At 55.8% G+C, this 68,697-nt stretch overlaps 2 protein-coding genes across 2 annotated transcripts; one reads left to right on the top strand and one right to left on the bottom strand.

The window, feature by feature from the left end:
* Positions 1-23,275: 23,275 nt before the first annotated feature.
* Positions 23,276-40,459, top strand: COL1A1 (collagen type I alpha 1 chain). The gene is made up of 51 exons (XM_021704328.2): positions 23,276-23,478; positions 24,993-25,187; positions 25,280-25,314; positions 25,418-25,453; positions 25,561-25,662; positions 26,477-26,548; positions 26,795-26,839; positions 27,004-27,057; positions 27,257-27,310; positions 27,841-27,894; positions 28,015-28,068; positions 28,377-28,430; positions 28,526-28,570; positions 28,687-28,740; positions 28,852-28,896; positions 29,061-29,114; positions 29,367-29,465; positions 29,557-29,601; positions 29,698-29,796; positions 29,930-29,983; positions 30,132-30,239; positions 30,320-30,373; positions 30,636-30,734; positions 30,880-30,933; positions 31,026-31,124; positions 31,715-31,768; positions 31,913-31,966; positions 32,071-32,124; positions 32,229-32,282; positions 32,724-32,768; positions 32,861-32,959; positions 33,234-33,341; positions 33,777-33,884; positions 34,088-34,141; positions 34,313-34,366; positions 34,606-34,713; positions 34,802-34,855; positions 34,988-35,041; positions 35,183-35,344; positions 35,433-35,540; positions 35,657-35,764; positions 35,870-35,923; positions 36,031-36,138; positions 36,517-36,570; positions 36,683-36,790; positions 37,090-37,143; positions 37,427-37,534; positions 37,626-37,908; positions 38,049-38,239; positions 38,555-38,797; positions 38,908-40,459. Exons 1-51 carry the CDS (start codon positions 23,388-23,390, stop codon positions 39,052-39,054), a joined length of 4,383 nt encoding a protein of 1,460 aa, XP_021560003.1. The 5' UTR covers positions 23,276-23,387; the 3' UTR covers positions 39,055-40,459.
* A 7,443-nt stretch (positions 40,460-47,902) lies between these two features.
* SGCA (sarcoglycan alpha) lies at positions 47,903-57,688 on the bottom strand. The gene is given in 10 exon segments (XM_021704246.1): positions 47,903-48,083; positions 53,443-53,469; positions 53,672-53,880; positions 54,848-55,010; positions 55,401-55,501; positions 55,503-55,600; positions 55,955-56,027; positions 56,185-56,339; positions 56,441-56,560; positions 57,655-57,688. Coding segments are annotated over 10 exon segments (1,161 nt in total).
* Between the last annotated feature and the right edge of the window lie 11,009 nt (positions 57,689-68,697).

Genomic DNA, 68,697 nt, shown 5'->3' on the forward strand with positions numbered 1-68,697 from the left:
ATAAACCTGGCAGACAACATCTTAAACCATCAAAGTGAGCATCATCAGTAACGGGAGAAGGTGAAATCATGCATCACCCAAAAAGGTGCAGTGAGACCCCAGCACCCCTTCTGTGATGCTCTTGCCCCAGATGCACATCTTGAATCTAAATCGTGATACTGGATTCGATCTTTTGGCTACCAATGACATTATTGGGGAAAATGGTGAAATATGAATAAATTACAACAATGCATCTCTAATTTCTGTGGTTGCCTCGTGGTTATTTAGGAGAACGTCACTGTTTGCAGGATTTTTACTATTCGGGGGTGATGGGACATCATGTTGAAAATTTGTTCTCAGATGCTTTAGGGGGAAAAAAATGTCTTTGTGCTATTCTTAGAACTTCTCTGTAAATTTGAAATTATTTCCAAACACGAAGAAAAAAAATAGTGACAAAAAAAGCTTATAACAATTATGTGTATGGAAAAAGTATGTGCGTGTATATATGCTAGGAGCCAAGGGGTGGGATGTTTTCAACGTCTACGGTGTCTGCCTTCCCTTGCATTCATTCCTTCTTCCTCCAGAAACAGCGTCCAGATTTTATTTGGGGGAGCTGCCCCTCCCCCACACTCGGTCCATGTGTTGCTGGTGTGGGCACGTGCCCAGGTCAGCCAGCATATCTCATCTGCCTGGCCACCGTCATTGGTTTAGGGCTCAAGTCAGCCCAATATAGGTCAACACTGGGATTTTTTTCTGAAACTATTGTGAAAGAGGCCGTTTTTCTCCTGGGGGGTTGCTTAACTTTTGGAAAATAAACCTGGGACTGCTTGAGACCCCTACATGGAGCCGGACTGTTTCAGGGCACAGAAAGCCATTTTAGAGGAAAGGAAAAAGAAGAGATAGAGAAACCAAGTCCTCTTGATTTCATTTTAGCCTACAGACCCAGCTGTACTTGGACTTCTGGGTTCAGTAAGCCAAATAGCTTTAATTTTCTGCTTAAGCCACTTTGAGTTAGGCTCTTGGCACTTACCACTAAAATAATCATGACTAATGTTAGCAGTTCCTAATTCAGCTGGGCTAGAGTTCAGGGGGAGGAAGGGAGAGAGCTGGAGCTGCTAGCCAGACAAGACAGGGCCTCTGGGCATCAGGATTCAGTGGGAGTGTGGGGCCTTCAGGCGCACTTGAAGGTACGTTTGGAGAAGTGGTGAGCAGGTGGTAGGGAGACAATTGCCAAACAGAAGTCCTTCAGTGACTCTAGGCAAAGCTTCGGGGCTTAAGACTTTATCCCCAATCAACTCCACCTCATAAGAGCTTGCTGCCCAGCCCACAGCCCAGTGGCCACACCCTTGGCACAGTCCCGACCAGAGCCACTTGCAGACTTGGCCCTGCTCCCCACTTCCAACCCCATGGTGACTTTGCTTTGCATTTCTTCACAGAGCCTCCACTTACAAAGCACCTTGTCTCTGGTTTGTGCAATTGAGCATTGGGACAACCCTATGAGGATGGCAGGGCAGATGATTTCCGTTTTACAGGTATGGAAAGTAAGGCTCAGAGAGCTAAAGCAACCTGCCCAAAGTCACACAGCTGTTCAGTGGCAGAGCCAGGACTAGGGGACAGGGCTCCTCTCTCCAAGTCCAAAGCTCTTTCTAGAGCTCTCTGAACTTTGGAATTTCTGAGCTGGGGCTGAGGGATGGCACCTCTACCCTGGTATGGGAGGTGTGTTGGAAGACAGAAACGTTCCCATTAGATTTTGGGACTGCCCTTGAGTGATTGGGGAGGGGGTCAGGCTTTCAGGGGCACATGAACTTTCAGGAGAGGGGAGTCAAGTGGGAACACTGTCAGGGGTCAGGATGCTGACTGGGGCAGGGTAGGGGAGCTTCACAGAATACTCGGTGTATAGCCCCATGCCATGAACTGGGCAGGGCCCTGAGGAGTCCGGAATTGAGAAAGAATTAGGTTGGACCCCACACGGAAGAAGCCTGCTGTTTGGTGGAAGAGACACGTACATGTGACATATGCTTACTTATGCCAGATACTGTTCTAAGTGCTTTAACTTCTCACAGCAACCCCATCAGAAAGATCTATCATTATCTCCATTTCAGAGATGAGGAAACTGAGTCACACCGCTGTTAAAGGAGGGGCTAGTGTTGGGACTGGAAGTCTGAGCCCAAGCTCTCAAGAGCTCCACTATTCTACCAGATTCACTGAGCATCTACTACACGCCAGGCCCTGTGCTACCGCGGAGCCAGGATGAACAGGACAGAGAGCCCCAGTCCTCCCAGAGCTGCTCCGCGGGGAGGGTGGGATGGGGGAGGGCAATCCGCCAGGCAGGGCCTGGGCTCTCTAGGGGGAGTGTGGGTCCTGCGGAAGCCCGATGCGGGCAGGGCGCCGCAGAGCCGGCTTCCTACAGAGATGGTAGCCAGGGTGAGTCTCTGAAGGATGAGGAGTCCAGGAGGTGGCGAGGAGAATGCTCCAGGAGGCAGGACGGCCTCAAATCACCCCTGAAGCCCTGGAGGGTGGGCAAGGTTACGGGGCTTCAGTGGTTCGGGGCTCCTGGACCTCACCCCGAGGGCCCGGGAGCCCTGTGTGCAGCCAGGCCAAGGGCGCGTTGCCTGAGAGCCGGCCTGGGGGGCGGTGGGTGCCGGTTTCCAAAATGCAGGCCGGACACTGGGGGCCTGGGGACAGGCAGGATGGGCCCCGGATTCTAGAGACACTGAAGAAAACGAGTCTACAGAAGTGACTGGGCAGTGACTGGCCAGAGCGGGGTGACGGTGGTGGAACCCTGTGTGTGTGTGTGTGTGTGTGTGTGTGTGTGTGTGTGTGTGTGATGAGCCAAGGGAGCCATCTAGGCACAAGATTCAAACCAAGGAAAGCTGGGCCCAGTGGGGCCATGGGGAGCTCACTGGGAGGGGCCATCCCCCCAGGGGTGCAAGGGGTCCACGGGAGGCCATTCCCCAGGCCTCAGGCCCTTGGGGACCCAGGAAGGGAGGGCAGGGAGGTGAGGGGGATCCAGGTGGGCTGGATGCAGGCGGGGGTGGGGGGTTGAGGGCCAAGCGGGGGATCCAGGCAGGGATGGGGTGGGGAATCCAGCTGGGCAGGATGCAGGCAGAGGGAATCTGGCGGGGGACGCAAGCAGGAGGGACCCAGGCGGGCGGGAGCGGGCAGGAGGGATGGGGCGGGGAAGGGGAGCAGCGCCCAGGGGCCCACACGTTGGGAGCGGGGAGCTGGAGGCGTGGGAGCTGGAGAGGCAGGGCCCTGGGGAAACGAGGGCTAGGGCCCTGCCCAGGCGAGGGGGGCCACTGGCGGGGGGCGGGGCAGAGCGGGGAGGAAAAAGCAGACACGCGCCCAGACCACCCAGGTCTTTTGGAGAAGGGCTTGGACAGGAGCGAGAGAGGAATAGGAGGCTGTTGCGAGGAGGATTCGCAGAGGTGGCGGGCCAGGGCCAAGGAGAGCGCAGCGCGGATCCGAGCCCAGGGATCCAGATTTTAGAGGGAGAAGAACCCCGAGCTCAAGAGATGTCGGCCTGGGGGCGGGGTGTTAAAAGCCCGCTCTTGGCCGTCAGACCTCAGTTTGAGACCGATGTTGCCACTCCCCAGCAATGCAACCCAGGGCAAGTTACCTAACCTCTCTGAACTTCAGTTTCTTTGTCTGGAAAGTGTAGCTAACGATCTGTTTATCTTACAGAGCCGTTGTAAAGGTTGGAGCAACATAAGCAAGGGGCCTGGTACTCAGTAAGTCCCAAGTAAACCATAGCCATGTTTAGTCTGTAGATTAGGTGGTTTTGCAAGAAAGAGCCTTTTGGGGACCATAAAAAGTCATAGCTTCTCGTCCTCACTCCTCCTCCACAAGCTGGGTGGGTTTGCGAGGCAAGCTCCCCAGGGCTTCTGGGTCCTCCTTTGTAAAATGGGAACACTCATACCTCCCACCCTGGACTTGGAGCGGAGCAGATGGGGCATTGTGTGAGCGGGAGTTTGTGACCCACTGGGAGAGACTGGGATGGTCGGTCCAGCTGGCACGCGGGCCTGCACCGGACAAGCTGGGCTGCCAGGTCTTAGGGGCCTCCCTGCATTCGCTTTAGGGATTTCTTTATCGGCCCTGGAATGTGCCGGCAGTCTTAGGCAATAGGGAAGAATGTTTCTCACACTCTTACATCAGCAATCCCCTAATAGGCATTGAACTCACACACCAACCACCACGTTTAAGCAAATTTTAAAAGAACGTGGTGTTTCTAAAATAATAAAAATGCAACTTTGTAAACGTAATATGAAAGATAACTGTTTTGTATCATGAGAGGGATGATACCTTCTGAAAATCTCCACCAGTGTATCTATGCCCTGACAAAAAGAGGCCATAAGGGTTTTCACATCCTGTCAGTTTCTTTTCTTACTCCTTATTTGTACTAAATTAGAAAATCCTAAACCACAATTACAGGTCATTAGAAATGGCAGCACATGTTTGGTGGCTGTCAGATGGTTGTGGATTTGGACCAAACAAGAATCCAGAAATCACAGAGCCATTTCTCCCTGCAGACTGTTTTCCACTCTTCTGGACACTAGGTCAACAGGGACAAAGCTTCTAAAAGTTAGAAGACTGAGTATTTCACCTAGAGAGAGAGAGAGAGTAGCAGACAGAGTTGTAATCTTCTCTTTGGTTGAATTTGACTCTAGAAAGAATTCTTTAAGTTCTGATGTAATATTTGGATGTGGTTTTATATTAATCTTAATTATATGTCATTGATTCCATTCTCCTGCTCAGGAACTAAAATCACCCAGTGTTGAGACAGAATCAAACTCTCATAATGGAGCAGTCACACTGCTGTTTGGTTTTAAGAAATGTGGCTAAGTTGACCCTCAACCATGAACATCATAGTAGTTTGGTGATGTCTCGGCAATACAGAAATGGAACAGAGTGCCATGTGAGCAGGACGCTTAAGATCCTAGAACGGGGGGCACCTGGGTGGCTCAGTTGTTAAGCATCTGCCTTCGGCTCAGGTCATGATCCCAGGGTCCTGGGATGGAGCCCTGCATCGGGCTCCCCGCTATGCGGGAAGCCTGCTTCTCCCTCTCCTGCTCCCCCTGCTTGTGTTCCCTCTCTCGCTGTGTCTCTCTCTGTCAAATAAATAAATAAAATGTAAAAAAAAAAAAAAATCCTAGAACGGGTCTTAAGTGGCATTATCAATGACACGAGAAAATGGTTTTATCTCATCACTCTTTTCAAAACTTCTTGTGGGAACCTTTTCCTCCAAAGCTAGAATCTCTCAGGGTGGAAGAGTAGACTCTTGGACTTGCTGCCCTTGTTTTGGCATAAGATGCTGAAAAGAAGTATGGTCAGTGAATGAGATTGGATCATAGTCACGATTTTGACTATTTCCTTCAACTCTGTATTGGAGAGGATTTTGGTTTGGCCATTCATTACAGAGATCCAAAATAACAGGGGCCTAAACAAGACAGCAATCAATTGCTCTTCTGGATGGTAGTCCACAGATAGGTGGTCCAGGGTGGGAAGGTGGTCATTCCCCATTAGTTTGTCCAAAGATACAGCCATCTTCTATCTTATTGTTCTGCTACCTTCAGGTCTTGCCCTCACTGGCATGCTCCAAGGTGGCTCACCATGACATGAGATTCCAATCAGGAATTGAAGGAAAGTGGAGTGGAAAGGCATGCCCAGTCCCTATAAAGACCTGAAAGTCATACTTCAGCTCACATTTCATTGGCCAGAACACTGTCACACGACCACATCTAGCTGAAAGGGAGGATGGGAAATATAGTTTTTATTCTGAGTGGTCAGGCATCCTGCTAAAAATTGAGAGAGAAGGGGACAAGGGATATTGGGGGACAATAGCTGACATTGTGGGGGGAAATCAGGAAACAGAAACTCGCTTTCAGGCACAGCTTCTTTCTTCCTTGGAAGGGTGTCCTTCCTGGTGCTCCCTCAGTAGTGATTGCCAAACCATCTTTTCTTTTCTTTTCTTTTTTTTAAGATTTTATTTATTTATTTGAGAGAGAGAGAGAGAGCATGAGAGAGAGAGATCATGAGCAGGGGGGAGGGGTAGAGGGAGAAGCAGGCTCCCCGCTGAGCAAAGAGCCCCATGTGGGGCTCGATCCCAGGACCCTGGGACCATGACCCGAGCCGAAGGCAGATGCTTAACCGACTGAACCACCCAGGCGCCCTCAAACCATCTTTTCAGTTCATATCATGATTCATGAAATAATTCATGTAAGCAAAGAATCTTTTCCTGAAGCAAGGATTTTTAGTGATAAAACTAAAAGTTATCAAATGCTTTTCTCAGATATATGAACCACACACATGCTGAGTGTGGTCGGATTCTGCACATTATTGATTTTAAATGTTTTTTTTTTAAGTTTATTTATTTAAGTAATCTCTACACCCAACATGGGGCTCGAACTTGCGACCCCAGGATCAGGAGCCACACGCTCTTCCGACTGAGCCAGCCAGGCGCCCCTGCACATCATTGATCTAAGCCAATGTCACACACACGGACCCATATGAACATTTGAAAAAAGAGATGAGTTGAAACTGTTTCTTCAAATCATTGATCATGCCACTTCAGACCAGTTCTAAGATCTTAAACAGCTTGCTCGGATGGCGATACGTTCATTTTTGATAGTCCAAACCTAACCTTAGAGGAGCAAAAATTGTTCGATTTTTAGAGAGGAGTGTACGATGTCTGGGTTTATTAAAACCGAATTATTTTTTCATAATGTATGTGTCTGGTACTATGTGATGTCCAACACCGTCATTCGAGAAAGGAAGTTTGCCAAAAGCTGGTTCTGCTTTCTCTCTGAGAAACATGTGTCACGAATAAACAGTTCTTTTTTTTTTTTTTAAAGATTTTATTTATTTATTCATGAGAGACAGAGAGACAGAGGCAGAGGGAGAAGCAGGCTCCCCACGGAGCAGGGAGCCCGATGCGGGACTCGATCCAGGGACTCCAGGATCATGACCTGAGCCGAAGGCAGTCGCTTAACCAACTGAGCCACCCAGGCGCCCCTAAACAGTTCTTTCACAAGCTTCTCAGATAACATTACTTGTATCTGTTTGACTAAGAGGAGTGCAATTCTAAATGCTGCATGTGTCATTTTGTTTTTCTTCTTGCCTTTAGTGGGGGAAAAGAATCCATCAGTTTAGTCCTGGAAAGCTTATTTTACTCTTTGTTCTGGGGAAAAAAAAACCCTCTAATGGTTTACCAGAAAGGTCACTGTGCTTTGTGTAAAAATGATATTAAAGTCTTGATGGCTTTAAGCCACTATTTGACAAAGTTTCATAACACATAACACACTAGGGATTAAGATGGGCTGGTTAGATGGTCCAGTGAAGTCCGGTGTTGGATATTCAACATCATACTCATTATTTACACTTTCCTTCTCAGCTGCTTGTGCGAAATCATCACATGTGTCCTGGTTCTTAGAGATTTACATTCTTTCAAACTAAACTCTTGTTCACTATTTACTTTTATAACACTGTGCTCAGTTGTAGTATTTGGATTACTATTTTCATCACTCTTCTCAAGCTTTCCTTAGCCACTTTTGAGCCATTGACTTATTTGAGTTGAGGATATTACACATCACAAAACTAATAACCAAAACCCATAAATGACATGAAAATATATCGCCTGAGACAAACTGCCAAGATGGATCAACCAAATGCAAACCTTGTAGCTCATGCACAATGTTGAAAAATGTGACAACTATTAAGGACATAATGGGATTGCTGTGAAAATCTTAATCAACTTTGCACTTGAATGTTATGAGTAAAATAATTCCATCCTTTCTTCCTTGGAGATCTCCACCACCTGCAGACCACTTGTAGACTTTTAGGGGACCCCCCCCCACCCTGCCAATGGTCCATGGACCACACTTTAGGAAAATTTCTATAGCCAGCAAGCCTACTGTCTGAGTCATGGGATGGAGGGTGGGGGTGTCCTGGCCACTGGTCTCCGGCCACCTCCTGCTGGAAGTGAGTGTCCTTGGCTGAGTGACATGTTCCGTGGGAGGAAAACTGATGGACACATCAGCAGACATCCAAGAGAGATCTAGGGCAATATAATGACCAGAAACCTGGGCAGCTCAGTTTGAAGGAGACTCATGGAAACAGGAAGTGTCTGTCAGAACCCAGCTCGTGATGGGCAGTTCCTGCCACATGGTCACCTGATGCCCCTGCTTAGGTACTCTGCCTTGACTGGGGCCCTGTGGCATAAAAGAAGCTGTTTTTCAAACAGTGTATAATCCTCCAATGCAGATGGCCTTTCTCCAAGAGCCTAGGGGGCTACACTGTGATTCTCCTATTGGGGTGTCAAAGTCTTTTTTGATGTCACAAATACCTCTGATACCATAGGGTCTGAGGGTCCGATTGTGCCAGTGGCCATGCCTGGAACTGTTATAGAGCTCTTTCCTGCTCTGGGTCTCACTCAAATTTGGGAGCCTTTCATGTCACCTGTAAATGGGTCAGAGCCGTATTCCCAAATATAGAATATGTTTTCTCCAGCACCAGCAAAGCTCTAAAGATGTGCTTTCTTATTTGTGCTGAGAAGTACAAGATGCAATTATTTCTCCCTGTCTTTGGAAGGATGTCCACGCATGCCCCAGACCTCTAACCCCCTAAGGTCTTCACTGATGTTATGAGCTTCTACACTTTGGCAGCGTTTTTTCCTTCCCATCTCCTGGAATGCACGTGTCTTATGAAAGCTTCCTCCGCTTCTTGCTCTCTGGTCCACTCTACATGATGTTAATTGTAGAATCAAATCAAATCATCAAAATAGTAGATCAATCTGATATTCTGTAGAATGTCCAGATGATCCAGGTCCCTTCAGACTGTTATCACAGAGAGTGGGAGTGTAGTATACTCTGGGACAAGACCTCAAATGTGTACCGTCATCCATCCCAAGTGAATGCAAATTGTTTCTGCTGCTCCGGATAGGGAGGAGAAAGAATGCACTTGCTGGATCAATGACCACATACCATGCACGCAAGGTGAGCTCATCTGCTTTAGTAAAGCTATCCCACCTGGCCCAGCAGCTGCAATGGGATTACTTGGTAGTGTCCACTGAGGTCCTCCAGCAGCTATCTGGGACTCTCTGGTTTTACAGGACATATCCATTCTAGCATGCCCACTTCCCTGCGCCTTTCGATCCCTGTGTGTCTGCTATGGCAATTCTAACATTTCTACTTTACTTAGTGTGAAGTTGGCCCACAGTCGATCCAGGTCCCAAATCCTGTTAGAGAGTCTGCTTCCTGGGGCTCCTGGCTGCCTCAGTCAGTAGAGCATGTGACTCTTGATCTCGGGGTTGTGAGTTCAAACCCCACGTTTGGTGGAGAGATTACCTAAAAAAAAGAAAATCTTAAAAAGAAGTCTGCTTCCTTGGACCATTCCTGGTACCAACTGTCTTTAGGACAAGTCCCTGGGAAATGGACTCTGTAATGGAAATTTATGTGCAGGAATCTGTCGGGGAGTGAATGAACCAGGACTTAGCAGAGGGAGATCGTTAACTGCCACACACTCCAAACAGAAGCCTCAGCCGATCCCACCAAGAGCTCTGGAGCTGAGGTGGCCCTTAGGAGTTGGCCCCCTTGAGACAAGGGGTTGGGGCTTTTGTACCCTCACGTCAACCAGTCATAGGTTGACTGCCTCTGCGGAGGGAGCATGACCTCTGGCGAAGAACATCGCTTTGGCTGACAGTGATTCTTGGAGAGGGCTGGGGAGCCAGCAGCCTCCCGCGTTGCTATCTGCGGGGGAAATGGGTGTCTCAGTCCTGTGGCAAGCATCTGGGCAGCACACCCTGGGGGTGCCTACAGCAGAGGCTGGGGGCAGGGCAGATTTCAAAGGCCTCTCCAGCCACCAGAGCTTCTTTGAAAGGTAGTGATGGCCCCGTCACCGGAAGTAGGTGAGCCTGAGTCTATAATGACCTGTCCAGCGCTTTACAGAACAAAAGCACGGCCCGAGCAGAGCTTGGCCTCAATGGACGGTTTTCAAACGGGGTTCCGTGACACCTGAAGGGTTTCTTAGCGTTCTCAGGGGGCTGCATGGCAAGTCATATTCAGGTTCATCCACGCCCTTTCCCTTCACTGCTGTGACCAGAACAGCTCTACCTTCATCTGTGCATATGCTAGGGCTCTGCACAAGGTTTTGTTTGCGGAAAGGCTTTTGCTGCTGAAAAATAACACTAGGCAATTTTACAGAATACCTAACCAGAACTCCTCAAGCTGGTGACAAATAAGGAAATACGGAGAAACTTTCGTAAGCCAGAGGAGACCAAGGAGACATGACAAAACCAAATACGATGTGACATCCTGGGTGGGATCCTGGGAAAGAGAAAGGACATTAGTAGAAAAACTAGTGAAATCCCAATAAAGTCTGGAGCTTAGTTATTAGTAATGTACCAACACTGGCTTCTTAGTTTTGGCAAATGTACCATGGTGCTGTAGGCTATGAACATTAGGAGGGACTGGATGAGGGGTATATGGAAAGTCTCTATGTTTCCTTTGCAACTCTGCTGTAAATCTAAAATTGTTCCAAAATAAAAAAGGTTGTTTTTAAAAATTGCATTGGGAGCCCATCAGACAGAGGAGTTCTAAATATTTCCAGAGATGAGGAGAAGGATGGGCTTTGCTGATGCAGGAAGGCTCCCAGGAAGAGGCCAAACTTGGATATTAGGTGGGGTTGGGATATCAGAACATTAGTGATTGGGTAGGATTCTTGCCCACAGATTTCTATGTGGAATGTTGGATATTCATGTTCCTGTTCTTCCTTATCTCCAGCTTCTCCAGGAAAGTAAGGACCCATCTGGGAAGGAGGGAACTGAAGTTGGGCTCACCCGAGTAGACGGGACGATTGAAACATTAAAGTTTGAACAGACTTTGAAGGGAGATCGAGAGGCTGGTTTGTGCTTCGGTCTGTTCATCCCAGCTAAATACTCTCCAAAGCAGAGCCCAAGCTAAGCCCAGGAGAAGCCAGAGGAAGGAGGAGACACAGGCTCCCAGTCTGAGGGAGGAAACCCGAGTTATGACCTCAAGGAACCGCAGTGTGGTGGGGAAACACAGAGCCTGCCCTCAGGGAGCCCTCAGTCTAAATGAGGAGATGTAGTCCCTACCATTGGGAGCCTCCTGTCTGATGGGAGGGACACAGTCTGAAGGGTGAGGCAGGGTACATTCCAGACATGCCAACTAGAGATGTCTAGGCTGACTTTCAGATAATGGTATTAGGGGACAGGAGAACCTGGGAGGAAGGCTTGAAGAGGAGAGGACTGTGCCCTTTGTAGAAAGAAACCAGTAGGAAGGGTCCTGGGACTGAGCTGATGGGTCCCCTGGAAGTGGGTCCTGCTCAGACATGGATATCTGCTCAGATGGTGGGTAATCGAACCTCTGATCCATTGTCCTCACAAGGACTAAGAGCAGTTGACAAGCAGTGAAGGGACAGGAGAGGACAGGTGAGGGATAAGGGAGAAATACACACAGAAAGACAGCTAGGGATAGAATCAGCCAGAGACTCCAGGAGATCTGAGATGGGGAGATACAGAAGAGATGTGAGCATAAGACCAAAATAGAGGCAGAAGCAGAGAGCCCCTGTCCCGCCCCACCCCACCCCGCCCCTGCGCCTGCCCTCCCCACCCCAGCCCTGACCCCCAGCTGACCCAGCCCTGGCCCCCAGCTGGCCGACCCCATTTGCATCTTCCTGCCTCTGTGCTCTCATTCAGGCTTTGGCACCGCCCCAGTGTTTTCCCTCACTAGGTGTCAAATGCAAACTAGAGCCAAAATCCACATGTCCTGGCTGGCTGGGGAGGAGGCTCCCTGGGAAGGAAGGAGAGTGAGATCAGGCACAGCCCTCATCTACTGTGTGGTGCTGGGCAGGGACAGGTGGAGGAGGCGGGGAGGACCCGTTCACCTCGATGTGCCGAGGGCCCTGCCCAGCGCTGGGCACAACAGGGCAGTCCGCAGTGGTTCCTGGCTGGCTGAATGAGTCGTACCTGGCCAATCTTAGAGAACGGGCTAAGGCATGGTGGTGAGAGCCTCGGGTCAAATGTCAGCTTCACAACTTCCTCGCTGTGTGACCTTGAGCAAGTTACTTAACCTCTCTGAGCCTCAGTTTCTTCATCGGTAAAATGAGGATAAGGACATTAACAAAACCCATGTCATAGGATTGCTGTGGCCATTCAGTGAGCTAACATCTATCGGGCCCTTAGGACAGTGTCTGGCATGCAGAAAACAGCAAGTAACTCAGCCTGTAGCATGTGTATGATTTTCCTGCGTCTGTTACCTGCATGCATGTTCAGTGTGGATGTGGTGTGTGCAAGGGGTGCTTCTGGGCTGGATCACGGTGAGGGCAGCGGCGATGGGGAGCAGTGGGGAAGAGTTCCAGCTCTGTGGCCAGGCCGGGCAGGCATGGGATCTAGTCACAGCCTCACCAGTTCTTGGCTGGGGGCGTCCCCAGCAAGGGGCTTCTCTAGAAGTCCCTTATACAGAATGGGTATAAGACCTTCCTTGGGGGATTGTCCCTGAGGAGGAGCCAACTGCCTCTTGAAGCACGACCGAGGGCTGTCATTCTTTCCTGTATTGTGTTTTTTTTCTTTTTTAAAGATTTTATTTATTTATCTGAGAGAGAGAGAATGAGAGAGAGCACATGAGAGGGGGGAGGGTCAGAGGGAGAAGCAGACTTCCCGCCGAGCAGGGAGCCCGACGCGGGACTCGATCCAGGGACTCCAGGATCATGACCTGAGCCGAAGGCAGTCGCTTAACCAACTGAGCCACCCAGGCGCCCTTTTCTTTCCTGTATTGTATGTGGTACTTTCCCGTCTGTGGTACGTGGCTATGCGTGTCTGGCGGTTGCATGGATTTGCAAATACGGGAGACATGAGGCAATGGAAAGAAGCCTGATCTGGCGTTCGGGGCACCTGAGTTCTCTCCTAGCTCTAGGAAGGGTGTCTCGGGGCCATGCCTCGATCCTTCTGGGTCTCGGGTTCTTCATCTGGACAAGAGAGGTGTAAGACCGACCTCCCAGAGCTGTCAGAAGGATCCAATGAGATGATGTGTGAGGTGCCACCAGCAAACAGCACTTCTCAAGAGCTTTTCAGCCGCCGGGGTGCCCGCAGCTAGTTGCCAGCCACCTGGCACGGCGATCCTTCCCATACATGTGCACAGATGGAGTGTGCGTGTTTGTGCAAATAGCCACTTCTCCGGGCAAGGCAGGAGGGCATCCCTTGGCATCCACCCTGGGTCTCTTGGACCTGTCCGGTGGTGGTGAAGCCTGCGGGGCTCTGGAGCCAGGCCGCCTGGGTGTGAATCCCAGCTCAGCCACCTCCTAGCTTTGTGACTCCAGGCAAATGACTTAACCTCTCTGTGCTTCTCTTTCCTCCTCTGAAATTGGAGACAATAATAGCAGCCCCCTCAGAGAGCTTTGTGAGGAGGACACAGTTCAAACGTGCAAAGTGCTTACGGCCCAGCCTGGTACAGATGTTTGTGGTTATTCCTGAGTTGGACCGGGTCGGAGGGGTGCGCTCTGCTGCCCAGTTCCCACGTCTTTCCTGGCCAACAGATAGCTCATCCCCTGGAACAGTCCTTCCTGAGCTCCGACCAGTTTCCCTCAGGCAGAAGTTCCTCGAAGGGTGCAGCCTGAGGCATGGCAGCCAGCGCAAGCTGCTAAAATAATCACATTTACAGGAGGCCCAGGATGTCGATGGGACAGATATTTTTGAAAGTGAATGCCAGTGAGTTTCAGGAAAGAGAGGCGGGGGACAGGCTTCTGCAGGTCCCCAGCTGGCTGGACAAAAGCAAGCTTTTCTGCGCTCCATTCCTCCCCCTCTCAGACCCCGTCTCACCCAGAACCTCACAAGGAGGCCAGCGACCTGAGGGGGCGGCGTGGATCGGCTTTGACAGGGTCAGATCTCCCTTCCCACTGCTCCTGCTTTGCCCTTGCCCTGCCAGTGACCTCGGGAGGAGGAGACCCAGGAGCGGGGAAATGTAAAAGGGTGCTGGTGGGGAGGGGGCTGATAGGAATGAGAGAAGCAAGGCGGGGCCATCAGAGAGAGGGAAATAGAAATGGGGCGTCGGCCAGACCGAAGTAGGCAGAGGGTCCTGTGCACACGCAGACGGATGTGTGAAAGTGTGTTTGCCAGAGCGTGTGAGTGAATGTGTGTGAGGCCGTGTGTATGTGTGTCAGGCGGTGTGCCTGAGCGTCCGTCTGACCGGGAAGAGACAGATTCACAGACCCACACCACCGGCAGGGACCGTTTCTGACCAGACTGCTGCGCCGCAGATGGGGAAGCGGGCTCAGGAATGAAATGCCCAGTCCCGGGGCAAGTCAGGAACGAGACCCTTGGTCTCCAGACAACTAATCCAGGGCTGGGGGGTGGGGATGGAGGGGGAAGATGAGGAGGAAGGCAGCCAGGGAGACACATTTTGGGGGGAGAAGATTGGGAACTCTTCCCAACTTCTGTGCTTGCCCTCAGTCTCCCCAGTGCTGCCCCAGAAGACAGGAGAGGACAGGGGCGGGCAGTAGCTTCACAGGGTGCAGGGCCCCTGGGGGGGGGTGGTCCAACATCGGGCCTCCCCCTTTCCTGCAGACGTGGACTCCCCACCCCAGCCAGCTGGGACGTGTCACCCTTGGAGCCCCTGGCAGAAGCCATGGCCTCTCCAGCTTCCTACTGACCCAGCCTCGAACGTGGGGAGGGCCCTTCAGAAAGAGGTTTGGGCCCATTCCCAGTTTGGCAAAGCTGAGGCCTAAAATGGAGCGGGGAGGAGCCTGAGCCCACCAAAGTTCTGGCCCTCTCCTCCCTGTCCCTCCTCAGTTTCCCCTACCTGGGCAATGGCAGAAAGGACAGGACATTCTATCTGTGAGAGGTGAAGTGGAATGGCGGGGGGGACTCTCTGAGCAGGGCCTCACCGGCTCTTGCATATGGCTTCCCTGCTCCTCCTCCAGAGCCCCCTGCCTGGGAGGAGCACCCTCCGTCCTTAGGTTGAGGGAGGAGGGGAAAGAGGGTCCGCAGCCAGGGAAGGGAAACTGCAACCAGAGCAGACATTCCCGATGACTCACGGGCCCGGAACGCCTCGAGAGGGGGCAGGACAGCCCTCTGCTCAGCTGGGGCAGCCGGAGAAGACCCAGGCCCCCCGGGGGGGGGGGGGGGGGGGGGGGGGGGGGGGGGGGGGGGGGTGGGGGGCAGGGAGGTGAGGGGAAGGCAGAAGGGCAAGAAGCAGAGCCCTGGAGAGGCTCAGGGAAGGTCGCTGAGAGGTGCCTTAGGGAAGAGCGACCTTGGGCCTCCCCACTTCCATCCTAGCCACAGATGGTGCTCCCGCTGCAGCAGGCACAATGAAGGCTAGCTGTTACCCCAGACACCCCCCTTCCCTGGCCTTCAGGGAACTCTCTTTCTGGAGAATGGCTTGAAAGGAGAAAAACGTTCTGCACCTACCCCTTCCTGGGACTGAGCATCACACCTTCCCGCCCTGAGGAGGCAGGGGGATGGCATTGATGATCTCCACGGAGTCCCCCCCATGTTCCTACCCACTCCAACTTCCTTCACTGCCATGCTCCTCCCGTGACCCCTCCATTTGCTGGGCCTCCTCTCTGGAGAGGGGAAACTGAGGCCCAGAGCAGTCTGGAGGTACAGGGCATACAACTGCTCCCTCCCAGGTCTGCCTGACCTGGCAGAGCTCTGGGCTCAGGGTGCCTGTGTCCGGTCCCTCCTCCCCCCAGCAGAAGAGGCAGTAAAGCCTTTAGTCTACGTGGCAGGCAGAGGGGGGCCTGCGAGGGAAGGGAGCCGGGAATGAGGTCAGCGGGTTGGATGGGCCAGGCTGTGGCTGTGAAGGCATCTGGGCTGCAGCAGTCTGGAAGGTAGGGGCCTCCGGGCCGGCCACTCCCAGCCCCAACCCGCCATCCACCCGCCCACCACGGCCTGTCTCCCGGCTCCTCCCCTCCTTGCAGCCCACACTCCAGCCAGGCCAGATGGTTCCCATCAAGCCTCTTCCATGTGGCAGCTCCACCCTGCCCACCAGGCTCCCTTCCCCCTCCGGCCACACAGCTCAGCGGAGAGTCGGGGAACAACTCTCCTGCCCTGTCCTCCCCAGGCCTGGACTGGTATCATGTGGGATCCCTGCACATGTCGACCCCTTACGCCAACCCCAGGTCCTTTCCTGGCCCCTCCAGCTCTTCAGCAGCCGCCACCACTCAGGATCTTGAAGTGCACCAGGGATCTTACCTCAGACCCCTCCATCTCAGCTGTGTGACTGCAAGCAGGTCAATTCCCTACTCTGAGCCTTAGTTTTCTCATCTGGGCAAGGAGGGGGAGGGCGGGGAGAACAGGGCAGAATGAGCTCAAAGTTTCATTCTACCTGAACATCAGTTGTTGTATTGTATTCCCACTTTAAAAAAATGTAAAGTTCCCAAATCTAGCAGCAATGGAACACCAGCTTTGGAGGGGTCATCTGGTCTACCTCTTTGCCTGCTCCCAAGTCCTGTTTCCTTGATGGTCTGAGACCCATAGATCCCACACACTTTCCTTGCATCTCCCCCTTTCCCCCAAGGGCTCCAGCCTTCTAACTTGAGCTCTGCTGCCACTGAGGTAGAGGTTTTCTGAGCAAGTCCTTGGCAAAAGGCTTATAACCATACCCTGCTCAAAAGCAGTCACTGGCTCTCTATGGCCACCAAATAGATTTTAAAATATTCTGCCAGAATTCCAGGCCTCTAGAAGTTGGTCCCTGCCTACCTGTCCAGCCTTATCTTCCATGTTTCCTCTGCCCAATACCTTCTCCCCACCACCTCTGTCTCTGTTGGAGTCAGGGGGAGGTTTCCCAGGTTTGGCGGTGCCCTCCCTCCCGTTCCAACCCTGCATTCAAAATCTGTCACTCACCTCCAAGGCTCAGCTCCAAAGCAGCTCCTCCCTGAAACCTGACTTACCTCCTATTGGCATTCTCATCACCTTTGCATCTCCCTGGAGACTTCCATTTACCAAGCATGACACAGGCCAGCAAGGTGGTCTCACTACTACCCCATTCCACAGACTGGGGAAATGAGGATCAGAGAGATGGAGAAACTTACACAAAATCACGCAGCCAGCACTGCCCTGGGTGAGAGACATTTCTGTCTTTCTTTAATTCCCCATCCAGACTTCCCATTCCCTAAGGACAGGAACTGTGGTCCCCAGAGCTCTCCTCAGCACAGGGCTGGCCCCAGGCGGTCCGCAGGAACCATCCACCAAATAGAATTGACTAGAGTGTTTGCAATGGGCACCAAACTCAGGATGTTCTTCCCTACACGGGGCCCTCACCTAATCTTCCCCCTTCCAGGGAACCACACCATCCAGCCTCTCAGAAGACCAGGAGTCATCCCTGCTCCTCACTGCCACACTCCCACATCCACCCACCCCGGCGCCTATAAAATCTGCCTCCCAAAGTGCTCCTGAATCTATTCTCTTCTCTGTTTCCATCCCCTTCAACCAGGTCCAGGCTCCCAGTGTCTCTCAGCCCTGCAGCGGCTGACTTCTACCAGAGACCCCACCCCCGAGTGACAACGGCCATCTTCTACAAACACAGACCTGACTCCGCCCCTCCCTGCTTCAGACCCTCTACTGGGGCCCAGACCTCTCCGGACCGGACTGAACCCCCTGATGTGTCTTCGTTGGCCTTCCGGCCTTTGCTTCCTGTGCTCCAGTCACCCTGGCCTTCTTGGATTCCGTGGGCATCTAGAACTTGCCATGTTCCCCTCTGCCCCAGAGCCTCTGTATATGTGGTACCATGACACTCACTGCAAACCCCCACCCTGCCACCTACCCCTTACCTAAGGTGTCCCTAGCTCATCTGCCAACCTCTTCAGGACAGCCTTACTGGGCCCCCAGGTCTAGACTCCTTGGGGTACCTGCTACTGAGAGCGCCATGTTCCTTTCCTTCATGACCTTTACAGCTGCAATGACGTGTTTATTTATGTGATTTCAAGTCTGTCTCTACCAGACATAAGCTCCATGAGGGCAGGCACTGACTGGCCAGGCCCCAGAGCAAAGTGCCTGACAGATAAATATGGTTGAATGAGCAATTCTGGATCCTTTCTCTGTCCAAGCCACACTCTGTCCAAAGGGGTGCTCTGCCCAGGACTGGTGCAAGTGAGAAGACTGGGATCCCCCATCCCCACTCAACCCCACCCCCAGAAACTCCAGAATCCTAGGTTTGCCAGGAAGACTTTGTGGCCGAGGTAGAACAGGAAGACACCAGACCCCTGTGGCCAAGGCTTCTCTGTGGCGGGGTGGGGGGGGGGTGGGGGCGGTGGGGGAGAGATGAAGGGATCAGCTGGGCTCTGGACAGGTGCCTCTATCTCATAGAGGTTCCCCCTACCCCTTGTTTTTTTTCCTTTCAAATCCAAGCTTCAAAGGAGCCTTTGCACCCACCTCCTAGGCACTTGGACCTGACATCTGGCTGTGGTAGAGCCTCGGTCCCCTAGGCCCCGCCCCCTAGGCTAGCGGCTTGCCCCGGGTGGAGGCTTGCATGCAGCATCATCACAGCATCGAAGCATCGGAAGACAGCCCCAGGAAGGGACGGAGGAGCCAGAGATACCGGAAGAGAATATGAGAGAAAGAGAAGGAGGGAGGAGGAGAGTGTGGGTGGGCGGGCTGAACAATGGGACCAGCAACGCAGAGGAGAGAAAGAAAGGGGAGGAAAAGATCTAAGAAAAGGAAGGAAAATACGTGAACAGGAGAAATGGGGGTGTGGTGGGGGATAAAAGAATAGGGAAAAGGAGGGAAGTGGGGAAAGAGAACGGGGCTAAAGCAAGTACAGAACAGAACCAAACCAGAAAGAGGTAAATAGCAATTCAACGAAACCTGCTCTGCCCCCAGACCAGGTGAGGGCTAAAGATGCAATCAAGCCCCTGCCAGATCCCTGACCCGGGAGCTCACGCCCAGGCAGGAAAGATGGGCGTTGCCTCCTCCCTTGAGAGCACCACAGAGCAGAAGCAAGAGCCCATCCAGCACCTTATTCTCACTTGGGACCCGCTGGGGACCTGGTGAGGTGGCTGGAGTGGGCCTAGGGAGTCCTGCTGTCACTGATGGGTCACGCTCCAGCCTCTCTCCTCCGGGTCGTCCCAGCCCCTTCCCTGGTTCCTCTGCCTCCACTTTCCCCTTCTTGGACTACGCGGCCCACCCCCAAGAATGGGGCGGACCCTGCCAGGACTAGAAATAAAGCCATCTCTTCAAAAGCCTGGCCTGAGGGCACACTCTAGAAAAGAATGAGCTGCTGGCTGGGCCTGGATGTGAGGTTGTACCTGAGAGGAGGGGGATCCAAAAGCACAGGGGACCCAGAGGAAGAGCTCAGGCGAGGGAAGGGTGGAGAGAGGACCGGAGTCCCAGGGGAGAGAAAGGGGGGGGGGGCAGGGGACAGACAGACAGACAGGAGGGAGGATGGGGCATCTTCTCACTCTCCTCCCCTCACAGCTAAACTCCTCCTCCAAGCTCTGTGCACTCTGACCCCATTTCCCGGCCTCCCACCTGCTCCTCAGCCCCCTCCAGTCTGGCTTCCTCACCCATCACTCCGCCGAACCTTAGGGCACTAATCCATCACCACCGTGCTGCCAAACCCAGGGAGCATTTTGCCCCTTATTGTACTAATTCTCTCTTCAGCATCTAATTCTCCCTCCTTCTAGAACAATCTCCCCTTCCCTTACATGACGCCCACCATCCCTCTTCTCCTTGCCCTTCTGCTCTCACTCTTGTCCTGTCTCCTGTGCGGAGGGGCTCCTGCTCCCCTTCCCACCCCTTCAGCCCCCAAGGGTCCTCAGGCTCTGTCCCGGCCCTTCATCTGTCCTCTCTCCATGCAAGCTCGGGAGACAAGTCCTTCCACACCATCGTCCTGGGGGCCCATGTTTGTCTTTCCTCTGAGCTCTAGACCCAGACACCCAAGGGTCGCCCCCGCCTTTCTGCCTGGATGTCTCACAGGCACCTACCTAACACTCCACATGGACGAACTTCATTCCTCATCTTCCCTGAAAACCTGGAAAAGATGAAGAGACAGAGGGACAGCTCTGAAGCCTGAGGGACTTGGGTTGAGGCTGAGAAAGAGCAGAGCTGTGCCTGGAAACTAAGGAACTTAGCTGAGGACCCAAGGGCCAAGCCAGTGTGATGCTGAGCAAAGGAAGGGAGAGAGGACTGCACACACTTGGGGTCTGCCCCTGACTCTGCCCCCAGGGACCCTCAACAGGACCAGAGCAGACCTCCATGACAGGGATGTGTGGAGACCAAGCTGTCCTCATGCCTCATCCCTGAGAGCCACACTCTCAGACCCCCTCTCCTTCTCTCTCCTCAACCCTCTCCCAGGGACCCTCTCTCCACAGCCCCCTTTGGGGCCAGGGTGGGGGGAGATGAGCATTCTGGAAGGTCAAGACTGGGGAGGGGGGGCAGGGGAACTTCAGAGCGGCTGGAAAGGGCTGATCTCCACCCCCCCACCACCAAGTGCCCTACTTCTCCCTAGTCCCACATCACAGAGTCTAGACTGGGGGTTTGGGGGGCTCCCGAGGGAGGGGGCACTGGGGATCACAGGTCTGCCCCATCTCTCATGGAGGGAGGGCACTTGGGGAAATTTGGAGAGGGAGAGAACTCAGAGCTCAGCACTTTCCTCTTTCTGTTTTTCTTCTTGAGGAATTTTTTTCCCTTAGTGCTGATGACTTTACCATTGCTTGAGGGTGTGTAGGGGGGAGATTTTGGCTTTTGTTCCCCCCCCAACTCCAAATGCCCGACTAAGTCTAACATTCCACAAGAAGCCAGAGCTTCAGAGTTTCCTAAAGATGAGGTGGCGTCTCCTCCCCTCTCTCAGCGCCCTCCCTCATCCCTCCCCCCCCAAGTCTCAAGCCCAAGGAGGCCCAGCCAGGCTGGGAGGAGACCCCAAGCACATTCTTCCTCTCACTGTCATGCTGCAGAAATTAAAGACACATCTTCGGGCTGGGCGCCCGCCAAGCGTTTCAAGTCGAAAGTGGCAGAGGAGGCCCTGGGCCTCAGCTCTATGCCACGTGTAAAGAATGCTTGGAAAGCCTCTGCCCACGACTCCTGGGACAGAGGTCTGAAACTGGATGTTGGGGCTGTGGCTGTCACACCCCACACATACGCAAAACCCACCCCCCCAACCCCGGGGTTCCCCGAACATCCTTCAGGACCCCAGGCCTGAGCTATAGCAGCTCCTCCTTGTCATCCGAGGCTCCATCTCTTCTTTAAGATAGGCCTGGGATGCCTGGACCAGGAGCACCCAGGGAGTGGACTGGGGGCTGGAATCCTGGCTTCCAGAACTCAGCCAGGGAGGTGGGCAGGTCACAGCACCCTCATCCCAAGCCTGTGACACCCGGCCCCAGACAGCCACTGCAGAGGGACAGGACACTTGTCCCCCTTGTCCCTGACCCCCAGGAGGTGGAGGGGGGGGGTAACTGCCATCTCAGCAGCCCAACGCTGTCCTGTCCTGCAGTCGCTGGCACTAGGCGGGGGCAGCTCCTGGGCCACAAGTTGCTGCCACATGGTGGGGATAATTGATGAAGGCTCGTCCCTCCATTGCTGTCTGCAGCCCTGCCTCTCTGGAAACTCTATATTTTCCCTTTAATTATAGCCCCTGCACTCTCCCTCCGCCGCCCCACCCGCACCGCTCATCCTGGCTGCCCACGGCCTACGTGGCTCCCTCCCCTTCTGTTCCCTTGGTCTTTTTTTTCCTTTGCCTTCGTTGCACAAAACCAGCTGGGGGAGGGCGTGGAGAGGGGCGGGGGGTGGGGGGAGGCAATGGAATTTTGGATGGTTTGGGGGAGGCGGGACTCCCCGCTTCCACGTTTGCAGCTCTGGAGTGATGGGGGTGGGGGAGCTGGGCAGGAGGGACAGGAGTTGATGGACACTGCGACCCCAACTGCCTTCTCTTGGGCCCACAGATTTCAGTAGGACCAAGAGCAGAGTGCTGTTGGGAGGTTGGGAGGTGGGGAAGGGGGGACACTGACTTCTGGGGGCATCCCCCAAATATAGCCTGTTGTTCTTGGGGTCTCCACCCCCTTTCAGGGTACAGATGATTCTCTCCTGGTTCCAGGGGCTGAGAGCAATGCCCTGGGTTTTCAAGAAAGAGGTGGGGCAGTGGGGAACATCCTCTAAAATAAGGTCACTCAACCGTCCCTGCAATTCCATCCCAAACCCCCAAAGGCAAGTCTCCCCCTGACACCCAAATTCCCCGCTATGCTCCAACCTTGAGTCCAGGTACAACCAGGGAGGGGCTTTCTGCAGCTCCCAGAAGGAGCACCCTCTCTCTGGTCCAATGTCTTCCACCCAAGTGCTGCCCGGTGTGACTCTGCGGGGTCGGAGGGTCTCTAACCAGGCCCTGGCCACCGACCGCCTGGGCCGGCCCTCACACAAAACCCTTTTCTAGGTCACTAGTGATCCCAGCCCTCTTGTACAACCTCACCGCCCTGGGGGGGGGGGGTGGGGAGGGAGAGTCCCAGCAACTTCCCACCACTACTCTCCAGCCCTACAACTTAACCCCCAAGCTTCCTCCTGGAGAGATCACACAGTCAATTTTCTCACCCAGTGTCTCAGCCTCCCTACTCCATCTCTCTCAGTCACACCTTGGGTTTGGGGGAGAGCATTTGAGTCCATCTTGGAACCTCAAGCAAGGCAGAATTGACGTCCTCAAAATAAACCCCTCTTGCCAACAAACCCCATCCAAGTATCTCACTCCTAATGTCTGCAAAGGAATCTCTAACTTGTTCCCAAAATATGCCTAAGCTTGGAATCCCTGCCACACCAGAAGACACCCCTAAACAGGCACATCTTTGAAATTCCCTGGTTCTCCTGTTTTAGAGGAGAAGCCGGCCTCTTCATACCCATCCCTTAGCTCTTGCCAAGGATGTCAGTAGGGTGAATGAGGCATGGCCAGGACTACCCTCGCCAGATCACCCCCATTCCTTCTACCTCTGGAAGCTTCCCCTCCTAGCTCCCCAGTTCCAGTTCCTCCCGATGGGAGAGTCTTAGGAACAAAAGCCCAAGGGGCACCACTACCCACTCTTTAGCCCACACTATACTGAGGACCTAGCCGCACCTCGGCAGCAGCATCTCTGGCCCAGGCTGGGCTGGGGGGCTGGGGAGGCAGAGCAGCGAAGGGGGGAGATGTGCGGTGGACTCCCTTCCCTTCCCTCCTCCTCCCCCTCTCCCTTCCAACTCCCAAATTGGGGGCCGGGCCAGGCAGCTCTGATTGGCTGGGGGACGGGCCGCCGGCTCCCCCTCTCCCTGGGGCAGAGTTCCTCCCCGCTCTCCGTCAGGATGGTATAAAAGGGGCCCGGGCCAGTCGTCGGAGCAGACGGGAGTTTCTCCTCGGGGTCGGAGCAGGAGGCACGCGGAGTGTGAGGCCACGCATGAGCCGACGCTAACCCCCACCCCAGCCGCAAAGAGTCTACATGTCTAGGGTCTAGACATGTTCAGCTTTGTGGACCTCCGGCTCCTGCTCTTCTTAGCGGCCACCGCCCTCCTGACGCGCGGCCAAGAGGAGGGCCAAGAAGAAGACAGTAAGTCGCAAACTTTCGGGGAGTCCAGGGCTACTTGGTATCTTGCCCTGCGCTCGGTCCCAGGGGTCCACGACGTAAACTGAGACTCGGGATGCTCCGGAGACTCAGGGATGGAAGGGAGATGGTGAGGGCTCTTCCTGGGCGCCGTGGGAGAGAAGGCAGTGCACCCCGGGTGGGGGGTGTAGACGAACGCCCCCGGGTAGTGAGAGGGGAGGATGGAGCGCCGCGGGAGTTGGCACAGGAGGGAGTCCTGAGCGCGCACTGTGGAGTACCACGGGGGAAATGGGCGCCGAGTGAGGGGAAAGTACGTCGAAGATGGGTCGGGGGCGCCGTGCTGGGAGTTTGGAGCCCAAGATGTAAAAGCGATCGGGAAGGCTGTGGGATGATTCATAAGGAAAGATTGTTTGCCCTCTCTGCAGGCTAGACAGTGTTCCTGGGGCCGCGGGGGTGCTGGGCTGAGGGGGGAGGGGGCGCGGAGAGTGGGCGGGTTGGAGGATGAGAAACTTTGGCGCGGACTTGGCAGGGCGGGGTCCTTGCGCCCTCTGCTGAGCCACACTGAGCCCCGCGCCTCCCGGTCCAGCGCTTCCCCGCGCAGGACCTGCACTGAGTGCACGGGCGTTATTGCCGCTTGTGGACCCCACCTCTAGTCCTGGAAAATAAAGCTGGGGACTGGGTAGCCTCAGTGTCTAAAAGAAAGTGGCCAGTCCCTGGAAATTGCTTGGTGTTGCCCGCCACCTAGTGGCCATCTGAGTAGAAGCTCGCGCGGTGGGCGTGGTTAGCTAACTTCATTACTATTTGCGGACTTTTTGGTTCTCTGGCTAAGGAGTGACCCAGAGGCCCTGGCTAGCTTTAGGAAAGAGGGGTTGTCCCGAGAGAGGGCTTTTGAGATGTCTGGGCGCTGGATGTTAGGGTGTATCCTATTTTGGGGGTACAATTCAAGTCTCTGGGCGGGACCTCAGGCCAATAGGCCCCGCCCCATCCTCTTAGCCCCGCCTACGCTATCCCACCTGCCCTGGGATGGGGCAGAATGGGGGCTGGACCTCCCTTCCCTCCTCCTACCGGCCCCCCCCCGACCCCACCCTTGTCTCCACCCATACCACGCCCTCCGAGTCGGTCCGTTTGTTGGGGCCCCTCCTGTTCTCTTTCCTCCCCAGTCCCCTACTTCCCCTCCCCCACCCAGTGGCTTTTTTATTTCACTTGGCTTCAGCGCCGATGGGCTGGGGTTGGAGTTGGAAGCAACTCCGGCCTAAAGCTTTGTTTAAATTCCTGAGAACCTGAAAGAGTTAGGGCCGCCCTGGCCAGGCGTCTCGGCGCTGTCACTGGCCCTGATGAGGAGCAGATGAGCTTTTAAGGATTTGGGGAAAGGAGCGGGCACGGGGTGGAGGAGGCGGGAAATGGAAAATCTAAAAGTGTCCTTACGAGACGGGAACGGCAGGCAGGGCTGGGGTCCCTGGAGCCCCGCAGTGGGGTGCTCGAGCGCCGCTGACAGCCCCTCCTTCCCCCTCTTGCCCCAGTCCCACCAGTCACCTGCGTACAGAACGGCCTCAGGTACTATGACCGAGACGTATGGAAACCCGAGGCCTGTCGGATCTGTGTCTGCGACAACGGCAACGTGTTGTGCGATGACGTGATCTGCGACGAAACCAAGAACTGTCCCGGCGCCCAAGTCCCCCCGGGCGAGTGCTGCCCCGTCTGCCCCGACGGCGAGGGTACGGTCGGGGGCCTGGGGCTGGGGGAGGGCGGGGCCGCCGGGAGTACCCGGTGCAGACCCCGCCGCTCACCCGCGTCTCTTCTCCCCTAGCGTCTCCTACCGACCAAGAAACCACAGGAGTTGAGGTAATCCGCTGTCCTCGACTTTTGCCACCCGCCCGAGGGTCCTCAAGCGCCTCCCGTCTCTAACCCGGCTTCTTTTGTTTCTTCTCCCCCCACAACCCTATAGGGACCCAAGGGAGATACTGGCCCCCGAGGTCCAAGGGTAAGTTAGCGTGGCCTTCGCTCGGCATTCGGGGCTGCAGGTGGGCGTGGCTCCAGGCCTGCGCTCACCGCTGACCCCCCCGACCCCCCCCCCCCCCGCCGCTGCAGGGACCTGCCGGCCCCCCTGGCCGAGATGGCATCCCCGGACAGCCTGGACTTCCCGGACCCCCCGGGCCTCCCGGACCCCCCGGACCCCCTGGCCTCGGAGGAGTAAGTGAAGACTTAAGACAGCCCTGGCAGGCCCTGTGTGCGCCCCTCACCTCCTGTTCTTCTTCTTCTTCTTCTTTTTTTTTTTTTTTGTGGGTTTTTTGGCAGATGGCATACTTATATTTTGAAATGATTTCAAACTTACAGTAAAGTTTCGAGACTAGTGCCAAGAACTCTCACATACACTTCACAGTTTGTCACATTTGCTTTATCAGTCTCTGTGTATACATATAACTGTCACTATTTTTCCTTCTGAACCATTTGTGCCAGAGTTAGTTGCTGATGTTACGTCCTTTGCTCCTAAATACTTTAGTATTTCCTGGGAACAAGGACTTTCTCTTATGCGACCGTTGCACAATGATTACATTTCAAAATTCTGACATTGATACATAACTATCATCTAACATATCGTCCCTGTCCAAATTTCAATAATATCCCGATAATGCCCTTTATAGCATCTTTTCTCCTGACCCAGGATCATGAATTTCATTTAACTGTCACGTGTCTTCAGTTTCCTTTACTCTGGAACATTCCTCAGACTTTCTTTGTCTTTCACGACACGGAAATTTTTTTAAGAAGCCGGTTGCTTTGTAGAGGCCAATTGTTTTCATAAGACGGTCCCTCAGTTTGGGTTGGCTGGATGTGTCCCCATAATTAGAGTTGGGCCCTGCATTTTTGGCAGGAATATCTCACAAGTGATGTTGTTGTCCTTCTTAGTGCATCACATCAGGAGGCATATGTCAATATCCCGTTGTCAGTGACATCTTCTGCCTTTCTATTCACTGATTTCTTATACACTCTCTCCTGTTTTTTCTAGAACTTTGCTCCCCAAATGTCTTATGGCTACGATGAGAAATCAACTGGAGGAATCGCCGTGCCTGGCCCCATGGTGAGCCACTGGGGGGGGGTGGGGCAGAGATGACAGAAGAGGAGCCAGTGGGGATCCAGACAGGATGGGCCAGTGGTGGCATATGGGGGTGTTATAGGAGGTCAAGACGACCTTCGGAACCTGAAGTCCAGAGAGGAAGACAACTGGGTGGTCTCAACAGGAACCACTGGGAGATAGCAAGACCACACCCACATGGCACTTTCCTACAGAGGTATCACTATGGCCGCTTTTTTTTCCCTTCTGTAGGGTCCTTCTGGTCCTCGTGGTCTCCCTGGCCCCCCTGGTGCACCTGTGAGTATCCAGGATGTCATCATGTACCACCCTGGGCTTTGGTCTTTAGAAGGGAGGATTGGGATGAGGGTAGAGAAGGTGCTCTGAGAGATCTCTTAGTGATCTGGGGAAAGATTGGTAGGGACCTGTCCTTCTAACTGAATCCCTCTTTCCTTGTTCTCCAGGGTCCCCAAGGTTTCCAAGGCCCCCCTGGTGAGCCCGGCGAGCCTGGAGCCTCAGTAAGTGCCTCCCCAACTTGTACTCTATACAAGTACACACTCTTTCTACAAATACGTGGATTCTCCCATTGAAGGACGCCTCCACACCTACTGTCTGGGGTCTTCCCTACCTCCTTCTTCTGATCCCAGCCTTCCCTTTCTTTTTGTTTTTCTCCCTTATCCTGGTTATTCTAATATCCTTTCTTCCTGTTTTCTCTAGGGTCCCATGGGTCCCCGTGGTCCCCCTGGCCCCCCTGGCAAGAACGGAGATGATGTAAGTAGCCCAGGCGAGAAGATCCCATCTAGCCCCCAACACCTCCATCAGCTAGGTCCCTGTAATCTCCGCCCCAGTGCCCCACCACCTTCGGGGGGTGATGCCCAGAGAAAGGAGGCCAAGTTCTCCCTGATGCACGGGACTGCTCTTGAACAATGATCTTCACCCCTTGTGGGATGTTTCCCCATCTCCCCAGTGGAGGTGACTGGCCCTCCCCTCACCCCAGCCACCTTAAAGCATTCCCCAGCCCCGTCTGATGGGGTGAATGACTTCCTTAGGCTTAATGGCTCTGGGCATTAGATTTGCTCTCCATCTATAGAAATAAACAGAAATACCTTTGGAGAGACTCAAAATTCACCAAACAAGGATTTTACAGTAGATTTAAGCTGAGCTCTGAATTCAAAGATAAGATTCTGGGCTCCTAAACCTGACTTTCAACAGTACTAAAGGAAACTCAGACCTTCCACGCTTTTCCAGCCCACGGAGGGGGGTGGGGGCAGGGGCATGATGGCCTTTTCTCTCCCTTTCAGGGTGAAGCTGGAAAGCCTGGTCGTCCTGGTGAGCGTGGACCTCCTGGACCTCAGGTGAGCGGGGATGCGTGGCTGGCCGTGGACTTCGCTACAGGTGGGCTTCGCTTGGGAGCTGGGTCCTCCGTAGCATCTTCTAAAGGCTCTGCCTTTCTCCTCCTTTTCTTTTCTCTCCAGGGTGCCCGGGGATTGCCTGGAACAGCTGGCCTTCCTGGAATGAAGGGACACAGAGTAAGTCCCCTTTGAGCCATCTAAGCTCCCCACGTCCCAGCATCTGACAATTCCGGCCCCTTTCCCCAAAGGATCCTGTGTGCGCCCTGGAGGGTGGAAGCTACAGAAGTCCCAAGGGATAGGGAGTAGCCATCCAAAAGAACTTCCCTCCACTGGGAAAGAAATCTCAATAAAGGGATTGGGTGAGCTCTTGGCCCAGCTGGGGTTTAGTCTGGCACAGAGACAGAGCCTGTGGTGACCCCCCGAGGCACCTTCTCAGGTCAGAGTGGGGCTTCCATCGGTACTCACCTTGGCCCTTCCTATCTTAGGGTTTCAGTGGTTTGGATGGTGCCAAGGGAGATGCTGGTCCTGCTGGTCCTAAGGTAAGAAGATGCCTGAATGTCATGGGCCTCCTCCTGCCCCACCCACCCCACCCCACCCCATGAACGGATTCCTAACTTTATTCTCCGTTCTCTAGGGTGAGCCCGGTAGCCCTGGTGAAAACGGAGCTCCTGGTCAGATGGTGAGTGTGTCCAGTTCTAGAAGGAAGAGAGGGAGCAGGGTATAGGGGCAATATGAGGTTTGGGGGGAAAGTGTGTGTCTCCCATCTCACGTGGCTTTTCTGGCTTTTGTTGTCAGGGCCCCCGTGGTCTGCCTGGTGAGAGAGGTCGGCCCGGAGCCTCCGGCCCTGCTGTAAGTACTCGTGGCCCCTTGGGGGACGCCTGGGCTCTGACAGAGGTTCCTGATGAGTCGTGGGTGGCCCGTGCTCAGCGCACGTAACTGGGGCTCCCCTCTCCCCGGCAGGGTGCTCGTGGAAACGATGGTGCTACTGGTGCAGCTGGGCCCCCCGTGAGTATGACCTCTGGACCCCAGTGTCTGGGAGTGGGGAGGGCTCTCAGCTCGGGCCGGCGGGGGCCGGGCCTGGGGCTCGGAATCCCAGGACCTCGTCTGTCCCAGGCTGTGACTTGCAGCTGCCCTCTTCCTTCTTGCTAACATTTCCGTTTCATTCCCAGGGTCCCACTGGCCCCGCTGGTCCCCCTGGATTCCCTGGTGCTGTTGGTGCTAAGGTGAGCCCGCCGCCCTCCTCTGAGCACAGCTCCCACGGGCCAAGGGGTGCCTATCTCCCTGCTCTCCAAAACAGAGGGACCCAGAGCGGCCTATTCCCCAATACCTTTGTCCCGGGATCCCCTTCTCCCATGTGGGAGTCCTGATTCTTGGTCTTCCTGTCCCTGCCCTACACACACACACACCCCCCGACATCCAAAGGTGAGGTTGGGCTCCCAGGCTGGCTCCTGACATGTCCTTTTTTTCCCACCCAGGGTGAAGCTGGTCCCCAAGGAGCCCGTGGCTCTGAAGGTCCCCAGGGTGTGCGTGGTGAGCCCGGCCCCCCTGGCCCTGCTGGTGCTGCTGGTCCTGCTGTGAGTGTCGCCTCCTCAGTGCCCCCGGAGCCACCCCCCAGTTCCCAGTCCTGGCCTGTCACTCACTGGCCCCTCTCTCTCTGTGCCACAGGGAAATCCTGGTGCTGACGGACAGCCGGGTGCTAAAGGTGCTAATGTAAGTACCCTGCGGGTCTCAGAGCTGCCCCCGTGCCCCCTTCCTGCACGCCCCATGCCCCCGGCTCCCAGGCTCAACCTCTTCTGCCTCCCACAGGGCGCTCCTGGCATTGCTGGTGCTCCCGGCTTCCCTGGTGCCCGAGGCCCCTCTGGGCCCCAGGGCCCCAGCGGTCCTCCTGGTCCCAAGGGTAACAGCGTAAGTATCCCTCTGTCACTGTGGCCCGCCCCACGCGCTGGCTCCGGTGGGGCCCTCCCCTGGGGAGCAGGAGGACCCAGGCCAGCGGAGTACCCCCGACTCTCGGCCCATCCTCTTTTCCTCCCGCGTGCAGGGTGAACCTGGTGCTCCTGGGAACAAAGGAGACACTGGCGCCAAGGGAGAGCCCGTAAGTGTCTCGCCCCACCTCCTCCCGCAGCTCAGCTCTGCCCTGGGAAGCCCTGGAGGGAGACCCCGGATGGGGGGGAATGGGGGCCCCGGGGGCGGGAGCCCCAGCCTCACACTGCGGGCCGCCCCCTGGTCTCTGCCCTCTCCAGGGCCCCACTGGTATTCAAGGCCCCCCTGGCCCCGCCGGGGAAGAAGGAAAGCGAGGAGCCCGAGGTGAACCTGGACCCACTGGCCTGCCCGGACCCCCCGGCGAGCGTGTAAGTGTCCCCTTCTATGCCCCCCAGCGCCAGCCTGGCGCCCCCGTGTCGGGGCTCACCGGCCTCTCCTCCTTCTGCAGGGGGGCCCTGGTAGCCGCGGTTTCCCTGGGGCAGATGGCGTCGCTGGTCCCAAGGTAAGCTCCCGTCATGGCTGGGCTGCGCCCCTGCTGCGCCCCGAGCATTCCCTTCCTCTCTCACGTCCAGCCCCAGTCATTACTGCTCCAGGCTGTGACTGCAGACTCTCTCTCCACACTGGGCTTCCCCTTGACCTTCGCCCTGCTACCAGCGCCCCGGAGAGCACCCCCCGTCCCCCCCACCGGGAGGAATAAGACGCTGGCCCATGGTAAAGAAGCCCAGACCCGAGACCCTGATTGTCCCTGTGACTCCCCCAACCAGGGCCCCGCTGGTGAACGTGGTTCCCCCGGCCCCGCTGGCCCCAAGGGTTCTCCTGGTGAAGCCGGTCGCCCTGGTGAAGCTGGTCTGCCTGGTGCCAAGGTGAGCCCCGGCCCCTCCGCCCGTCCTGTGCAGGTCTGAAATGGGGCACCCCGGAGCAGGACTTCGGATCTGCCTCCTGAGGGGCCCCCTCCCCTCCTCTGTCCCCTTCTCCCCACCTGGCTCACACCTCTCTGCCTCCCCCTAGGGTCTGACTGGAAGTCCCGGCAGTCCTGGTCCAGATGGCAAACCCGGCCCCACTGTAAGTACTGCTCCCCCCGCCGGGGGCCCCTCCCGCCCTCCCGCCCGCCCACCCTCCGTCCTCACCTCCGATTCTGTGCCTTCTGTCCTTAGGGTCCCCCTGGTCAAGATGGTCGCCCCGGACCGCCAGGCTCCCCCGGCGCCCGTGGTCAGGCTGGTGTGATGGGATTCCCTGGGCCTAAAGGTGCTGCTGTGAGTATTCATTGAGGAACGTTCCAGAGCCAGAGACAGGCACTCCTAGGAGATGAGGGTCCTGGGCGCCAGTCCCAGCTTTGCCACTGACTTGCTGTGTGGCCTCAGGCCACTCACTGCCCCTCTCTGGGCCTCAGTGTCCCTACCCATAAAATGAGAGACCTCTCCCGACTCTACTCCCACTGCTCTCTCCTTGGAAATAAGTATTGTCGGAGCCGCCCCTCCCCCCACAGGGGTAGAATGGGCCTTTTGTGTGACAGTCACCCCTACATCCTGGTGGGTTCTTTCAGGCTGAAAAGGAGGTACCAGAGGACATGGAAGCCCTTTGCAGCTCAGGTCACCATAGGCGTATGGTGGCAAGAAGGAAGGGTGGGGGTGGGGGCAGCAGCCTCAGGGACACATGGTCTGGGGGAGGGGGCTCAGGGAGACTCGAAGGGACCAGCTGTAACAGCCAGCAAAGTGTTTCCCCAGGACCAGAGCTGGGAGAAAAGAAAACCCCTTAAAAAGTGTCACTTGGGGTAAACCGGAAGGACCCGGGAGGCCTGGTCTCCCACGTAAGCCCTGTTGACTCTGACTCTCTTTCCCCACAGGGAGAGCCTGGCAAGGCCGGAGAGCGAGGTGTGCCTGGGCCCCCTGGTGCTGTTGTAAGTATCTCCCCGTGGTCCCTGTCCCCTTGCTGCCCCTGCTCGTGACACATCTGCTCTGTCCCCTGCCCAGCGCCCCACCTACCCCTTGCCGCTAGCAGCTGCCCCCCTCCCCACCCTGAGTCCTTTGCTCTCTCTCCACAGGGTCCTGCTGGCAAAGATGGAGAAGCTGGAGCTCAGGGAGCCCCCGGCCCTGCTGTAAGTGTCCCCGACAGGCAGCCTGGGGAGGGGACGCTGGGGAGACACCCCGTCCCCCTTTGCTCCTCGCCCTTCCAGTGACCACAGCGTGCTCTCTGTGACAGGGCCCCGCTGGTGAGAGAGGTGAACAAGGCCCCGCTGGCTCCCCCGGATTCCAGGTGAGGCCTCCCGCCGGGCAGGGGCTGAAGGGTTGGGGTCCCCCTGGCTCTTTTTCAGATTCTAATCCCACCCTCTCCCTGCCTCCCCCATTTCCCACCTACAGGGTCTCCCTGGCCCCTCTGGTCCTCCCGGTGAAGCAGGCAAACCCGGTGAACAGGTAAGAGGGAACAGGCAGCCAGAGAGATGGGGAACGCAGGGCATTTAGAGGAAGAGGCCAGCCCTCCTAGCTAAACGGGATCCAGGTTAGACACCCTGCAGGACTTCCCGTCATGAAGGGAGCCACCCAGAGGGAAGCAGGGAGCAGAACATCTGCATGATATTCTGGACGGCCCTGCAGGGCTGCTGGTCCCGGTGACTTCTTCTTTTTTTAGAGCTACAGGCATAACTCTGACTTTGCCCTCCGCCCAGAGTTTGGGGAGGGGGCTTGTCTCTGGCACATCCCCAGGAGGACGAGAGGGATAAGCCCAGTTCAGTGCTGAGAAGGAGTTGGTCTCTAATGACAGTCCCCAAGGGCCAGCCCCCGGCAGAACAAGAGTGCTTTCTAGAGCAGAGGGTCAAGGTGCGGTCGGCTCACTCTCTGTCCCTCCCTCCCCCTCAGGGTGTTCCTGGCGACCTTGGCGCCCCCGGCCCCTCTGGAGCAAGAGTAAGTAGAGCCTCTTGCCGCTCCTGCCCAGATGCCCTGCGCCTGGCCCTGCCTCCGGAGCGGCCGTCACGCGCCCTGTCCTTCCCTTCCAGGGCGAGAGAGGTTTCCCCGGTGAACGCGGCGTGCAAGGCCCCCCCGGCCCCGCAGGTCCCCGGGGAGCTAACGGCGCCCCTGGCAATGACGGTGCTAAGGTGAGGGCAGCAGGGGGACCAGGTCCAGCCCCTCTTGAGGTGGGGGTGCCCGGCTATGGCCAAAGCCCCCTAGATGTGGGTGAGGGGTGGCAGGGGGACAGGGCGGGGTGGGGTCCATGTGCAGGCCGAAGTTCTGGGCTGGGAGCCTTTCCTCTTAGCTGGTGCTTATCTTTGTCCTGGGCACCGAGACTGGGAGGTATCAAGAGGGGGCTCGGGGCTGTGACCCACTCCTGGGACCCCATGCCTCATGCCAGTCCTCTTGGTTGTCACCTAGGGTGATGCTGGCGCCCCCGGAGCCCCAGGTGGCCAGGGCGCTCCTGGCCTTCAGGGAATGCCCGGTGAACGAGGCGCGGCTGGTCTTCCCGGCCCTAAGGGTGACAGAGTAAGTTAACCCCCTTCCCCTGAGCCGTGTAGGGCTCCCATCTCTGTCTCCCTCTGCTTCGGATGCTCCGGCCTCTCTCTCTTTACCCTCCCTGGGATCGTTACCTCGTCTCCTTAATCCTCCCTTCTTCCCCTCTGGCCTCTTCGCTGATAAATCCTCTACCATCCTATCCAGGCTCTTCCCTCCCCGTGACTTACCATGGTATCAGGAGGAAGGGTGACCTCCTGGATGGGGGATCCCTTACACATCCCTCTACACAAGGCATGGGCCTCTTACCCTAAGTTCCACCAGAGCCCCACCGGAACTTTTTCCTCTGAAAGATCTTGAGTTCCAAGCACAGGTCGGGGCAGGATAGAGCTGGGGAGGAGTCCCAGACATGCTCCAGGTCACCTCCCTGTCCCCCACTGGAAGTCTCAGACTTTCCTGTGTCTTTAGGGCGATGCTGGTCCCAAAGGTGCTGATGGTTCTCCTGGCAAGGATGGTGTCCGTGGTCTGACTGGCCCCATTGGTCCTCCTGGCCCCGCTGGTGCCCCTGGTGACAAGGTGAGGTGGCCCCACCATCTTCCCTAACACACAGCCTTCCCAGCAAGCCTGGGCATGGCTCTTGGGGGGAGGCAGGTCCTGCCATTCTGAGCTGGTGACCTAAAGGTGGGAGGACCAGAAGGGAGGGGGGGCTCTCCTCGGGTCATCTGCTGGGAGTACTCAGGGTGTGTCCCTGACCTGAGCCTCTTGTCCCTCCCTCTCAGGGTGAAGCTGGTCCGAGCGGCCCTGCTGGTCCCACTGGAGCTCGTGGTGCCCCCGTAAGTACAGAGGACCCACGCTCTGCCCTGGGCTTCATACTTCCTGCCTCTTCCACCTTCACTGTCACCTGCTCTGGGCCCTGGGGAATGCTCCTCAGGGCCCATCTTCCCCTCCAACTCTGTTCCACCCCAGCCCAGGGCCCCACTCCAATCTGCCTCCTTTTCTTCTAGGGAGACCGTGGTGAGCCTGGTCCCCCCGGCCCTGCTGGCTTCGCTGGCCCCCCTGTGAGTACCAAGACCCCCGTTATTTTCGGTCACCCAATGGGACCTGGGACCTTGGGAGACTGCTTAAGGACAGAGGCGTGGGCCGGAGTCAGGGAAGGAGGGCGGGGAGGGGATGGTGTCCCATTCGAGCATCTTCCTTCCCGGCGTGGTGGCCCTTCCCAAGCCCCGTGGAACCACCTGATTCCCCGCGCTGCCGTCCCCCGCTCCTCCTCCACTCACCGCTCCCCCGCCTCCCGCAGGGTGCCGACGGCCAACCCGGTGCTAAAGGCGAGCCCGGTGATGCTGGTGCTAAAGGCGATGCTGGTCCCCCTGGCCCCGCCGGCCCCACTGGCCCCCCTGGCTCCATTGTGAGTATCTCACCCTCCGGGCCCCCAGCTGCAGGCAGGCCTGGGCATGGGACCGGCCCGGGCTTAAGGGCGCTGTGCTCTCCTCCAGGGTAACGTTGGTGCTCCTGGACCCAAAGGTGCTCGTGGCAGCGCCGGTCCCCCTGTGAGTATCTCACTGTTTCTCTCCCGGGGGTCCTTCCAACCTGTGTTCGGAGGGAGGGAGGGAGGGAAGGAGGGTGGCCGGGACAGCTGAGCGGGCTGTTCTCCCTCTGACCCCTCTGTCCTCTTCTGCCAGGGTGCTACTGGTTTTCCTGGTGCTGCTGGCCGAGTCGGCCCCCCCGGCCCCTCTGTAAGTAACTGTGGTGGAGAAGCCGCTGCTCTGGTGGGGGCGGTGAGGGGCCCAGGTGAGGGGAGGGTGGTGGGCCTCTGCGGGCCTCCGCGGGGCTCCAGAATCCACTGGAATCTGACAGCCTCTCTTCTTCCTGCCCAGGGAAATGCCGGGCCCCCTGGCCCTCCTGGCCCTGCTGGCAAAGAAGGCGGCAAAGGCCCCCGTGGTGAGACCGGCCCCGCCGGACGTCCCGGTGAAGTCGGGCCCCCCGGTCCCCCCGGCCCCGCTGGCGAGAAGGGATCCCCTGGTGCTGATGGACCTGCTGTAAGCGCGCACTCTGCAGGGGTCCCGAGGGGGGGGTGCTCTCTGGCGGCTGCAAGGCGCCTCACCTTCATCTCCCCCTCCCCCCCAGGGTGCTCCCGGCACTCCTGGACCTCAAGGCATTGCTGGACAGCGTGGTGTGGTGGGCCTGCCCGGTCAGCGAGGAGAGAGAGGCTTCCCCGGCCTTCCCGGCCCTTCTGTGAGTGCCCCCTCACCTCGGGGAACCCCGAGAACAACCATCACTGGGACTGTGGACATGGAGGCCCAGGGCCTTCCCCCACCCCGTCTCTGGCCTGACTCTCTCTTCTCCCTCAGGGTGAACCTGGCAAACAAGGTCCTTCTGGAGCAAGTGGTGAGCGTGGCCCCCCTGGTCCCATAGGCCCCCCTGGATTGGCTGGACCCCCTGGCGAGTCTGGACGTGAGGTGAGCAGTCACCACCCCCTGCCAGTGCCCTCAGCGAGGCCATTTTGGCCTTTGCCTGAGCCTCCCTTCTTTGGCTGATGCTCACCCATCTCTCTCTCTCTGCAGGGATCTCCTGGTGCGGAAGGCTCCCCCGGACGAGATGGTTCTCCTGGCCCCAAGGTGAGATGGTTGCTCCCCAGGGCCACGGCCCCACCTGCCGTTCCCCTGCCCCAGCCTGGCCCCTGTAGCGGGGACTGACTCCTAGTCCCCTCCTCTGCCGCTCTCAGGGTGACCGCGGTGAGACCGGCCCTTCTGGACCCACTGGTGCTCCTGGTGCTCCTGGTGCCCCTGGCCCTGTTGGCCCTGCTGGCAAGAATGGCGACCGTGGCGAGACTGTAAGTAGCTGGACTCTAGCCGGCCGTCTCGGGCCGGACACTCTCCGGGCCGGCCCGTGGGCATCTGACTTCACTGAGGCTCGGGGAGGAGAGGGGGTCTTGCAAGATGGCCTCTGGCCTTCCTGAAAACCTGAGCCACAGCCTGGCCTCAAGGCCCCTCTCCCAGATGGGCCCTCGCTTCCCCTGGGGAATGGGGTTTGTCCCCAGGTGCTTGCCCCAGCTCACACGAAGCCTGAATTCACCTGAAGGTTCAGCTGGGGCTCAGGAGGGATGGACGTGGCGGGAAAGGATGTGAGGAAGGATGGCCACGGCCGAGGGGCGGTTTCATCCCGCAGCTCAGGCCGTAGCAGGATCTAACACGCTCTGTGCTCTCCCCAGGGTCCTGCTGGTCCTGCTGGCCCGATCGGCCCCGTTGGTGCTCGTGGTCCCACTGTAAGTGCCCGGCTCTGGCCCTCACGTCCTCATACTTGGCCCAGATATGGACTACACCCCACTCGGTGCTAATGAACCTTTCATCTGACAGCCTGTTCCTCTTCTCTTCTAGGGACCCCAAGGTCCACGTGGTGACAAGGGTGAGACAGGCGAACAGGGTGACAGAGGCATAAAGGGTCACCGTGGCTTCTCTGGTCTCCAGGGTCCCCCTGGTCCTCCTGTGAGTATGCTCAGCAGCGCCCAGCCCCAGCTGCCATTGAGCCCTGTTATACAATGAGGGGGGATGTTGCCTCAGTTTCCCCTCTGGATAGTCATTCTCACTCCTCCCTAGCGGGGACCGAGGTGTAAAGATTTATGGACATTTCAAAGGGGCTTCTGGGAGGGTGAGGGACACAAAGAGGGGGTGGAGGAGGTCTTAGCCTGTGGACACCTTGGGACTAGAGGTCCAGAATAATGGGGCAGGTTGCTGGCCATGTTTGACCCACACGGGGTCTTACTGCCTTTGCATCTGTCCTTCAGGGCTCTCCTGGTGAACAAGGTCCTTCTGGAGCTTCTGGTCCTGCTGGTCCCCGAGTAAGTCATGCCTCTATCTTCCCTTGCTAGGGCCCAAGGCCAGGCTCACTTCGGGGCCCTCTGCCTGGGACACAGGTCCCCATCTCTCTCTAGAAGGGTCTGGGGGCAGGGGTTGGGAGAAGGGAAGAAGAATGCTGGACAATCTTGCCTGACTGTGAGAATGAACAAGGATGAGGCCATGGAGGCCGAGCCAGGCAGGGAGGTTGGTGAGCTTCTCCGCAGAGTTGGGCTGGTGGTCCTGTGCTTTCTAGCAGGCTTCCTCCAACCGTCTTCCCCTTTTCAGGGTCCCCCCGGCTCTGCTGGTTCTCCTGGCAAAGACGGACTCAACGGTCTCCCAGGCCCCATCGGCCCCCCTGGTCCTCGTGGTCGCACTGGTGATGCTGGTCCTGTTGTACGTAGCCCCCCATCCCATCCACCCGTGGCCCTCAGCCCCAAGGGCACTTGGACCCTGGTAATCCCGGCTCTTCTTGCTCTCTGTGCAGGGTCCCCCTGGCCCTCCTGGACCCCCTGGGCCCCCCGGTCCTCCCAGCGGCGGTTTCGACTTCAGCTTCCTGCCCCAGCCACCTCAAGAGAAGGCTCATGATGGCGGCCGCTACTACCGGGCCGATGATGCCAACGTGGTCCGTGACCGTGACCTCGAGGTGGACACCACCCTCAAGAGCCTGAGCCAGCAGATCGAGAACATCCGGAGCCCTGAAGGAAGCCGCAAGAACCCAGCCCGCACCTGCCGCGACCTCAAGATGTGCCACTCCGACTGGAAGAGCGGTGAGGGCCTGCCCCAGGGGTGCCCCTCCTCCTCGCCCTCCTGCTGCCGTGACAGTGCTGAGCCCTGAGGGGCCCAGATGCCCACGTGTGCCCCACTGCCCGTACCTCCCCTGACTCCATCTTGCTCTGTCCCACTGCAGGAGAATACTGGATTGACCCCAACCAAGGATGCAACCTGGATGCCATCAAGGTCTTCTGCAACATGGAGACAGGCGAGACCTGCGTGTACCCCACTCAGCCTCATGTGGCCCAGAAGAACTGGTACATCAGCAAGAACCCCAAGGACAAGAGGCACGTCTGGTACGGCGAGAGCATGACTGACGGATTCCAGGTGCGTCAGCTGGACCTGGAGCCGCTCTCCCGAGATGGGGCTGACCCAGAGCTCAGAAGGGGCAGGAGGGGAGGTCCTGGGTGGACTAGACCTCTGCTAAGGGGGACGGACACAGCTGGGCTGGGAGGCAGGAGTCCTGGGTCCTTGATCCTGGCTCAGACACAGGGTGCCCATGGATGAGCAAGGGGTGCTACTTCTGGATGGGAGAGGGGCCACGGGGATGCTCTTAGTGGACTCCAGGGAGGGAGGCTGGGACTAGAGGCTCCAGCGTGGTCGCTCACTCGCTTCTCCCCCCCCCCACACACCCCCCTACAGTTCGAGTATGGTGGCCAGGGCTCCGATCCTGCCGATGTGGCCATCCAGCTGACGTTCCTGCGCCTGATGTCCACCGAGGCTTCCCAGAACATCACCTACCACTGCAAGAACAGCGTGGCCTACATGGACCAGCAGACTGGCAACCTCAAGAAGGCCCTGCTCCTCCAGGGCTCCAACGAGATTGAGATCCGGGCCGAGGGCAACAGCCGCTTCACCTACAGCGTCACCTACGACGGTTGCACGGTGAGTCCCGGGCCGGGCCCCTGTCTGGGCTCTGGCTTTCCTGGCAGGCCATACTTGCCCTCACCCCACCGCTCCTGCCCGGTGACACCCCTCTCCCCTTGTCTCCCCAGAGTCACACCGGAGCCTGGGGCAAGACAGTGATCGAATACAAAACCACCAAGACCTCCCGCTTGCCCATCATCGATGTGGCACCATTGGACGTTGGCGCCCCAGACCAGGAATTCGGCATGGATGTTGGCCCTGTCTGCTTCTTGTAAACTCCCTCCCACCCTACCCGGCTCCCTCCCACCCAACCCCCTCACCCTTGACCCTGGAAACAGACAAACAGCCCAAACTGAACCCCCCAAAAAGCCAAAAAATGGGAGACAATTTCACATGGACTTTGGAAAATATTTTTTTCCTTTGCATTCATCTCTCAAACTTAGTTTTTATCTTTGACCAACTGAACATGACCAAAAACCAAAAGCGCACTCAACCTTACCAAAAAAAAAAAAAAAGAATAAATAAATAACTTTTTAAAAAAAGGAAGCTTGGTCCACTTGCTTGAAGACCCATATGGGGGTAAGTCCTTTTCTGCCCATTGGGCTTATGATACCCCAACACTGCCCTTTCTGCTCCTTTCTCCATCCCTCCTTGGGGCCTCCCCTCCACCGCTCCCCAAATCTAAGTCTCCCCAAAAGGCACAGGAAACAATGCATTGTCTGCCCAGCAACCAAAGGCAATGCTAAAACACCCAAGTGACCCCCCACACTCCCAGCCCACTCCCCTCACCCAGCACCCCCAGACCCTGGGGGGACCTGAGGTTCTCAGACTGCCAAAGAAGCCTCACCATCTGGCATCCCTGTGGCTCCTGCAACAATCCCCTCTTCGTTTCCGAGGGGGCATGCTGGGGGACCACGGGCCCCTCGCTGCCTGCCGGGTTTGGAGGAAAGTCAGGAGGGGCCACGACAGAGCGGAAGGAAGCATCGGATCATTCGGATCATTCGGGGACACGTCAGTCCCCCCCGCCCCCGTGTGTGCGACAGGGCTGGGTGGGAGAGACTGCTCTGTTCCTTGTGTAATTGTGTTGCTGAAGGACTACCTCTTCTTGTCACCGGGGCAACTGCGTGGGGGCGGGGTGGGGGCAGGGCCGAAGGGGCTCCCCATTTTATATCAAAGGTGCTACATCTCTGTGATGGGGTGGGGTGGGGAAGGAATGACTGGTGCTATAGAAGTCGGGGCGCCCCACCCCCCAGGCCAGCAAATGTTCCTTTTTGTTCAAAGTCTTTTTTTTATTCTTTGTTTTTTTTTGTTTTGTTTTGTTTTGTTTTTCCTTGCGGATGGGGACTCGTGAATTTTCTAAAGGTGCTACTTAACTTGGGGGGAGAGAGTGTCGCAACTCAGTGCTCCCTTCCACCCCTCTCCGCGCCACCCCCCCCACCCGCCGCCTCTCTCCACCTCTCTCTCTGAAACCCGCTCCTCAGCTGCACCCCATCCTCACGGCCTCTCTATCCTGCGTCCTCTCTCTGGGTTTCAGAGCACAACTTCCCAAAGCACAAAGCAGTTTTTCCCCCTAGGGGTGGGAGGAAGCAAGACTCTGTACCTATTTTGTATGTGTATAATAATTTGAGATGTTTTTAATTATTTTGATTGCTGGAATAAAGCATGTGGAAATGACCCAAACATATCTGCAGTGGCCTCCTGATTTCCTGCCTTGGAGTCTGGGGGGTGCGGGGTGGGGAGCCTGGGGTGGGCACTTTGGCTGGGGGCGGGCAGGTTCTCCTGTTCTTGCCCCTTCCCTCCTCCTCCTCTTCATCTAGCACCCTCCACAGTGGCTCCCCCCTTCCTCTTGCCTTTCTTATGCCTTAACCCTTTCCCCCTCCCTCATGCAGTCTTCCTGGCATGTCTCCCCAATGCCCTTCTTCCTCACAGTGCCACACAGACCACCCCCACGGGCCGCAACATGCACGTGCGCACACGCCTCGCTTCAGATCCTGGGCTGCCCAAACCTCAGGCCCACTCTCCATCAACACCATCAACTCCGCTCTCCATGGCTGTGGGCACCCTGCAGGGTTGGTGGGGGCACAGGGTTGGGGGGGGCACCGGGAGGCCGGCCCATGGCTGAGGGAGGTGGGACTGGCGAGGACCACCCAGGAGCCCCTCAGCAAGGCCTCTCCCTGGGCATACATGGAGGGTCGTCTGGCCTCTCCTCTCTCTTCGCTCACTCTGAGCTCCCCCAAAGGAGCAACAAGCAGAACAGCTCAAGAAGGGTCCCTCCCTGAGTCTGCCTGGAGCCACGGAAGGAGGGAGGGAGCCGGCCTGCCCTCAGAGGAGCCTCCCCAGGGCTCTCGGAGAACTGCAGTCAAGGCACTTACAGGGTGCTGTCCTGCCAGCAACAGGCCTTGACCCTACTGGGCAGGTACCAGGTCCCTCTTGACCTTCTAAGTCCCCATAACACCTGGGTGCCGGGTGGCCTAGCAGGTCCTTTTGCCCAGCCTCGCCTCCTGCCCATGCCTGATCTTTTAAAAAAATTCTTGCTTCCTCTGCCTCCTTCTTCTCCCTTCCTTCCCTTCTCCCTTCCGCTCTGCCTGCCTGAGAACCTGAGGCCCCTGGAGGGACGGTGACTGGCCAGCTCCCCAATCTCAGGGAAGGGGAACAGCCGTGAGCAGTCATTGGGGACACAGGTTTCCAGAAGTCTGGAGCAGACCAGACACCCAGAGACCTGGAGACAGGGAGACATTGGAGCTGTGCCCCCCCCCCCCCCCCCCCAAGGTCTCAGGGCCTAAACATTCAAGGCAGGAAAGGCCCCCCCCCACCTCATCCCTCCCTCGGGTCTCGGGGAAACGGGGTGGAAGAGACCATCGGCAGTGACGCTAATTCCATTGTTGTCAACAAGTGGCCATGACGATTAATTGTGCTTTAATAATTCATCATTAGCTCTTCTACCACAATCTGGACAGTGTAGAAAGGGAATTAGTCTCGAGCGGTTAAGAAATTATGACACGTAAATGAGGGTTTCATCGTAGGCGAACTACCCGACCTGTGTGGCGATGGGTGGGTGATGCCTTGGTAACCCCCATCGACCCCGGCCTCCAGCAGGCCGCCCCCCGCACCCGGGGGCAACCAAGGCTCTACCTGGCTGCTACCCACCTGTCCCTTCTCACTGTCCCCTCCCTTGCCCACACCTATCACACCAGCCAGAGAGGGTGACCACAGTCCTCATGTATGCACCCCACTCTCCACGTCCAGGCTTTTCTTTATGCCTCTTCCTCAGCCTGAGCTGCCAGCCCTTATCTCTGCCTGCTCAGCCCCCCACACTCCAGGCCACGTGTCCCCTCATTCCCCGGCCGCTTTCCACGTTTTCCACCGTTATGCTCCCCGGGCCCAGCGGGAGACTAAAGCGAGAGCGTGAGGTGGCGAGGGGGGCTTCCTAGGCCGTTGGGAATAGGAGCGAGAGGTGGAGCAATGAAAAGCAGCCCCCCTGGGGGAGCAGACGGCGGTGGAAGGCCCCAGGCCAGTGCTTCCTGCACCCGCGTGGCGTGCTCTCTCGGGGGCCCAGCAGCGTAGCCACTAGCCACACGTGGCTCGGGAGCACTTGACAAGTGGGTAGTGCCGCTGAGGAATGCAACTTTAAATTGTGTCTCACTGTAATTAATTTCAATAGCTGCAAGCGGCTAGTGGCCGCCGTGTCGGGCATCTCTAGACAAATGAGTGAATATGCCTCTTACTAGGTATGCACAAATCTCCACACGGGGACACGAATGTGTGCGTGCGTGTGTGTGCACACGCCCGTGGGAGGGCACATGAGGTGACACCGTGTGGCCGGGCTGTGCTGTGATGCGAGGCCAGAATGCGGTTTCGGTGTGTGTGCAGGCTGGAGGGGAGCGGGACAAAGGGGCCATTGTACCACATCCCCGACTCAAGCCCTCCTCTCTGCTGACATCACGGCGGCCCTAAATAGAGCCGCCCGGACCCGCTGCCCCAGACCCCGGCCGCCCCCCGTGTCGGGGCACAGCACCCGCTGCTCCCACCGAGGCTCCACGGGACTCACCTTTGTCTTCTCTGTGACGAGATGGGCCACATTCCTAGGGCGGATTTCTCAGTCAACTTCAGATGGAAAATTCTAGAAAGGAAGGAGGCTTCTTTTGGATTTTTTTATTGTTGCTGCTCTCTCAGAATCCTGGGTCCCTTTTGTGGGGGGAGCCCATCTCCTGGCAGGATTTTTTCCTGACTGAAACGTGGCAGATGTCCCCTCCTCTTTGGGGTCAGCTCTTTACCCCCAGCTGCCCTGGTGCCTCCAAGACTTTCCTGGATGGACATGGGTGAGGGTGAGGAGGGGAGAGGTTGTTGGGGGGGCCGCCTAGCTAGAGTGTGGGAGCCTCAGGTGAGGGGGACAAGCGGGGTCGTGTGTAGGGCGGGAGAGGAAGTGTGGGGCTGCTCTCAAAACCGGGAGCCACAGGGGAAGGCTGCTCGGGGGCTGTGAGTGTGGGAGGCTGTGTCAGTGGGTGAGGCGGGTGAGAATGTGTCTGCCCACCCATAAACAAACGTGGCCGTGTTCAAAGGGGCCCCACACGCGGGCGGGTGTGTTGGGGATGGGTCGGGGTGGGGGGTCTGTGTATGAGGGGACCGCTTCCCCACACACATGGGGGCGGAAGAGATGCTGCGTGAACTGAGAAGGTAAGGGTCTAGCAGCAGGGACGTGTGCGTGCATAGGCAGGACAGAGGGCACGGGAGGGCCTGCGGGTGAATGGGGGCAGCTGATCGGGGAGGATGTGGGGAGAGACCACCATCCTAAAGTGTCAGGGCCCGTGGAGCCCTAGCGCTGGTGAGCACGTGTCTCTGTCCCCTTCCCGCTGCGCGCTCCAGAGGGTTCCAAGTAGAGCTGAGAGATGTCCACGGACCAGGGGGCAAGACCTGGGGAGAAGGATGGCCCTGGTCTAGCAGGGTCATCAGACCCTTCCGCACGCGGAGACTTCAATGCCTTTGCAGAGCACGTGCGCAGCAAGCCCTGGAGGGAGGTGAGTTTGGTGCCTGCAGGTGCCGGAGAGTAGGGTTTTCTCGGCAGAAGGCAGTGGGAGGAAGAGGCGGTTGGGGCGGGATGGCACGTTTTAGAACAGAGGCCACATATTCATGCTCTAGGTGACTTCACTGCTGTGGGGCAGACCCCTGCCCCCTCAACTCCTCCAGGCTTCGGAAAATTCATGCATGCACAGAGGTCTGGTACAAGCAGGTGCTCTGGAGAAAGCGAGGATAGGGGCCGAGTTCTGGGTTTGGGTCGATCTGGAGTGGAGATAAAGGAAGAGCCGTGAAACCAGCGCGGCCCAGTAAAAATAGTACGCGAGCCACAGATGTAATTTTTCATTTCAGGCATGTTAAGGCAATAAAAAGAAACAGGTGAAGTTAATTTTAATAACATGTTTTATTTAACCCAGTATACCTCAGAACATCACTTCACTGGCCAGCAGACCGGCACCAGGAAGCAGGAGAATTTCAGCCTCCACCCCAGACTTAGAAGGAGAGCGTGAACCCTTCACAGGGCACAGGGTGTAAACGGAGCTCATTTAAGCTGGACCTCAGGGGGCAGGGCGACCCCACGGGCCTCTGGTTTGGCCGTGCTCACGCGAGGGTTCATGTGTAATAATGTCTCCTTTCTTGGGAGCCCCCAGGCAGTTCTGATTAATGTCTTACGAGTAAAGGAACTATCAGAGCCGTAATTCGAGTCCTGCTCGCTCTGAGCCCAAATCCCAACAAACCCACCCTGTGTATGTGTGTGTGTGTGTGTGTGTGTGTGTGTGTGAAGAATCGGGGAGACACAGGCCCTGTGGGGACTGAAGCCAGCTGTAGGTAGGGCCCTGTGTTCCCCTTGGGCAGACATCCTCCTCCCGGACTGAGAGCTGCTGAGGGAAGGTGGCGAGTCAGGCCACGGTGGGGCCCTGTTTAGGGTGAAGGTGGAGGCCCCTGGGTCTCGGGGCAGCGCTGGCCGTGGGGCTGGAGGAGCCGAGGGTGGGGCAGGGCATGAGGCCGCATCTCAGGGTGGAGGGGACTGGGGGACCACAGGGGCTGGTTTCCCGTGGCTGTGGAGGGTTGGGCGTGACTGCCGTGGGAGCTCGCCCCTCAGCGAGGAGAGAGGTGCTGCGTCCGGCCATGCCTTTCCCACGCACTGCCAGGGCGCCTGGGTGTGCGCGTGTGTGTGCCCAGGCTCCGTGTCCTCCGCAGTCACGCCATCCTCCCAGCTACTTGTCTGGGCCACTTCCTCCCAGGCCAGCAGCCAGGCTCCCGTGTGCTCCTCGGAGCCAAGATCTCAAGGCAAAGCCGTGTGGCGGAGGGAAGCGAGGGGCCGGCCGGGAACGCTCCCAGCCCTGGCTGCCCCGGGCAGGAGCGCAGAGACGAGGAGAGGGCAGCCCCCTCCTCAAGGGGGCAGGGATGGAGGAGGGGCACCCCGGAGAGCAGGCTGGCGGCTCAGAGCCTCCAGCCAGGGCAGACTCTGTGCAAGTCCAGATTTTGGCCAGATGAGGGGCCTCGAGGCAAAGGAGGAAATGAAGAGACAGAGACACCATCTTGTCAGAGGACCCATGTGGGTGGGGGGTGGCCACCCCTACAGACACTCGGTCAAAAACATCTACTGAGCACCTCCCCTGTGCCAGCACTGAGCCTCTGCCTGCCTCTGGAGATGCTTATGGGATAACTAGCTAACTAATAGGGATGGGATGCCCAGCAGGCAGGGCAACCCCAATATAATGGCACCCCCTTTGCTCAGAGATGAGGAGCAACTTCCGTAAGAGCTCTGAGCACACCAGACCCCAGCATCAGAGCATCCTTCCTGAGCACCTACTGTGCTCAGGCGCTGCCCCCATCTGCAGAGGGCCCCCGGAAACCTGCCCTCCTGGAGCTTCTATCTAGGGTGGGAAGCCAGCCTGAACAGGGCACGAAGGGGGTGCAGGGTGCCCTGGAAGCAGGGGGCCGGAGGGGGCTCTCTGAGGAGCTGCCACTTGGACAAAGACCAAAACGACGGCAGTGGGGGGGGGGGGGTGGGGGGGTGGGGGGGGGGGGCTGGGGGATCCCGGCAGAGGGAAGGGCAGGGGCAAAGGCCCTGAGGCAGGACCAGGTTATGAGGCAGGCTGCAGTGGCCATGTGAAGAGTAGGAAGGAGATCAGAGGGCTGGGCACGGCCAGCACGTCCAGTCAAGAGCATGGATCTTACTCTCAGTGTGACCGGAAGGCATTGGAGGGTCAAAAGCAGGGGGAGTGATGCCCGATCTTTCTTCTGAAAGGATGGGCCCCGGCTCCTGCTGGAGCTGAGACTGGAGGGGCAGAAGCGACGGGGCGCCACGGGGAGGCTGTTGCAGGGGCCCAGGAGCCAGATCCTGGTGCTGCACAGGGAAGGTCAGAGTGGAGGCCGTGAGAAGTGGATGGATTCAGGCCGTACTCGAAGGGGGGGATTCCGGGGAATGAGAGAAAGGGGAGGGGTCCAAGGGGACACTCACCAACCCCTTGCCTGTACATTTCTGAACACCTGGAAGCAGTATTCAGAAACTGAGCCATCCTCAGAGGCCCTTGGCCTAGGAGGGGCCACCACCAGACTGGGGGCTGCCCTCCCCATCAGCCCCAAGCCTGGGCCCCTGTCTCCAGGTAAGGGGGAAAATTCCATGTGCAGTCCCCCATCTCCACCGCCCACTGCCCCCTGGGGGAAGGGAGAGGGATGGTTGAGAGTCAGCCCCAGGACAGTGGGTGGATCCCAGGCCTGGTGGGTCAAACTCACAAAGCGATTCTGAGGTCACCACGAAGGACGTCTTGTCCTTGTTTGGATTTTCTTGGAATTGCCACCCAGATCTAGAGGTCTGAGACCTAGGCCATAAATCCCAGCTCCTCTGCCATCCCTCCTTTATCTGGGTCCCCTCTCGGGCCTGATCTCTGGCTTGGCCTCCCAAGGCAGTGGTCAGATGTGAGACTGGGTGCAGCTCAGGACGGCAGTGGGCAGGGGCCCAGCTGGTCTGGTGTGGTTGTGTCCACCTGGGAGAAACAAGCTCGGGCGTCTTCCTAGCCAGCTGAGCTCTCCAGGGCCAAGCTGGTGACATTCAGCTCAACAAGGGTGCCAGGTCGTGCTGTGTCCCCTGACCTCTGCCCGGCCCCTGGGGAAGCCCACCAGTAATGGGTCACTGAGCCCAGGCATTCAGGGTCCCCTATCCCAACCCCTCTCTCCATATACAGACTGGACTCCCTCACAGCATGAGTTACAAAGGGGCTCTTCCTCTAGGGGATCCGGACAGATAAGAGCCTGGACCTCTTGCTTCCAGAACCCTTCAGCCCTGGCAGCGCGGAGGTAGACATACCAGGTTCTAACCCAAGCTCTGCCACTCGCTTGCTCTGTGACCTTGGGTAAGTTGCTTACTCTCCTTGGGCCTCGGTTTCCTCCTCTGTAAAGTGGGGATGAGGAGCCAGTAATACCTCACTGTCAGGTTCTGTCCGAGGATTAAGACCAGGGCCGCAGATAGCAGGTCCTTCGCTCTTTCTTCCAGAGAAGTTGAGAAAACAGCAAAATGCCAAGAGTCCAAAGGGCAGGCTGGCAGCCCCTGGCTGCCTCTGAGGGCTCCCGGAGGCAGAAAGGGAAACTGAGGCAGCGAGTGCTGGTGGGAGGCTGCTGAGAAGAAGGAGCTGACAGCCACAAGTGAGCAGAGCGGCATCTATTTATTCTGGGGGTCCTGACCCCAGACACCTTCACCTCCCCCGCTGCCATCTCTCTGCTTGTTCCCAGCCTGGGGCTGTCAGGCCAGGGCCCGGGATCCTGAGGAAGGATGTGGCTGTGGGCCAGCTGCTCTGTGCGTGGCGGGAGGAGGAGGCCGGGTCTGGGACCGGAACAGCAGAGGGAGGGTGTGAGGGGCTGTGATGCCCAGGCCCTGGCCCTCCTGCCTCCCCAGCCCAGCCCTCCGACCCTGAGTGTTGGGCCCTGGGGGCCATAGCCCTGGCCCTGCTGAGCAAACCCCACAGCTGCCTCAGAGGAGCAGGCGGGGCTGTGTGCCCCTTCCCTGGACCTCGCCCTCCCCACCATCTGCCCCAGCCTCGAGCCAGAAGCCACCTTGTTCCCTGAAATGAGGCTGGCACCGCCCCGCAGGCCCACCTGGCTGTGCCCTCAGTGCTGGTCCAGGATGAGGGGCACCTGGGTGCTGTCCACTTGTGGAGGCAGCCGCTCGCCTGTGCGCACGTTGAACATGGGCAGCGTGGACAGCGGCCGGGGCACCTCCCGGCTGGATGCCATCTGCCGCAGCTCCTCTGTGTTCCCGCGGATGGTGCAATGGTGGACCATCTGGATGCTGGGCGCACAGAGCCGGCAGAGCCGTCAGCTCTGGGAGTCAACCCCCCCCCACCGAGGCCCAGGGTGGCCCTGCCTGTCCTCCCCACCTGCTATGTAGGGGGACACTCACACACATGATGGGTGGGAGGAGGACAAACAGGAAGGTCTTTGGTGCCAGCTCAGCGTCCAGTGACTGGCATAGGCTGTGGGTATAGACAGCCTGGATTCAAAGCTGTGTGTCCCTGGCAAGGTACTGAACCACTCTGTGCCTCAGTGTGCTCAACTGTAAAGTGGGCATAATACTAGAACCTACCTCCTAGCACTGTGGTGGGAATTAAATGAGAAAAATGTTTAGACAAGTGCTTGGCGCATGCTAAGAGCTCCCGCGATACTCGGCATGAATAGATACCCACAGTGGATCCATATTTCCAGAGGCCAGCATTTGCTGGGCTTTATATTCCCATGACCCTTTAGGTCCCTTCTAGCACTCAGTTCCCTCCCCTAATACTCTCTCCTACCATTGGCCATCCAGTCTTCCCTGTCTCATCCCTGTCTTAGTCTGGCAAACCTCCCCCCCTCCATCTCTTCCCACCTCCTACTTTGGCTCCTGCTGTTTCCAGCCAGACCTCTACGGTCTCATCTTCCTGCTGCTCCCAGCTGGCCTCCCTGGCCTCTGTACCTGGACCTCTCTCACCCGACCCCAGGACTAGCTCTGGACACTGAGTCTTTGCTCTCTGGCTTTATTCCAGACCACAGCTCCCCTGGCTCCGCCCTCAGCGGGCCTGAAATCCCCAGGGCAGTCAGGAAGTCCCTTCTGAGTTCTAGTCTTTCTAGAAGAAGATTTTCTTCTTTCTTCTTAGAAAGCTCAGCCGCATTCTCATTTGAGATCCTCACGAGCTTGCTTTCTGCTGTGGGGGGCAAGCTTCAGTTCATTCTGGGAAGTAGGGTAGCACAGTGTAACCAAGCATGAGGACTTGCTTTGGGTTTGAATGTGAGTTCTGCTACTTACTGCCTGTGTGACCTTATGCAAGTCACTTCTCTGTGCCACTATTTCCTCAATTACAGTGCAGTTTTTGTACAAATGAAATGGTTAATACAAGAAATACTTCGATGTCTCCTGGTCAGCCTCACAGCAAGTGGTAGCTAATATTACAGGGAGCCTGACATGGCTATCAACATCATCAGTGTTATTTTATTATAGTAGGTTCACTGATGTACTTGGCCTCCAGTAATGGGATGTTTCCAAGCCCCTTTACATGAACCCACCCACATTTGTGGGTCCAGCCTGGAGATATTTTCCCGGACTACCTGGTTGCCAGGTGAGACAGATAGCAGGGACTCTTCATTACCAACAATAAGAATTAGTTTCCTTGGGGGGGTGCCTGGGTGGCTCAGTTAGTTAAGCGACTGCCTTCAGCTCAGGTCATGGTCCTGGAGTCCTGGGATCGAGTCCCACATCGGGCTTCCTGCTCCACAGGGAGTCTGCTTCTCCTTCTGACCCTCCCCTCTCTCATGCTCTCTCTCTCTCTCAAATAAATAAATAAAAATCTTAAAAAAAAAAAAAAAGAATTAGTTTCCTTGGGACGCCTGGGTGGCTCATTCGGTTGAGCATCAGACTCTTGATTTCTGCTCAGGTCATCAACTCAGGGTCCTGAGATTGAGCCCCGAGTGGGGCTCCACGCTCAGCTGGGAGTCTGCTTCTCTCCCTCTTCCTCTGCCCACCCCCCGACCCGACCAACTCTCAAAATAAATAAAGTCTTAAAAAAAAAAGAGGGCTCCTGGGTGACTCAGTTGGTTAAGTGTGTGACTTCGGCTCAGGCCATGATCCCGGGGTCGTGGGATCGAGTCCCACATCGAGCTCTCTGCTCAGCAAGGAGTCTGCTTCTCCCTCTCCGGCTGCCCCTCCCCCTGCTTGTGCTCGCTCTCTCGCGCGCTCTCAAATAAATAAAGTCTTAAAAAAAAAAAGAATTCATTTCCTTAAAGGGGTGGGGGCCCAAGGCAGGGCCTGGGTTGACTTGATCAAATGGGGGAGGGGCACTTGACTCACTTAACCCACTTGACTCTGGGTTACTTATCAAATGGGAGAGGGGCAATGATCCCCACCCCTCTCCAAGTCTCAGTTAGTGGATACCAACACCAGCTAGAGCCTGAGAGATTAGATGACAGGTCAGACTTTCTAGCTTCCTGCTGAATGGGCCACACTCCTTGGTGGGGGCGGAGAGCAGGACCAGGTCCTGTCTGGTTGGCGGGAAGAGGTGGAGTCAGCCTCTAAGGCCAGGGGAGGATCAAGATGAGCTCTTGAGTCTGGAATTTGGCAAGCAGAGCTCTCCAAAACACAATTTTCCATTCCCAGGCAAGAGGAAGCTGAGGGAGTAAGGAAGCAAGAAGCATGTGGATGCTTAGGGCCAGAGGCAGCCAGGCAGGTAATGCCCTGGCAGGGGAAGGCCTCCTCCCTGCCCCCAGCCCTGCATCTGGGTCTCATTACTCTGGCAACACACACAGGTGGAAAATGTTCTGGGGATGTTTTTCCAGAGCAGGAGCAGAAGGAGCAGAAGCCAGCCCCGCTGCTGCCTTCCCCTACAGCCCTTCCACATCAGCGCCTGGGCAGACAAACGAATAGGCAGGCATTCCTACACACACACACACACACACACACACACACATTCTCCACCACCAACACACAGTCCTTGAGCCCTGTTTCTGACACACAGACCACAGAAAAGGGTCAGGCTGGAGGACCTTCTGACCAGCAAACTCTGATACAGGCAGCAGAATCACAATTTGTGGATAATTTGAAAAATGGTAGACATTGAACAAGAAAAAAAAAATGGAATCTGTAGAAATAAGTCCACTCAAAATCCAAACCAACAAGGGCTAATATGGCACACGGTAAGCCTGGTGATTGAGTCAACATTGATGGAGGAAGCAGATTTTCCTGAGAGCTTCCAAGCTCCAAAACTGAGCCAGCAGAACCAGGCCGTGCTCAAAATCACTGGTCAGAAGAGAATTTCCACAATGGCAGAAGGTATAATTGATCAAATTTGGCACAGGCCAAAAAAATTGAGGAATGAAATGTTCCTTGAAAAACTGACATGGAAAATCATTCATTCCGATGGGAAAAAGAATTCTATCAAATAAAAATGAAAATAGGAAAAAAAAAAGCAAAGCAGAGCCTTTCCATTGTTTTGTGATCAAAGGTGACCCAGGAATCAAATCGACCTGGGCAGAGCAAGGAATTATAGTTTTGTTCACTCTGGAAAATACTTTCCCCATAACAATTCAGAAATGTGGGTATAATTCTGTTGCTAAAAATATTTGTTTTCCTCAACCCAATGGGTTGAGATAGGTCAAGATGGTGGGTTTCAAACTGAGGTCTCAGGGGGCACCTGGGTGGCTCAGTCGGTTAAGTGTCTGACTCTCGATTTCAGCTCAGGTCATGAGCTTGGGGTCCTGAGATGGAGCCCCATGTCACACTCCACACTCAGTGCAGAGTCAGTTTGTCCCTTTCTCTCCCCTCTCCGCCCCCGCCTCCCCACCGCTTGCTCTCATTCTCTCTCTCTCAAATAAATAAATAAATAAATAAAATCTTTTTTTAAAACTGGGGTCTCAGAACACCCTGAAATCAGCTGGTCCAGGTGCATACGTTTCTAAACACACATGCACGTGCATGAACACACCACGTGAGTCCGCCCATCCACCCACACAGCCTCAGCCCTTCTTCCCAGGGTACCTGGCTTGTCAAATGCCCACACTATCTGCAACTCCCGTCTGCACCTCCCGGGAGGGAACAATGGGACCACTGTGACCTTCACAGGATTCTGGTGGCCTCACAATGTCCCCCTGAGGTCACCACAGAGGTAACCTTGCCACCCCCTGCCCCTGAGGCACAAGTCTGCTGAGGCCAGCCGTGGGTGATCATCCTTGGTCCTACTTCTGGCCACCCAGGGGGAGGCTGGGGCTGGAGCTCTCCGAGGAAGCCTCTGAGGAAACCAGGACCAGAGACTCGCCTCACCCACCGAAGAACAGCCCAGTGGAGACTTCCAGCCGCCACCCTGGAGGTCCCTGCACCTAGTTCCCTTCAACCGCCCCAGGGAGAGATACAGAAAGACACTTTGGCTCCTCCCCCATCTGCACCCTTGGCCTCGAACACTGCCCAGGGTGCAGGCAGGCAGGCCAGCGCCTCTGGGGCCCCTAGCAATAATGAGAGTGGGCGCCGCGCCAGCCCCAAAACCCGCCGGAAGCCCAGCATATCCAAGGTGATCCTGGGGGTTGTGGTGGACAAGGGCATGCACAACCGCGTGAGTCTAGCCACCCTGAAGAAGGCGGTCACCGCCATGGGCTACAACATGATCTGGAACGCCTGGCGCTTCAAGCGAGTGCTCAAGGGGCTGGTGGACAAGGGCGTTCTCAAGCAGGTGACCGGCAAGGGGGCCTTGGGCTCCTTCCGCGTGGGCAAGAAGTTTGCCTCCAAGTTCAAGCTCAGGGACCAGAGACAACGCCAGTCGGCGCAGCGCCGGCCTCGGAAGCGCCGGCCTGGGCAGCGCCGGCCTGGGCAGCGCCGGCCTGGGAAGGGCCGGCCTGGGAAGCGCCGACTGCTAGTGGGCTCCCGAAGGGGGCACAAGCGGCTACGCAAGGAGGTTCGCAGGGTGGCCAGATGCCGCCGCAATTAACGAGGCAGGCCAGGCAAGCAGGCAAGGGTGCCAGGCCCGCCACAGGCTCAATGCAGTGGGAATAAAAGGAGCCTAACTTATCTCACACGTGCCTCCTGGAATCTTTGGAGCTCAGGGGAGTGGGAGTGGAAGGAAGCTGGGGACAGAGGAGGAGTAAGGCCGTTGGGGGTGGGAACCTGAGCAAAGTAAGAGTGAGATGGATTTGGGGAAAGGGCTGGAGGAATTGAAAGCATCCACAGACATTAGCTAGTTCAATGACCCCGTCATCAGAAACCAGGGCCAGAGAGCATCATGCTGATTGTGTGGCAGAAGCCAGGCTGGAGCCATACCTAATGTCTGACTCAGGGAAGTGTGCGTGTGTGTGCGTGTGTGTGCATGTGTGTGTGTGCACGCAGCCTCTTAAGTGGCTTCTCGAACCCTTTCCCCCAGGGTGGCCACAGGCCCCCACACCTGGCCGGGTCCCCTCCTGTGCCCCATCCCAGGTTGGAGTCCTCCACGGAGACACAGAAAATGAGAAGGCCGGGTCAGAAGAGGTCAGACCCAGCAACCAGCCAGCCCAGACCAGGAGCTCGGAGGCCAGGCGTGGCCCCCATCAGCTCAGAGTAATCTGGCTTGTCTGTGCTGCTCATGGAGGTTAGGGACGGGGGTCTAGCTTGGCAGTCTAGGGGTGCTCCCACCCAGCCCCCCCCCCAGCTTTCCCCTACTTACTCCGAGGTGGCCAGGTCTCTCTTCAGCCTGTGGAAAATCGAGGGAGGGGGTTAGCTATTATCCACACCCCTCCCTCCTGGTGCCAGGCGAGGCAAGAGGTCCCCACCCCCTTCCTGGCTGAGGACCCCGCTCCCTGAGGAGTCTGTGTCCCCAGGCAGCACAGCGCCCCAAAGAGCCCCGTGGGGGTGAGCAGCAGTGCCCTCCCTGCCCATCTGTCCCCCACACTCACCGTCCTTCCCGCCGGCAGCACATGACGTAGGCCAGCCCCAGAGTGAGCAGGAGAGCCACCAGCAGGGGCACCAGGAGGGTGACCAGCGCGTCGGTGAGGAAGTCTCGGGCCGTGGCCTCAGTAGGTGGGCGGAAGAACGGGTCATGCTCCAGGATCCCATCGCCTGGGGTGGGCACCTCATCTGCGGGCTCTGGCACTGACTTATCCACCTGCTCAGAGAGCCCAGGGCTCACTGAGGAGGCGTTGGCTGGACACAGAGACCCCCTGGGGGGACGGGGCAGGGGTGCCCCATACAACCACAGGGTTTCCTCCTGCCTGTCTGCCCCAGCTTGGGTGACCTCTCAGGACAAGCACTGGACTAGGAACCCAGAGAGAAGGACGAGGAGAGGCAGGTCCATACAACGGTTAGAGCACACCTCTAGGGCCCGACTGCCTGGGTTTGAATCCTGATTCAGACAAGTGCTGTGCTGGATGTCTTCCCTCCAGGTGCCTCCTTTCCCTCACCTGGAATGTCAGAACGCTAATAGTGGACCCTGTTTCTGGGGTGGTGGTGAGGGTAAAGCATGTTGATTGGCTAGAGCCTAGTACACAGCAAGTGCTCGAGGATGTTGATCTGTCCCTGGCTGCACTGTTGGTCAATTCACAGGAACAGAGTACTCCAGGGGTCCCAACCTGGGGAGTCAGGGTCTCTAGGGACCCCAGATAATTGTGCTCAACATCCCAAAGAGCAGTAGTGAGCATCTTTGGTTTATAACTTGGAGGTGAGAGGTATCTGTTCCTTATTGCAGGCAGATTTGCTAGGTGACACCTTAGAAGGAAGCAGAGCTGTCCTAAAGAGTCCCCTGGTGGGGAAAGGGTTTTTAGAACTGCCCTATTGGAGTGATTGTTCTAGCTGTTGGGTTGTGTGCATCAAGGACTTCTGGACCCTGGGATCCCTTTTCTGGATTATGGACTCTGTCGCCCTCTTGTGGGATGAGGTGGAACTTCAGAGCGCGCAAGCGCGCACGTGTGTGTGTGTGTGTGTGTGTGTGTGTGTGTGTGTGTGTGCGCGCGCGCGCGCTCGCCACCCTGACCATAATCAGAGAAAGAAACAGGATGGGGTGGGAATAGGGCTAGGCAGGAGACTGATGGGGGTCATGCCCCATCCCCACACCCGGATCCAGGGTCCCTCCTCACCAGGGACACATTGCACCAGTCAACGCGGAAGTGAGGTGCCAAGGTGTCATAGCAGGACAGAAGTGGAGGCTGACCCTGGGCACAGCGAGCATGGCTGTCGGGAGATGCCACCATCTTCAGGCAGGTGGAGAAGGGTGAGGCAGAGCCCACCTTGATGTAAACCCTGGGCCCAGATAGAAACCACCATTAACATATTGGGGGGGGCACTGGGCACTGGAGATTTGGGGTTGCAGGATCACCTTGAGACCTGGGTTATGGTGAAAGTACACAGAAAACCCCAGCCTTCCTGGGGGCCTTATACTCCCAGGAATGTCTTTTGATAGCTGGATCTTTTATGTCCTCATGGGGCATCAGGGAGTATAGAGTTCAGGGTCACTAGGGTTTGGGCCCAGGAAGGGCAAGAAGATGAAGGGGTGGCTGGAGGGAAGTGGACAGTGATGTGAGAGATACACATGGTGTGAAGGTGCACAAAGGTGCTCCATGCCCACCCACCCCCCAAGAAGGCCAGCTGCCGCCACCTCTTCCAGGAAGCACTCCGGGGTTGCACACTTACCCTTCCTTGCGACCCTCAATGGGAAGGGGGACGCGGCCCCCACGGTCCAAGGCGGAGGTAATGTTGAGTAGCTGGAGCTCTCCCGGCTCCCAGAGCCCCCCCCAAGGCTGTGAGGAAGCGACTGGCAGGGGTTGAGGGCAGCACCTCCTCCACATCATGGCTGCACACCAGGAATTCAGCTTGGTATGGAAGCAGGGGGCCTGGAAATGCCAGGTTGGCACTTGAGGCTCCACACTGAGTCCTGCACGAATCCTTCCCAAGCCTCCCCCCCCCAAGCTCCTCCCCACGCCCCCTCAGACTTCTTCTTTCCTCCCTAACTTCCCATCCCTCACAGCCCCAAATGCCCTTCCCACAGCCTCAACAACTTCCCAAGGCCCCAGAGACTGTCAGCAGAACGGCCAAGAATACAAATCTAGAGCCCTTCCAGGACGCCCTGCTCCTGCTCCTCCCAAGTATGCCCTTCACACCCCCCTCCCTCCTTCCAAGAGAAACCCCCAAGACTGGAGTTGGGGGAGGGTGGAGGTGGGGCAGGGGTTAGGTGGGGCTGACAGTACCTTCTGGGTCGCCAATCAACAGCACCAGCGTCTGCCGGGTGGTGTCAAAGCTGTCCCGATTGTAGGCTGTGACCTGGGGTGGGGAGGATGCAGAAGAGAGCTGAGGGATGGGGCGAGGGGAGAAACATGGAGGGGACTGAGACACCCTCCAATTAGAGGCATCTAAATTATGTAAATGAACATGCACGAATGCCCACATGGGCCACAGCCACTGGGGTCCCTGCTTGTACCTCGATGACCTGGAGCCCACGATCTTCGGGGGTGGGGGCGCCGTAGAGGAAGCCAGGCTGGTGGGGGCTGCGCTGGGTGTAGCGGAGCCACCGAGGCAGGTCTGGGTGTCCCTGGAGGTGGGCGTGGTAGGTGATAGGGGTGGTGGGGGGCACATCTGGTGGAAGGGAGGACAGGGGATTGGAGAAATGACAGGAGGCTCCACTGGCCCCTGGCCAGGCACCGCCAGCCCGCTGATGGCCTTTAGGCCCCTCTCACCGACATGCTCGGGACGACGCAGGACGGTTTCCCGGTCCAGGGCGTGCACAAAGACGCGGCCCACAAGAGGCTGTAGGGTGGTCTGCTGGGCCTCGGCGTCCCCCAGCCCTGCCAAGAGACCTGTGGGGACCCCACAACCCCCAAAACACATGCATCAGCCTTAATCCTGGACAGGGGAGAAGCTCCTGGTGCCCCTAAGAGAGAGGAGAAGTTGTGGGGGGCTCCCAGGAAAGGACAGGTGGAGGGGTCCTCGCTGTGCCACACAAACTTAGATCAGTGACAAGTCCCAGACCTTTGTTGGGTTTGGATTCATGGGAACCCCCTCCTCCAGTCCTCATTTTAGGCTCCCTTTGAGGGGTCACCCCGGGCAGGGACTGCTGTCTGGCTGAGAAGGGTGTGGGGTGTGTGGGGTGGATGCGTGTTATGGGCACTTGTAAAACAGAACCCTTAAGAATGCGGTGTTAGGGGCACCTGGGAGGCTCAGTTGGTTAAGCATCTGACTCTTGATTTCGGTTCAGGTCATGGTCTCAGGGTCTTGAGATCGAGCCCCGGTCGGCTTCTGCCACTCTGGGCATAGAGCTTGCTTAGGATTCTCTCTCTTTCTCTCCCTCTGCACCTCCCCACCCCTAAGGGCACTCTCAGTCACTCTCCCTACTTTCTCTCTCTCAAAATAAATAAATAAAAACAAATTTTAAAAAAGAATGCTGAGTGTCTGGGAAGCTTGGAGGGGAGGGGGAGAGTGAAGGAGGAGGTGAGTAGCCATTCTGGGATTCCCTCCCAACTCCCCTAATACACAGGGGGAAAGGGGCCCACAGTAGAAACCAACAGAAGCTGAGCAAATGGGATCCTGAGCCCCAGGGAAAGGACCCGCCCCAGCGGGCCCCCACACCCTCCCAAGGCCAAATTTAGCCTGGGCCTAGAAAGAAGGCAGACCAGCCAGCCCATTAAAGGGCCAACGACACTCCAGGCCTGTGCCAGGCCCACCTCGGCCTAGGACACCCCGCCCTTCAGAGCTCCCCGTCCCCCACATCCCAGAGCCCCGCTCCCAGTCCCATTTCCCTGGACCTCCCCCTGGATACAGCATGAACATCCCAAAGTCCTTCTGGGCCCTGGGCCCAGACCCCTCCCCTGAGGGACCTCTGTCTGTCCACCTCTTCACCCATAAATCCCGTCCCTTTGTCCTGGGCCTCTCCCAGAAGAAGGCCCCAACTTGCCCACAAGAAGAATCCAGATTAGAGCTTCAGCCATGGCTGCCCCAGCCTGCCCGGCCCCTGTGAGTGACAGAGACAGGAGCAGGGGGGAGGAGAGAGGGAGGGAGGGATGACGGGGGAGGTGTCCCAGAGCAGCTGACCCCAGCTTCTGCCAGTGGGTCCCTCCCCATCCCCACCCAGAGCAGGCACTGAATCTGGTGTGAACACTCTCCTCACATGACCGGGTCCCTCCAGTGATCACCTCCCAGTGGCCAGAGAACGTTCTGTAAACCAGAACCTGACTAAACTGACTACCTCAGTACCCCCTGAAAACACTAAGGGATCCCCTTGCCCTGAGTCCCCAGCTGTTGATGGCTTCCCGACCCTGCCTGGACCTGGCCATCGTGTCCAGAATCCTCTCCTCTCACCCCTGCCAACCACAAACACGCACACACGTACACACACGCACACACACACGCACACACATGCACACACACTACCCCAGGCTTCTGCCCAGCCTCACTCTGCGGCCCACCCCCCACCCAACTGACATGCTCACTAAGTCCTTTGCACAAGCTGTTCCCTCTGCTTGGGGTTCCCTTCCCGCTCTCATCCCACCAGCCAACTGCCACTCACCTGGCAAGACTCAACACAGGCCTCCTCTCCTCCCTGCGGGCGTTCTGTGCTGCCTTCCTCCGCTAGGCCGAGCTGGGTGCCCGCTTGGCCCCTGTGCCCAGCACTGCAGGGCGGGGCGTCTAGAATCTTACTATCTTCCTGTCCCCGGACCTGGCACAGGGCCCGGCACCCTGCAGGTGTAGGGGGGCCTGGGCGACAGCCTCCTTAATGGCACACGGAACAGCCGGGTGCCCATTCACCCAGCCCTCATCCCCAGAGCAGGTGCCCCCAGTGTGGACCCCAGGTCTGGGAAGAGAGCGGGCCCTGGACAGGACTAACCAGGGAGAGCCAGGGCTGCAAGCCAACCCCACACAAATCCCACCTTGACCCCTCGCTGGAGACGTGGCCTTGAAAAACCCAACGGCCCTGCCTCGGCTCTGTTCCCACAACTACAGCCTGGCAGGATAGTGCTCACCTCTCGATGTGCTTGTCACGAAGCCACAGCCTCATGAACTCAGCGCGAACTTACAGGCCACCCCCTGTGTGCCGGGCCCAGAGGTAGTGGGGGGGGACAGACACCTGTCCCACGGAGCTCGCACGCGGGCGGGCACTGCCAAACCCCCGCCTGCCACCGTGAGCCGGGCTTTACATTCACGGACATACAGTGACTCCTTCCGTCCCTGCAGTTCCCAGGAGTGCTTTCACCCCCATTTTCAGATGAGAAGAGTGAGGCACCAGTGCTTCGTGACCCCCCCTCCCCCCCAAAGCCGTACTACCTCCCGACCAGCTGAGGCCAGTCCCTGGCTGCCGGGGCACCCCGCCCCCTCCTTCTTGCCTCAGTCAAGGATCTGGGTCCAGGTGTGAAGGGGGTGGGATGCCCTTCTCTTTGGTGGCTTCTCACTCAGAGCAGGCAGAGGGGACTCTCCCTAGATGTCCTGAGGAGGAAGCGGGGACCCGCAGGTGCCAGGGTTCCAAAATTCCTGGTGTGTGCATGAGCATCCCTCCTGGGCATCGCCACCTCCCCACCGTACCCAGCACCCCAAACATGGACGCCTGGGACCCGCTCTGGTCGGGCCTGAGGGGCATGATGTTGGCCTGCCAACTGGAATGACCAGGGGCAGGTTACTTAGTCCTCATCTTTTTTTCTCTCTCCCTGCCTGACCATCCCACCCATCCCTGGAGAGCCACCAAATTCCAGAGTCAGCATCCACTCAGTCTCTCAGACAGGGCAGGGTTTGTCCCAGAATCACCTTGGCGCCTCTCCGCCTTCTCAGAGATGGAGATGGAGGGCATGAGGGAGGAAAGTTCTCAAGGCAGAGGGAGAGTCAGAGGGTGCTGAGGGAGCAGGCAGAGCTGCCAGAGTCTGGCCGGCTGCCCAGGCCTCAGCCCCTCAGAGGCTCCATGTGACTCCCCTGCTCTTCTTTGGAGCCCCCCACTCACACCCTCAGCTGCCTTAAGGTAGCAGTGCCCAAACCCAGTGCCACCAGGCCCCCAGAGGCGAGTCTCCTTATGGATCCTTCTCTCTCCCTCCCCGCAACCAGGGACTGTGCCAGGAGCCAGCCAGAAGTCCCCTGGAAGTCCCTGTGGCTGACTAGAGGACCTCCCCACCTCAGAGCTGACCAGATTGCAAGCTGCTGCTAGAAGACTCAGCATCTCTGCTCGTTGGGGCCTGGGCATAGAGAGTGGGGTCACAGGGCCCTTAAACTTCTTAGTTTGCAAATTTTATTTTATTTTAAGTAGGCTCCACACACAGTGTGGAGCCCATTGCAGGGCTTGAACTCGACCCTGAGATCAAGACCTGAGCTGAGATCGAGAGTCAGACGCTTAACTGACTGAGCCACCCAGGTGCCCCTTAGTTTGCAAATTTTAAACAAAACCAAAGCCTACAGAATAAAAGAATGAAACCTCCATATATCCATCCCCCAGCTTCAACAGTCAGCAACTTCTGGCCAATCTCCTGTCACCTGTACCTCCCCCCCAACTTTCCCTCCTGTTTCATTTCCTCTGTCAATATTTTCGCATGTATCTTTGAAAGATGATGACTTATTTATTTATTATTTTTAATAGAATGACTCTTTTTTAAACAATCACGATTGTTACACCTAGTCCGTTAGTATACCTTAAAGTTAATAATAATTCCTTAATATCAGACCTAGTGTTCAGATTTCCAATTTCTCATAAACGTCTTTTTTTTTAAGTGTATTTGTTTGAATGAGGATCCAAATAAGGCGCACACACTGCAACTGATTGATGCGTCTCCTTTAAATCCATAGGTTCCCCATCCAAACCTCTCTCTCTCTCTGTCTTTTTCCTTGAGAGAACCAGACCATTTGCCGTGCAGTCTTCCAGTCTGGGTTTTGCTGATTGCATCTCTAGGGTGTTCTTTAACACATCTTTCTGACCTCTGCACTTCCTGTAAATTATATTTCCTGTACATTGTTATTTCCTGTAAATTGTAGTTGGATTGAAAGTCCTGATCAGTTGTAGGTTCTATTTTCTTTGGCAAGACCACTTCACAGATGGTGGTATTGCTTCTTCCATCCAGAAGCACAGCACCCGCGATGCTTTGTGCCTCATCCATCAGTCTCCCCCTCCAACCCCAAATGGTGATACTTACATCCAATCATTCCTTCCTTTATTAGCCAGAATAATTCCCGACACAGAAACTGCCCCTCATTTACTGTTTGGTTACTGAGTGTTATAGCTCATATAGGAAAGATGGGGTTAAATACTTGATTCTCTTCCTGTATTTGCCAATTTCTAAATAATGAGTTGATTCTCTAACATCCCTCAAACTTCAGCCTGTTAGCTTTTCAAAAACAGTAGCATAATTATGAATTTATGGCTTTAAGCATATTTGATTGCTTTGGTCCATTGTGACTAGTGTCCCTCCTGGTCCTCAAGCTGTCCCCTTCTTGAGCTCCCAAGGCGGCTCTCACCAGTCAGAGCATCCATCTGGGGGGACAGGTGGGTCAGGTCTCTGCCTCTCCACACCTGTCTCCCCAGCTTTCTGCCGGATTTCCGCCTGTCAGTGTCCCAATTTAATTCCTCTGGTCCTTTGTCCCTGGCTCTTCCCACTCAGTGAATATCTGCTGAATGAATGAATGGTTGATCGAATGAATGCATCATCTCCCCAACTCTCTCCTTCCACTTCTGTCTCTATGAACCTCCTGATTTCTGAGGGCCATATTTTCTTCATCTGCATCTACAACGGGGGATTATATGTTGTCATGAGGGACAAAGGAAAGGGATTCTCATCATTGTGATCTGATTGTCGCATCTGCCTCCCAGACTCCACCCCCATCCTCCCCCCCCTTCGCCGCCCCCGGTGCCGCAACAAAGAATGCGATCTGTCAGTCAGCCACGAGAGGGCGCGTTCGCGGCTGCAGCCTGGACCTGCGCCTGCGCAATATTGGGGCGGGGCGGGGGGACGGGGCGGGGAGTCGTTGGGTGGAGGGGTGGGAGCGCTCCGCCCCGGGTTGGGGTTGCGCGTCAGAAGTGTTTGCTGAGCGCTGTAGCTAGAGGGGGCGACGCAGGAGGAGGCCCACGGCCCCGAGTCTTACTTCGTCCTCCCCTTCCGGGTCCAGAGGATGTCCTACCAAGCGGGGAGGAGAACCCGCCTGGAGGCGGGGGGCTGGACACAATGCCCTCTTTCCCACCATCCCCATCATTTGTATCAACCCTCCGACTTCCAAGGACACGTCCCTATTTCCCCACCCTCCACGACGTTTGAGGGCACGAGTCTGAGGACCTAAGTGTACCCAGATTCCTCCTCCCTTTTTTTAATCTTTGGCCTTCAGCGCTCAAAGAGGTTACTTGAGCCTTGTGACCGCCCAGAGCAATCAATCATGAGTCTGAGAATACCAGAGACCATGCCTGGCCAAACTTTCTAGCTTACAGGAGAAACAGAGAAGGGGAGGGACTGTCAGAGGGCTCACAGCAGAGTATTCTGCCCAGCTAGATCTCTGGACATGGAGAAGAGACACTCCGTCTTTGTAAAGTGGGGGTAATAAGGATCCATGAGATAATGAAAAACAAAAGTGCTTTGTAAACTGTAAAGCTCTGGAGAAAGTAAGGGGTCTTTTATTTATTTAGAACTGAAGGTGCAAGACTGTAGCTGCCCAGGGCCAAGCCACTGGCACAGCCTGAGAGCTGGGAGAAGTCCGATTTAGAAGCCACCGCTCAGTGATAGGATTAGGAAAATAAAAGAAACAAAATCTCTGACAATTTTTTGCAGATGGTATGATTATTTATATAGAAAATCCAAGACATTCTACAGGCATGTTATTAGGGTTGTTAAGGGAGATTGGCAAGATTTAGTATCCAAATACAAATAAAATACAAAATCCAACAGTGCTTCTATACACTAACAATAAGTTATTAGAAACTGTAATATCTTTTTAAAAATACATCATTAACAATAACAAAATTGTACAGAACCCCGAAAAAACTCACAGATACTTATGAAGCAAAATGATAGATTGTAAAAGTATAAAAACTATAGGCTTTGAAAGGAATAAGTGGAGAGATGTATTCAGTTTAGGGATGAGAAGCCTCAATGTCAGGAAGATAATTCTCTCCATATTAATCTTCTGATTCAGTGCAAGTCCAATGAATATCCCAATAGAATTTTTCAGAGAGTTAGGCAAGCCGATTCTAAAATTCATACAGAAGAGCCAAGGACCAAAAAGACGCTAGACAATTCTGAAAAAGAATAAGCCCCTAACAGATACCAAGACCTATTTAGAAGCGATAGTAATTAAAACAATGTGGTATTGGTGCTGGGCTAGACAAAGAGATCAATAGAATAGAGTGCCCAGAAACAGATCCAAGCATATGTGGGAATGTGATTTATGATGTCCGTGGCACTGCGACTCAGTGAGAGGGGACAGACTAATAGAAAGTGTTGTGACAATTGGCTTTTCAAATGAAAAATCTTCGCACTATCCATAAATATTAATTCCAGATGGATTAAAGACCTAAAAGTGAAAGAAACAAAACTTTAAAATACTCAGAAGAAAATGTAGGAGATCTCAGGATACGAAAAGATTTCTCAGATAAGAAGAGATGCAACTCACAAAAGATTGATTTTACTACATTACAAAAAAAAAAAAAGAAGAAGAAGAAGAAAAAGCTTTCTGCTGTAACATTATAAACAAAGTTACAAGACAAGCAACAGCCTGGGTGACAATGTTGGCAGCATGTAAAACAGATAAAAGGACCCGAAAATAATGTAACATGTGTCAACTGTACTAAAAAAATTATTAGAATTAAAAATACATAAATAAACAACTAAAAGGTTAGTATCCAAGATATATAAAGAATGCCCTACAAATCGATAAGGAAAGCACAGACCTTTTGCGTGCCACCCCAGATAGCATTCCTTCCCTTCTTCCCTGCTAATGGAACCCTGGTCTGATTCAGGAATCCGGAGTCTAGGCTTTTGGGGAGGTTGGGCCTTCCCCAGCTGCATCAGGTAAATGGTGATCGGTCTAAAAACAGCATGATAATTCAGTTCCTCCGGTCAGTGGTTGGTTTAGGTGTGGACATGTATGGAATTCTGGCCACCAAGACGGGAAGGGAGATCTCCTGTGGGGCCTCTGGGAAAGAGACACTGAGAAGAAAATGACCACTTTCTTCTACATCTGGACATTTGTCTGCAAAAGACACCTGAGGGGAGGCCACCATTGTGGACCTTGAGGGGGCCGGTCTAAGAGGCAAGCCAACACGATGAGGAAGATTTTGTGGAAAGATGGTTCTTGACGGTCCCAGCTGAGATTCTGAATTTAACCAACCTTAAGACTTCTTGTTATGTAAAATCATAAAATTCCTTTTTTGCTTAAACCACATTTAGTTGGGCTTTCTATAACTCGTATCAAAAGGTGCACCAGAAAAAAAATGATGCAACAGCTAGCAAAGGATATGGACGTAAGCATTTCGCCCAGAGGAACCCCGGATGGCCCCTGAGCATGATAGGAGGCTCGACCTCATAGGCAAGGAATGCAGATTCAAATGAGGTATCACACTTCACACCCATCAGACTGGCAAAAATAAAGTCTCACAAGAGCAGATGTTGGAAAGGATGTGGTCAGAAGGGACACCTTGTACAATGCTGGTGGCGAGAGCATAAAGTGGCACTGTAGCCGGAGAGAGTAGTCAGGCAGAACGAGAGGAGTAGAAAGTGTGCCTGCCCAAAGCCCTGGCTCTCTCTACTCCGAGGTATCTGCTCTCCCGGTGGATTCACACCAATACAAGGATGCTCACCGCACCCCTGTTTATAATAGCAGAACATAGCAACACCTCAAATGCCCTTCAGTAGAGGAACTGATAAATAAATTGTGGCTTATTCCTACGATGAAATACCAAACAGAAGTTAAAGTGAAGGAATCCACATGTATCAGTGTGGCTCCATTTGTGAAAAAGACACCGAATGGAAAAAATGTTGCAAGATGATCCACACAGGAGGATGGTTCTTTTGTATGTATTAATAATACAGAAAGCATTACTGTCTGCTATTTTTTTTAAAGATTTTATTTAGTTATTTGACAGAGAGAGACACAGCGAGAGAGGGAACACAAGCAGGGGGAGTGGGAGAGGGAGAAGCAGGCTCTCCACGGAGCAGGGAGCCCGATGCGGGGCTCGATCCCAGGACCCTGGGATCATGACCTGAGCCGAAGGCAGACGCTTAACGACTGAGCCACCCAGGCGCCCTACTGTCTATTTTATGACTACTTCAACGTGTAGGGAAAAAATCCAATTATGGGCTAGGCTTATAAAGGAAGAGAATTCTGATGCTACAACACGAATGAACCCTGAGGATATTATGCTAAGTGAAATAAGCCAGGCACAAAAGAACAAATGCTGTATGATTCCCCTTGCATGCAGTATCAAGAGTTGTCACATTCATAGACACAGGAAGTAGGATGGTGGTTGCCAGGGGCTGGCGGGGAGGAGGACGTGGGGAGTTAGTGTTTAACGGGGATGGAGTTTCAGCTGGGAAGATGAGAAAGTTCTGGAGATGGATGGTGGTGATGGTTGCACAACAATGTGAATGTACTTCGTGCTACTGAACTGGACACTTAAAATGGTTAAAAGAGCAAATTTTATGTATTTTACAATTAAAAATAATTATAATAGGGGCACCCAGATGGCTTGGTCGGTTAAGTAACTGACTTCAGCTCAAGTCGTGATCTCAGGGTTCTGGGATGGAGGCCCTCATTTTGTGGGGCTTCCTGTTCAGTGGGGAGTCTGCTTGTCCCTCTGCCCCTCCCCCACTCGTGCGCGCGCACTCTCTCTCATAAATAATAAATATAATCTTTAAATAATAATAATAAATTATGGACTATAAAGGGTGCATCCCAAATTTGTGACAGTGGGTATAGTGGGCAATGGGACAGAGAGAAAGAGAAAGAACCAACTTTCATGTCCTTTCCTATGAAAGAACTTGAAGCAAAAATGACACAATGCTAGCATTTATAAATTCTTTTTTTAAAGATTTTATTTATTTATTTGGGAGAGAGAGAGAGAGAGAGCACGAGCAGGGGGAGGGGCAGAGGGAGAAGCAGACTCCCTGAAGAGCAGGGAGCCCGATGCGGGACTCGATCCCAGGACTCCAGGATCATGACCTGAGCCGAAGGCAGATGCTGGACCCACTGAGCCACCCAGGCGCCCCAGCATTTATAAATTCTGTTTGTTATGTGATTTGCTGAACTTTTCTTATTTTTGAAGAAACTTTTCAAACTAAAATGACATATATAACATATATATACATTATATATGTATATATATATAATGTATATATATATGCATGCTTTTTTTTTTAAAGGAAGAAGAGTTTTCTCAAAGAGAGCTGCTCTGAAGCGGCTGGATTTGTCCCCTCAAGGTCACCTCAAGTGCAAGGGGTTGAGTGTAGGAGCCGGGAGAGCTGGCCTCTGGGGGTTGTTCCTGTGCAGGTACATGTTAGGCTGAGCCTGGCAGAGCCAGTCGGGAAAGGAGATGGCCTGGGCAAGATGCTCTTTTCCCTGCCCCAGAGCAGGTGAGACAAAAGGCTGGGGGAGGAAGGTAACTCAGAGCCAGTCTCCTCCTCAGGCACCCACTGCACAAGATCCAGAGAGCAGATGAAAAATAGAAACCACCATCGAAACACAGGAATGTATATTATTAGCAGTTGGAACCGGCAGTAGAAAGAGTCCTTCGAATCTGCTGATGACAAACTACATTGCCCAATCTTTCCGGGTAGTTTTGTCTCTGACCTCCCTGCATATCTCCGGAGCTCCCACAGCTATGGCTGTGTGCGTTGCAAAATACATATTTACAGGCCCTGTAAGCCTGGCTAAATATAGGCTTTCTTTTAAGGCAACTGATGACTTGGAGAAATCTTTCCTGTGTCCCACCCCTTCCCCACATCCCAACACACACACACACACAAAAATACACACACACACACACACACCCTGACTCCTCCTTCTGTGGGTGGGTCTCCAGGGACCCCTGTCCCTGCACAGGGAGTGGGAGAGTTGAGGCACCAAGAGGCAGGAATGAAAAGCCTTTGGCAAGTAGAGAAGAGAGGTTACCTTCACTCCAGGGATGACCCCCAAAGATTTGGAGGAACTGCAGGCAGGGGATGTTTCTGTCTCCGATTTCCATACAATTGACCTTACAAGGAACCAAGAGGCTGGAAGTCTCATGAAGACCCACACAGAGATGCAAACACTGACGCCCATTTTGGCCACACCTGCTCACACATCTCCATGCGTGTTCAGATACGCACGCAATCAGTAGCAGCCGGCTCACCAAGCTCCTGCTTTGTGCCAGGAGCTGTTCTAAATGTATAAGGCCCTCACAGAACTCATTTAATCAATAGCACTATGAGGCTGCTCTGTTGTCTCCATTTTACAGATGAAGAAATTTGTTGCAGTCCCTTAACTGGGGAGTGGCAGGTTGGGAACAAAGTCTGGCTTCAGAGCCCTATTGTGCTCTGCCCCACATAGAGCAGACGAGACCCAGGGTCTCTGCACTCAGAAGACACACTCAGACATTCAAATTGAGCTTTTTGAGGAAATTAGGCTTGGGGAGGGGAAATGACCAGCCCCAGGTCACCTGGCAACTGGGTGAAGCTATGATTCAGTTCAGACCTTGTGAACCATACATAGCCTGGTCTTTCCTCTAAAACTGGGTAAGTCACTTCCCTCTGCACGTCTCAGCCGTTCTCATTCCCCCTGGGAACGGGTCAGCTAAGGGCCATGGAAGGCCCCTCCGGCACCGACATCCTGGACTTAAGTTTTCCTCTATGCAGTCATGTAACAACACATAAGCCTTTCCAGCATCTTCTTATCTGCCCAAGTCCCTGGCCGAGGAGGACAGATGAAGGGGAGTGATTGGGGCAGGGACCACTGGCTCCCCACAAAGCGGTCGAAGGGCAGGGTCCAGGCCAGCTCTGCTGAGATGACTATGGCCACAGAAACACAATGTTCAGAGGCCAAGTCTCAAGGCCCCAGGGCTGGGAAGAGAAGCCAGCCTGGCGCCCAGCCCAGGCCTGAGCCCAGGGCACTGTGGGCTTGGGACTTATCACAGATCTCCCTTCCTTCATCACCCATTACACCTGGTGTTTAAAACTGGCAAGCCTCAAGGAACAGTGTCAGAGGGCCCTCATCAGATCTGGGGGGTAGGTGGGAAAACAGGGAGGGGCTCTATCAGGAGAAGGGTGGAGGGCCTCCAGCCTTTTTAGCAAGGACTGGGAAAGGCATCTCCTTCCCCACACCCCCTACCTTCTGTGTTCCAGCCACTTTCCTCAGTTTATCCTCTCGGGGCAGAGACACCAAGTGACTTTTCAAGGTCACACAGCTAGCAAGTGGTAGAGCCACGATTTGAACTCTGGCAACCTATCTCCTGGGTCAACTTTGGGAACCTCACCTTCTCTTCCAGGGCCAGGTGAGGAAGGACCACCATTTATTATTTTTTTTAACTTTTAAAAAGATTTTATTTATTTATTTGTCAGAGAGAGAGAGAGAGCACAAGCAGGGGAAGAGGTAGGCAGAGCAGGCAGAGGGAGAACCAGGCTCCCCGCTGAGCGAGGAGCCCGATGTGGGACTTGATCCCAGGATGCTGGGATCATGACGCGAGCCAAAGACAGACGCTTAACCGACTGAGCCACCCAGGCGTCCCAAGGACCATCTTTTAAAGACCATCAGGCAACTTGGCCATCAAAGCCTTCTCCACAAAGGGCAACAGAAAGGATGGTTAAGTCACTGTGGGTTGCTGAACAGAAGGAGAGGTGAGGATCACAGCCAGAGGAATGAAAATTGGGTTTAAACCTTTCCAGTTGGATGATGACCCTCCCAACCTGCTCTCCTCACCCTCCTAGCAGGTGGGATTTCTGCTCTAGGCAGGCAGGGAGGGGATGAAGGAGATAATATCCCATTCCCCACCCTAGTCTTGCAGGCCAGCCAGCTT

Source organism: Neomonachus schauinslandi, chromosome 15, assembly GCF_002201575.2.
Source record: "Neomonachus schauinslandi chromosome 15, ASM220157v2, whole genome shotgun sequence".
Lineage (NCBI taxonomy): Eukaryota > Metazoa > Chordata > Mammalia > Carnivora > Phocidae > Neomonachus > Neomonachus schauinslandi.

Bases quoted from the DNA above. Each gene is read 5' to 3' on its own strand.
- COL1A1 (XM_021704328.2), top strand. From the start codon at position 23,388: ATGTTCAGCTTTGTGGACCTCCGGCTCCTGCTCTTCTTAGCGGCCACC. The intron at 28,431-28,525 runs GTAAGAAGATGC...TCCGTTCTCTAG, and splicing joins CTGGTCCTGCTGGTCCTAAG to GGTGAGCCCGGTAGCCCTGG. The intron at 35,345-35,432 runs GTAAGCGCGCAC...CCTCCCCCCCAG, and splicing joins CTGGTGCTGATGGACCTGCT to GGTGCTCCCGGCACTCCTGG.